The following is a 72,089-nucleotide window of genomic DNA, read 5'->3' as shown; positions in this document are numbered from 1 at the left end:
CCTCTAATTTAGGACTACATATATATAAAGTATTAACAAACATGAGAACATATAGAAATTTCATTTAATTCAAACGCGTCCATGTCCATTTAAGCACATAACATTTTCTATTAATAAGAAAGGTTAATTATACATTTTGGTCTTCAGTCATAAGACTACATTACACAAATTTTAAAGAAAATATCGGATTTTCTGGATACATATTCTAACGCTTTTACAAGGAAAACGATTTACTTTTCTAACGAAATCTCTTACGAACTCACCAACCTTTATGTTGACACTTTTCAAAACTACTTTTATTCTCAGGAATTCAGTGAAAACAGGAAATCAACAACGTTTTGAGGATGGGACGATAAATCGTCAAACAGTTCATTTTGTATCATAATGTAATTGATGTGAATCATGTAAACATGTGCTTTGATGTAACGTTTTCAATTATATTTGTGTTGGTTGTATTTACTTTGAGCACTATTATACTCATTCTTGTGATACTCTACATGAAGTCCTCCACCCCCGGACGTTTCCACCATCCTTGGTTTGGGGGTGTCACAATAGAGGTGCCGGGTTCCCTCATTTCCTCACCCCTCAACCCTCTTCTTTCTCTCTCTAAACTCTCTCTCTAAGCTCCCTAACCCCCTAAAGCCTAGGTAAACCCCCTAGCACCCGAAGGAAGCCTCGAGGTTCCCGGAGTCCCAAGAAAAAGGGTCTTTCGGCTCAAAAACGTTGGTCCAGCGAAGCCCGGTTTTCGAGAAAACCAGCTGTAAGTGCGTTACGCCTACCCTATCTTTAGCATAGCTTATGTTTCGATATAGTAATGGTATTAGGACTTTAAAATAATTATTTGGGCTATTATTATGAGTCATATTGAGTGTTATTTAACGCTTATATAATAATAATAATAATAATAATATCTAGAATATTAATTAGTCGCGGTTATCGTTAGACTAAACCCTAGTGGTATTGATACTAGGTTTTATCGAAGGAAATTTTTTTGAGAGTATCGAAGCGCTGTCCGAGTGCTGAGTCACCACCTTTCAGGTGAGTGCATAGTCCCTGCCATCTTACACATAGATATGAAGTATTTTAATATAAATTATGTGTTGTGTGTGCATATTGTCTGAATACTTGTTGTCTATGCTGGGTGAAAGATTTTTATACATGTTTTAAATGATTTAAACTATATATGTATTTTATATCTACAAAATGTGTTGGATAAAACATGGGTAGATGAAATAGTTGTTTTGTGATAACATGATGGGAGACATCAATGTTGTCAGTGATCCAGTCATCTAGTGGAGTATAGATGATGACCATGGGCGATACTAGACGGTCTGGTGAAACACTAGTAAGCTTGTAACCTGTAGGTGTTTTTGAACTAGGTGCTCATTAGGTATTTTGAACTGAGTGTGTTCACTACGTATCTTTGAACTAAGTGTGTTCAATAGGTATTTTGAACTAAGTGTGTTCACTAGTTACTTTTGAACTAAGTGTTTACCAGATGTTTTGGACTACGTGTTCACCAGATATAATCTATAATCCTTGGTAACGATGGACTTCGTGTCGATTCCTTAGGATGATCCTTAGGAATAAATAAACGAGGAATAGCTGATTCTTAGGGTAGATCCTTAAGAGTAAAGAAGATAATGGGGATGGGTAATTGGGTTTAATTGCTTGATTGTTTAAACATAATAATTATATTATTATGGGTTGAAAACCCTATGTACTCACCAGGTTTCCCAACCTGACCCACTCATTTTATTTATATCACAGGTGTTGATGTGAAGTCACAATACACTGAGAGATTTAAAGAGATGTAGATCACTAGTGTAAATAAATGTAAGTTCCGTTTATGCTTATGTTTCTGTATTTACGATGACATCCCAAATGTTTTAACATAAATAAAATACGTTTCTTCGAAAATGTTTTGATAACGTATTTATCGTATTTTTCTGGCAACGAATTCCGCAATATTTTTATGAAAAGAAGTACTCTGATTTTTATAAAGCATAAACAAAAATCGGTCTTTTCTGGCCGTGAAAATTGGGGATGTCACACTATTTCCCCTACTGCCACTAGCACATAGCATCATATCATACTAGCACATAAACATAACACAGGTAGTAGCAACCCTAGAGGAATATCACAGAGACAATCATCTAAACATACACTCCTACTAGTGGGCCGGCATTGTGGCCTTAGACCCACTGCTACTGGAAGGTAACTCACCTCGTAGTAGTTGCTGAACTGTGTGGGAATCCTCTAACTACTACCACTGCTGCTGCTCCGGAAATCCTCCGGCTATAATTCCTGCAAAACACTCAGTCAGAAACCGACATCTATTCTTAGGGTAAAATGACCATTTTACCCCTGACCAAGTTAAAGTCAAAGTCAGCTTCTAGTTGACCTGACTCGCCGGGTTGGCTCGCCAACTCGCCGAGTCCCTATCCTTCCATTAGACCTCGAACCCGGATTTTACTTGTCAAGTTAGGCGATGACTCGACGAGTTTTCCTTCTAAAAGAACATCGACTGAATCCACATCTAACTCGCCGAGTTGTATGAACAACTCGTCGAGTACCATGAAGATTGCCTTAGACTCGCCGAGTCTGTTCATGCACTCGCAGAGTACTATGAATTCCCAGAACACTTTGCTGAGTCCAGAACGTTGGGTCACTCCCAGAGACTCCTAAAAACCCTTCCACACTCAACTGGTCCTTATGACCCTCACTGATATGGGACCAAAACCCCTAGACTCGCCGAGTCCAGGAATGGACTCGCCGAGTCTATCTCATTCCTTACCAAGAACTTCGAATTTTGATGTACAACACTTAACCAAATGATAGATCCATGCCTCTAAACTCGATCTAGCATGTAAAGTTACAAACTTTACGTGCATGCATGGGACATAAGAGCTTAAAAGGCTCTAAAATGGTTCTTTTCTTGCATGGAGCCTTCCTTGGTGCAAAAAGCAACCTAGATCTGACTTGTGGCTCATAAAATGAGGTGATACAGAAGTCCAAACCCCCAACGATGTTTGCAAGCATGGTTGGCCACCAAAAATGGGTTAAAAAAAACCCTAAATCGCCTCAAAGATGGATCTAAGAAATGAATAAGAAAGGTTCAGACTTTATACCTTCCAAAGACTGCAAATGATGAACCAAACTCGAATCCTTCAGTCCCCTCTTGATCCTTCTATGCTCTTCCTTTTTCCTTGAGATCAAAACTCACAAGAATCACTCAAAAAGCCTTAGATCTTCACAAAAACAGGTAGGGTTTGCTATGAGGAGCGTTTGGGAGCATTAAGGGGGAAAGGAGGCTGCATAAGGTCATTTAAATAAGGTGCAAACCCCTGGATTAGGTTTTTGTCCAAATAGCGGCTACTCGTCGAGTCCGGGACCCAACTCGCCGAGTCCATAGCTCCAACCCCGCACCTCATCTCGCTTCTACTCGGCGAGTCAGTCCTTCAACTCGCCAAGTCAAAGGCTAAAATGCAAAAATAAATGAAGATTTAATAACAGAGTACGTACCAAGAACCAGGTGCTACAATAACTTACAATAACAATAGTTAAAAATAACTCTATACAAATTATTATATTGTTACCTTTAAAATCAAAAAATAATGTTTGATGTTTTAAATAATTATAATGATATAAATTAAAATATTAAACAAATAAATTTTAAAACATTAGTTAACAATAACAACAACTATAAATAATATTAAACCATAAATTATATTTAGTTTTATTCATGTGTAACTCGCGGATAGAAGTCATTGAAATGATTGAGATTATAAAGTTATAATAGATTAGTTTATAACCCGTGAGAACCACGATTATAAAACTAATTAATTTTTTATATTAAAAAATCAAATTTATTAATCAATTATTTTAAATAAATTATTACTTAAGAAATATTTTTTAGTTATATAAAGGGAATTATAATCAATGATTTAAATCAATGTGTGAAGTTATATCACCTTATAATCTGTATTAATTTTATTTTATTTTTCAATCTAATGTTATTTATTTAATATAATTAAAGTGAGAAAATTAAAATTTAGAAATTTAAAATGAGCAATCAATTATTAAATTTTAATGTAATTAGACGTTTAAAATTTGAAATTTAAAATGAATAATTAATAAATTGACAAGTTGCATGATAGGTGATATGTAACATTAATGAGGAGTCCTAATTGTATGACACTTATCAATAGGAGATTAAACTTATTATTTTATTAGAATAGGGATGTGTATATTATCATATAATTCAAAATAATTAATATATTATATTAATTTAGTATACGAATTATTATATCAAATTTAACAACAACGTTATTGTTATATTTAAACAAAACATATATTTTTAAAGACTTCAACTGTATAGGTGTTTCTACGCATTACAATGTCAACTTAAATATAAATTTTAGTTCCACTAAAAAACCAAAAAATATTTTGTAAATAATTAAAAGTGATAAATGAATAAAAACTAAATTGTAATCTCAATTTAACTAAAATATTTTGTATATGTATTTTTATAATTTTTAAAAGTTTTCAAATAAGTAGTTTAAAATAACTTACAATACAAATAGTTAAAAATAACTCGATATAAATGATTATAATGTGACCTTTAAAATCAAAAAATAATGTTTAATGTTTTAAATAATTATAATGATAGAAATTAAAACATTAAGCAAATAAATTTTAAAAAAAATTAATTAACAATAACAACAACTATAATCAACATTAAACCATATATTATATTTAATTTTATATATGTGTAACTCGTGGGTAGAAGTCATTCAAACGATTCAGATTATGAAGTTATAATAGATGTATATATTATCATATAATTCAACATAATCAATATATTATATCAATTTAGTATGAAAATTATTATATCAAATTTAACAATAACGTTATTGCTATATTTAAAAAAGAAAATATATATTGTAAAGACTCCAACTATATAGGTGTTTCTGCGCAATGTGCGGGCATTCGCCTAGTATACTTATAAAGGAAGCATTTTTCCTTTCACCACATTCATTTCAAACTCCCATTCATTTTTCCTTTCACCACATTCATTTGAAACTCCCATAACTTTTCAATTTCTTTCTAATAATGATTATAAGTTGGTTAATAAGGTTAAATAAATATAAAACCTAAAGTGTAATCATATATAAACTAAATTTCAATATTAAAAAGAATATATTTTCTTCTACTTATAAAGTTATGTTTTTAACTTTTAAAATATTATACTTAATTTATTAGGTCTAATATGTTGTTTTATGTAAACCATTATCATTTTAAAGCTACAACTTTTGAACAATTTGCATAAAATATTTAAATTGTTAATTTAAATATAACCTTACATGATCAACTTAAATATAAATTTTAGTTCAACTTAAACAACCTAAAAAATGTTTTGTAAATAGTTAAAAATGATAAATTATAGTGTCTTTCTAATAATGATTATAAGTTGGTTAATAAGGTTAAATAAGTATCAAACCTAAAGTGTAATCATAAATAAACTAAATTTTAATATTAAAATAATATTTTTACTTCTACTTATAAAGTTATGTCTTTAACTTTTAACATATTATACTTAATTTATTAGATTTAATATGTTGTTGTGTGTAAATCATTATCTGTTTAAAGCTACAACTTTTGAACAGTTTGGACAAAATACTTAAATTCTTAATTTAAATAAAACATTACACGGTCAACGTCAATATAAATCTCAGTTCCACTTAAAAAACCCAAAAGAAATATTTTATGATTAGTTAAAAGTGATAAATTGTACTGATAAATGCGAAAATTAAATTTTAATATGAATTTAACTAAAATATTCCCTAAAAATATTTTTATAATCATTAAAAGTTTTTGAATAAATAGCATAAAATAACTTACAATAACAATAGTTAAAAATAACTTTATATACATGATTATATAGTTACCTTTAAAATAAAAGATAAATTGTTTGATGTTTTAAATAATTACAATGATAGAAATTAAAACGTAAAACAAATAAATTTTAAAAAATTAATTAAGAATAACAACAACTATAAATAACATTAAACCATATGTTATATTTGTAACACCGTAAATTTCAAAACAAAATTTTCAAATTTTATAAAACATAATTCACTTAATATATTAATAAAACAACCATATTTGAACATTCAATCCAAGTAATACAAAAATCCCAAGATCTCAAAATCATAAATCCCATGCGTGTGTACTGATCAAGACGGCGCCTTCCCACGGTCGTCACTAGTACCTGAAACACATAACACCAAACACTGTAAGCACAAAGCTTAGCGAGTTCCCCAAAATACCACATATAACACATATTAGCCACTCCAGGCTATAACTCTGTGGGTCCGTGCACCCAAACTTTGTGAACCCTCAGTTCTAACTTTGTAAACATACACAGCATAAATCACAAAGAATAATGCAGCGCAACACATAACATATAAATATAGCATACAAGCACTGTATCACATAACTCTATTTACCTACTCAAGGTAAAGTATAGTGAGAAGACTCACCTCGCGTATCTCGTTATTTGTAAATCCCTGAAATCACTAGTGCTCGATCTCCCGAGCTATAGTCCTCCTATAACACAATACATCTCTAATTAACACTTTCCCAACTAAGGTTGACTATCCCTTAACAAGTCAACATAGGTCAACACTGGTCAATGGTCAATGGTCAACTTTGACCGGACTCGGCGAGTGCACTATAACGACTCGGCGAGTCTATACGCATACACTGATTTCCCTGGGATCCTCACTTGACACGACAAGTATTCTCCTAACTCGAAGAGTTCCACCTGGCATGAGTTGTGGGGCCTCCACGACTCAACTCGACGAGTCTCAAGAACAACTCGGCGAGTCCCAGCTTGACTCAGTCCACCTGTCAACCCACTCTGACTCTCCCTGACTCACTGAGTCAATCCCTCAACTCGGCAAGACCACTCGCTGAGTGGTGCTGGGCAATCTTCATGCTACTCGTCGAGTCTGTTCTTCGGACTCGGCGAGTCCATGCCATGCAACGACTCAAACTCACTCCTGAGGTCAAATCTGTTCCACTAACTCATAGATCAAGTCCTCCCAATCTTATTTATCACGTAAAGTCGCTATCTTGATGTATATACAACATCTATATGACCATATATGATGATTTAGCCCCAAATACCACAACTCAAGGTCATAACCTCCGTTACTCTTCATAAAGCTTGATGAGTGAGGCTCTCTGGACCTCTATGGATCCAGATCCAAAGCCTCATCACTAGAAAGGGACTATTTGGGCATCAAATCAACCCAACAAAGGCCAAAAGAAACCCTAAATCCAAATATACTTCATAAAACAGAAGATGAGCCGAATTAATACCTCAAGTGTGATGATCTAAGATTCAAATCCATAGTATAGCAACCTCCTTTGCTTCCTCTTGGTTAGAAGCTCCTTCTTCTTGCTAAACAACACCACAAAGGTCAAGAATGGCTTCCTTTCTCTCTCAAAACGCTCAAGCACTCTAGGGTTTCTCTCTATGGATTGGTGAGCACAAATGACGGCCATCAGGCCCTTTAAATAGGTCTCAAACTCTGAGAATTAGGGTTTCATTACACAGCGTGGATTCGTTGAGTCCACTCTTGGACTCGCCAAGTCCAAACGCGAACCCGCGTCCAAAATCGCGATCCTACTCAGCGAGTTTGAGCTCCAACTTGCCGAGTCCACTCACAATTCTCCAAAAATACACCAATAATAAATACCTGGAAATTCCGGGCTGTTACAATTCTCCCCCACTAGAACTAGACTTCGCCCTCGAAGTCTCGCTTTGCAAATAACTCCATATGTTGCTCACACATTTCACGCTCCGGTTCCCAAGTCATCTCGGACCCCTTCCGATGCTTCCACTGAACCAAAACCAAAGGTACCTCCTTGTTCCTCAGAATTTTGACTTTCCGGTCTCTAATTGCCACTGGTCTCTCAGCATAATTCAGGCTCGCATCCACCTGAATATCCTCTAATGGAACCACTACCGACTCATCGGCTATACACTTCCTCAATTGCGACACATGGAAAGTGTCGTGAATCTGCTCCAACTCTGCTGGCAAATCCAAATGATAGGCTACCCTGCCTACCCTCGCGACTACCCGAAATGGTCCGACATATCGGGGCCCCAACTTGCCCCTCTTCCTGAATCGGATCACTCCTTTCCAAGGAGAGACCTTCGGCAGCACAAAGTCCCCGACCTGAAACTCAAGTTCGGGCCGGCGTCTGTCCGCATAACTCTTCTATCGACTCTAAGCAGTCAGTAACCTCTGTCTGACCTGCTGGATCTGTTCTGTCATCTGAAGTACGATCTCAGTGTTGCCCATAACACGCTGTTCGACTTCTCCCTAGCAAATGGGGGTCCGACACCTCCTCCCATACAACAGGTCAAAGGGTGGCATACCGATACTCGAATGATGGTTTTTGTTGTAGGAAAACTCAGCCAAGGGCAAATACGTATACCAACTTCCCCCGAAATCCAATACACATGCTCGGAGCATGTCCTCGAGCGTCTGAATCGTCCGCTCACTCTGTCCGTCTGTCTGGGGGTGATATGCGGTACTAGAATGCAGCCTAGTACCCAACTCCTCATGAAACTTCTTCCAGAATCTGGAAGTGAAACGTACATCCCGGTGTGAGACAATCGAGGTCGGCACCCCATGCCGAGATACCACTTCCCTCACATACATCTCTGCTAACTTCTCTGCGGAAGAACTCTCGCTGATAGCAAGGAAGTGAGCGCTCTTCGTCAACCTGTGCACAATCACCCAAATTGCATCAACTACCCGAGCAGTCCTTGCCAATTTGGTGATGAAATCCATGGTGATATGTTCCCACTTCCATTCAGGAACCTCCAACGGCTGCAACTTACCATGTTGTCTCTAGTGTTCGGCCTAAACCCTAAGGCAGGTTAAGCACCTCTCAACAAACCACGCAACATCCCTCTTCATACAGGGCCACCAATACTCCTTCCTCAAATCCAAATACATCTTAGTGGCCCCAGGATGGATCGAGAATTTCGACCGATGAGCCTCTTCCATCAAAATGGTATGCATTCCTCCCACAAACGGTACCCAAATACGCCCCTGAAAAGTTATAAGCCCCAGACCATCGGTAACGAACTCCGACACCAACCCAACAACTCGCTCTCTCTTCTTGTTTTCCGACCTCACTACCTCAGCATGTGCTCCTCGAATGGTGTCCAACACCGGAGTCATCACGGTCAATCGCAAACATACATCCCGCAACGGGGCGCTCTCTGCCCTGCGACTCAGGGCATCAGCTACTACATTAGCCTTGCCCGGATGGTATAGGAGCTCACAATCGTAATCCTTAACCACATCCAACCACCTCCTCTATCGCATATTTAGGTTGGGCTGATCCATTAAATACTTCAGACTCTTATGGTCCGTGTATATCGTACACTGAACCCCATACAAATAGTGGCGCCAAATCTTGAGGGCGAACACCACTGCCCCCAACTCTAGGTCATGGGTGGGATACCTCGTCTCATGAGGCTTCAACTGCCTTGATGCATATGCTATCACATGCCCTCTCTGCATCAGCACCGCTCCCAACCCCAAGATCGATGCATCATAGTATACAACAAAGTCCTCCATTCCCTCCGGGAGGGCTAACACCGGGGCCTCGCATAACCTTTGGCGAAGCGTCTCAAAGGAGGCCTGCTGCACGGGGCCCCATGAAAAAGCGACACCCTTCCGGGTCAACCTAGTGAGTGGCACTGCGATCTTAGAGAAATCCCTGATAAATCTCCGATAATAATCGGCTAGCCCTAGAAAACTCCTGATCTCGGAAGGTGACCTCGGCACCTCCCAACTCATCACCGCCTCAACTTTGGCCGGATCGACCAATATCCCTTCCTGGTTAACAAGATGTCCTAGGAACTAGACCTCTCACAACCAGAAATCACACTTGGAGAATTTGGCATAAAGCCTCTCCGATCTCAGAACTCTGAGGATCTCCCTCAAATGATCCTCATGCTGCTCTCTAGATCTCGAATATACCAACAATGTCATCAATAAATACAATCACCGACCGATCCAACATCGGCCTGCACACCCGGTTCATGAGATCCATGAACACTGCCGGGGCATTGGTGAGTCCGAAAGGCATCACCACAAACTCATAATGCCCATAACGCGTCCTAAACGCTGTCTTCTGGATGTCCTCATCCCGCACCCTCACCTGATGGTATCCAGACCTCAAATCGATCTTGGAGAACCAAGATGCTCCCTGCAACTAGTCGAACAAATCGTCGATCCCCGGTAACGGGTAACAGTTCTTGACCGTCAGCTTGTTCAACTCCCGGTAATCAATGCACATCCGGTGTGAACCATCCTTCTTCTTGACAAACAAAATAGGCGCTACCCGTGGCAAGCTCCTTGGCCAAATAAACCCTTTCCCCAGCAGCTCCTGAAGCTGCGAGGATAACTCTTGCATCTCTGGAGGTGCAAGACGATAAGGCACCGTAGCGATAGGCGTGGCCCCAGGGACCAAATCAATACCAAACTCTACTTGCCTCGCGGGAGGCACACTAGACAACTCCTCTGGAAAGACATCTGGGAACTCACGCACTATAGGAACCTCCTCTACCGACCTCGGCCTCTTGGAATCAACCCGCGTATCTAACACGTACGCCACAAAACCCTTACAGCCCTGCTATAGACACTGCCTCACCCTAGCAGCTGAACAAAACGCTGATCCATAATGGGTACCCTCGTCGTACACTGTAAGAACTCCCCCACTAGGGTCTCGTATGGTCACTAGTTGTCGCTCGCAGTCGATAACCGCACCGAACCTGCTCAACCAGTCCATGCCCACAATGACACAGACATCCCCCATGGCAATAGGAACCAAATCAATCGGGAACTCAACACCGAAAATCTCGAGTACGCACCCACGGATAACCTTCGTGGCATATATCACCTTCTCGTCAGCTATGGAAACTCTCAAAGGCCGACTCAGCGCCTCGCGACTAACACTGATGTGCTATCTAAAAGCCAAAGATACAAAAGACCGACTCGCACCCGAGTCAAATAATACCAAGGCAAGTACAGAATTCACAAGAAAAGTACCTACGCATAACATAATATAAGCATAATATCTCAACATTACAATAAATACACGAAAGAATACATACCAGCCACGACATCGGGCGCTGCGCGGACCTCCTCCGCAGTCAACTGAAACGCTCTCCCACGTGCCCTCGGCGCCTCGGCCTTCACTGGCCGACTCTCGGTACCTCTGATGGCGGCAAGGGCAGATCCCTGAAGTGCTCCCTGAGTTGATCCCCGCAACTGCGGACATTCCGCCTTTCGGTGTCCGATCTGGTTGCAATGAAAACATACTACAAACCCCTTGGGGCAGTCCTTGGCCACATGCCCCTCCTTGCCACATTTGTAGCAAGATCCAGCTCTATATACTCCATCATGACCCTTGTTGCACTTTCCAGAACTACGGCCCTTCTAGCTCCCTGATTTGGGATCAGCGGGCTTGGCCCGCTTGGCTGCCGGCTGGAATTGTGCCGGTCGCCGATCCCTCCCCTAAGACTCAGCCTCCTCCCTAGCTTGAGTCTCCAGCTCGATCTCCCTCTTCCGGGCATTTTCCTGAAGCTCAGCAAATTTCCGGTATGAGGAGTTCGCCACGAACTCCTGAATGTCTCTATAACGCCCGTAAATCCGGGCTAGTCAATTTAGAGGGAATAGGGGTCGAAAATGACTTTTCGAAAAAAGATTTTTTAGAATAAATAATCTTAACAAAGTTTTTGAATATGTCACAAGGTTTCCGTACATATAAAGAACGCCGAAATCCGAGTTATAACGAATAAGTTATGGCCCGTCGAAGTTTTACGGCAAAACCGGCACGACACCGGGAAGCGTAAATAGTGAATTTACGATAGAGCAAGATTTATCCTTAGCAATCTAAATGAAAGTCGTATAATATTTAAACTAAGAGCGTCGATAAAAAGAACGCCCAAATCTGACTTCGTATGAGGAAGTTATGATTTTTCTAAGATTCGGCTTAGTAGTGTACAGCCCGAAACTCGAATTTTAGTTCGAGCGGTTTTTGGCTTACACGACCTAAATGAGAGTTAAAGATCTCACTAATAGGAACTCAACGGTAAAAAGACAGACGAAAACGGAGTCCGTATGAAGGAGTTATGAATTCTTCGCGGTCATTCAACAGTCTAAATGCCTCCTACTGTTAAATTTGAGATCGGTCAAGAATTAGCCGACGGAGTCTAAAAGAAAGTTGTAGATCTTGATTTTACCTACGCGTGGATATAAATAACGTCGAAAATGGATCTCGTATGAGAAAGTTATGATTTTTCTAAGTTTGAGGGCTGATACGCGATAGGGGGTGACGTGGCACCACCAGAATTGGACACGTGGCACCACCAGAAGGCCACGACATGGACCAACTCGGCGAGTAGGTCCCCCCTACTCGGCGAGTCCATCAGATTTCTCCCCTATAAATAGAGGTGCCGGGTTCCCTCATTTCCTCACCCCTCAACCTTCTTCTTTCTCTCTCTAAACTCTCTCTAAGCCTCCCTAACCCGCCTAAAGCCTAGGTAAACCCCCTAGCACCCAAAGGAAGCCCCGAAGCTCCCGGAGTCCCGATAAAAAGCATCTTTTGGCTTAGAAACGCTGCTCCAGCGAAGCCCGGTTTTTGAGAAAACCCGTTGTAAGTGAATTATGCCTACCCTATCTTTAGTATAGCTTATGTTTTAATATATTAACTTTATTAGGAACTTATAATAAGTATTTGGGCTATTATTATGAGTTATATTGAGTGTTATTTAATGCTTATATAATAATAATAATAATAATAATAATAATAGCTAGACTATTAACTAGTCACGGTTATCGTTAGACTAAACCCTAGTGGTATTGGTACTAGGTTTTATCGAAGGAATTTGTTTTGAGAATATTGAAGCGCTGTCCGAATGCTAAGTCATCACCTTTCAGGTGAGTGCATAGTTACTTTCATCTTACACATAGATATGAAGTATTTTATATATTACCTGCTATGTGTGCATATTATCTGTATACTTGTTATCTATGCTGGATGAATGTTTTTATACAAGTTTTAAATGATTTAAACTGTATATGTATTTTATATCTACAAAAATGTTAGGGGTAAAACATGGGTAGATGTAATAAGACAATGTGTGTTAAAATGATGAGAGGCCTCAATGTTGTTGTTGTTGTTGATCCAGTCATCTAGCGGAGTATAGATGACGACCACAGACTCTTCTAGACAGTCCAGTGGAACACTAGCAGGCTCACAACCTGTAGGTGTTGTGAACGATGTGTTTACTGGTGTACTCCATCCCCAACATGGTTGCCTTTAGGACATTTATTGCTGAGGAAATCCCTTAGCAGTAATGTCCATCCCGATGATGATCCTTAGGATAGGTCCCTTATAATAGGTGTTTAGGGACGTAATGTGAGGATAACGGGAACGGGTAATCGGGTTATTGTTGATTGATGAAATTAATAAACTTATTTATTGTGGGTTGAAAATCCTATGTGCTCACCAGGCTCCCAAGCCTGACCCACTCAGTTTTATGTATTACAGGTAGTGGCGCATGAGCATAGATGTGATGTTTTGGATGAGGGATTACGGATATAGGCCTGTAGATATGAAATAATGTAGTAAGGCTTATATTGTACTTTTTATGCTTTTGATCTGTACGAACATGACATCCCAAGTCTTTTAATGAAATACATTTCTATGGAAATGCTTTTGACAAATCTTTATTATATTTTGTTTTGGGACAAATTCAGCAACACTTTTATTTAAAATGTTACTCTGATTTTTAAACAAAGCATAAACAAACCGGTCTTTTCTGGCCGTGATTTTGGGGATGTCACAGTTGGTATCAAAGCATCAGTTTAAGCGAACTAGGAATATGGATTTATTTCTAGACTTAAACTTAGAATGCTAAGCAATGATTGTGAGGAGTGTGTTTAATAAAATTTAGGTAATACACCTGAATAGACACAAGCACTAGCTTATTTAGGGAAAATTCCTAACATGCCTTTATGTGCTAAATGATTTATGATATGCATTATATGATCGGATCTATGGTTTGTTGCCGACCGGATCTGTAAATTTTATGTGCTCAGGTTTCTAAACGTTTAATTACGATATTAGAACTGGCATGTAACTTTTTGGAGTGATAAGGAGGAATACGTGTCTAATTCTTCCTCTATCTATATTCTCGTCTCGATACACCAAACGCTTGCTTTGGAGAATAGAATGTCATGATAAGGACTCATAGAGAATTGAGTAAGTGGAGGAAATGAAAAGGCTTACGATAGTGAATGCCACATATCGAAAGATATCATAAGAGTGGTATCTTCCCTTTAGAATATGTCATGCAGTACATTTAGAGGAGTACAGTACGTCCGAAGTACACCTTCGATTTGCAGGATGATGGAATAATTGGCGTAATTCATGAAGTTGACCCATCGTATGGTATTTCCACCGAGCTGAAGCAGAATTGGTGATTGAAGATACGCATAGAAGAAGTCCTAGTAGAGTCTAGGGAAAATTTTGTGATTGTTTGGACACATTTTTATGTGTTAAAAAAATTGTTTTGTGATAATAGCTTGGGAAACTACGAGACAATACTTGGGACGAGTATGAGTAGGTGTGAAAGGTAGTAGATGCATATACTACCGGAAGCACAGGACTCACGCTTGGATCAGGGAAAGTCACAAGGTTACCAAGAAGCTAGTAATTGATTTCGTTTTATTCAAGTATGTCGTTACCATTGTTTCAGTAATGACTAATAAGATTGTTGTTATCCTGACCCTAGTGGTCATATCACATTGAGTCCGACTACGATGAGTAGGTTACGCGGTTCAGAGAACCAAGTTTGATGTAGCGTCCGACTTAAACCAAACGATTGAAATCAAAGCGATCAATAGAAGTATCGCACTTGTTGTTAAAGAAGTTGGTAGCTAGAAATGCTACATGTTAAAATGTGATTATATCACATTAGACCATGAAGGAAGGCATATTCCATTCCGGAATTTGACTCTAAGAGACCTAAGTCTAAGCATTGTTACATACGATAATAGGTCATTAGAAAATGACACATCGGTCAATTGTAGCAATTAAATTAACTTATCCTAAGAAGAAGAAGGTGTCTCTGATAAAGAATGAGTTTGTGACACGAAGGTCATGATTGAAAGTCTAACAAGCAGGTGCAAGACCAAGCATCGCTTGCAATCAACGAGTCCAAGAGTTAGATACGCGTTCGAAGCAACATAGAAGTTACAGTTATTACCTAGGATGAAGAGATAACGTATGGAGTCATTATACTGCCCTGTTTCATTGATGATTCCGGGACGTAATCATCCTAAGGGGGAGATAATTGTAACGCCCATAAATCCGGGCTAGTCAGATTAGAGGGAATAGGGGTCGAAAATGACTTTTCGACAAAAGATTATTTAGAATAAATAATATTAACCAAGTTTTGGAATATGTCACAAGGTTTCCGTACATATAAAGAACGCCGAAATCCGAGTTATAACGAATAAGTTATGGCCCGTCGAAGTTTTACTGTAAAACCGGCACGCACCGGGAAGCGTAAATAGTGAATTTACGATAGAGCGAGATTAATCCTTAGCAATCTAAATGAAAGTCGTACAATATGTTAAACTAAGAGCGTCGATAAAAAGAACGCCCAAATCTGACTTCGTATGAGGAAGTTATGATTTTTCTAAGATTCGGCTTAGCAGTGTACATCCCGAAACTCGAATTTTAGTTCGAGCGGTTTTTGGCTTACGCGACCTAAATGAGAGTTAAAGATCTCATTAATAGGAACTCAACGGTAAAGAGACAGACGAAAACGGAGTCCGTATGAAGGAGTTATGAATTCTTCGCGGTCATTCAACAGTCTAAACGCCTCCTACTATTAAATTTAAGATAGGTCGAGAATTAGCCAACGGAGTCTAAATGAAAGTTGTAGATCTTGATTTTACCTACGCGTGGATATAAAGAACGTCGAAAACGGAGCTGGTATGCGAAAGTTGTGATTTTTCTAAGTTTGAGGGCTGATACGCGATAGGGGGTGACGTGGCACCACCAGAATTGGACACGTGGCACCACCAGAAGGCCACGACATGGACCAACTCGGCGAGTAGGTCCCCCCTACTCGGCGAGTCCATCAGATTTCTCCCCTATAAATAGAGGTGCCGGGTTCCCTCATTTCCTCACCCTTCAACCTTCTTCTTTCTCTCTCTAAACTCTCTCTTTAAGACTCCCTAACCCCCCTAAAGCCTAGGTAAACCCCCTAGCACCCGAAGGAAGCCCCGAGGCTCCCAGAGTCCCGAGAAAAAGGGTCTTTCGGCTCAGAAACGCTGCTCCAGCGAAGCCCGGTTTTCAAGAAAACCCGCTGTAAGTGAGTTATGCCTACCCTATCTTTAGTATAGCTTATGTTTTAATATATTAACTTTATTAGGAACTTATAATAAGTATTTGGGCTATTATTATGAGTTATATTGAATGTTATTTAACACTTATATAATAATAATAATAGCTAGACTATTAATTAGTCACGGTTATCGTTAGACTAAACCCTAGTGGTATTGGTACTAGGTTTTATCGAAGGAATTTGTTTTGAGAATATCGAAGCGTTGTCCGAATGCTAAGTCATCACCTTTCAGGTGAGTGCATAGTTACTTTCATCTTACACATAGATATGAAGTATTTTAATTAAAATTGCGTGCTGTGTGTGCATATTGTCTGAATACTTGCCGTCTATGTTGGGTGAAAGAGTTTTTATACATGTTTTAAATTATTTAAACTGTGTATGTATTTTATATCTACAAAACGTGTTGGGTAAAACATGGGTAGATGAAATAGTTGTTTTGTGATAACACGATGGGAGACCTCAGTGTTGTCAGTGATCCAATCATCTAGTGGAGTATAGATGATGACTATGGATGATACTAGACGGTCCAGTGGAACAATTGCAGGCTCGTAACCTGTAGGTATGTTTAAACATAATAATTATATTATTGTGGGTTGAAAACCCTATGTACTCACCAGGTTTCCCAACCTGACCCACTCAGTTTATTTATATCACATGTGTTGAAACGAAGTCACTTTACACTGAGAGATTTAAAGAGATGTAGATCACTAGTGTAAATAAATGTAAGTTCTGTTTATGCTTATGTTTCTGTATTAACGATGACATCCCAAACGTTTTGAAATGAATAAAATACGTTTCTTCGAAAATGTTTTAATAACATATTTATCATGTTTTTCTGGGAACAAATTCCGCAACATTTCTATTAAAAGAAGTACTCTGATGTTTATAAAGCATAAACAAAATCGGTCTTTTCTGGCCATGAAAATGGGGATGTCACAGTCTCGCCTCAAGATAATTAAATACCAGCTTATACGTGCCTGCTCAGTGGATACGTGCTCAGGGTAGAACATTTGCTGTCTCGTGAAACATCCTGGTAATCACCGTAACGGACTCAGTGCCCTACTTGAGGGTCAGAAACTCCTGGGCCAAACGCTCCCTCTCCACCTGGGAACGTACTCATCTCGGAACATGGCAGTGACCCTCTCCCAGGTCACTGCCGCAAGCTCAGCAGGCGAAAAATGTGTTGTCACAAACTTCCACCAGTCCTTCGCTCCCAAGCGAAGCTGGTTTAGCGCGAACCGTACTCTCAAATGCTCAGGAGATGAGCAAGTGAAGAAACACCCCTCTATGTCAGAAATCCATCTCATAGCCACCACCGGGTCCTGGGTCCCATCAAACTCTAGTGGTTTCGTGTTGCTGAACTCCCGGAACAGCAACGCATCACCACCCTGCGGCCTCGCAGCAGCAACAACTGCGGTGGCCGCCGCAACAGCAGCCTCAAAAAGAGCAGCATAACGCTCGTCGAAAGTCTCAATCAGCGCGGTCTTAATAGACCCGAACATCTCTGGTATCTCTGCTCTGATGACCGCAACCACCTCCTTGTGAATGATCTGATGGATCTCCTCATCACTAGCCCCAACGCCCTCCGGCATATGACGTGTCCTCATCATGATCAACCTCTGAAATATAGCATATGATAAATTAGAATCCGCTCGAGAATACTCACACTGGACAACTCATACCTCCTTGATCCTTTGCATTCCGAAGATTCTTACTCGGACCGTACACCGCCCCGGTGCTTTCAATAGTACGGGCCCAATACTACTGTCCACACCGTTTTAGTATACACCCCAAATCCTCCTCTTCGAATCCCAATTTCCATGTACTCTATCACTTTCTAACAGATCTCTCATAAGTTCCTTGCCGTTACCTATTCTCTCTCAAGCATCTCATAGCAGCTCACCTCTCCCTAGGCTAAGGCATCACAAATCAGGGCACTCTAGTCCTAATAGAAAATTGGTTTTCTTTTTGAAAATATTCTCCAAATCCTCAGTTTGAGTTCAAATACTCCTGAAGGTGTACCCGAATCCCTCAAACCAAGGCTCTGATACCAACTTGTAACACCGTAAATTTCAAAACAAAATTTTCAAATTTTATAAAACATAATTCACTTAATATATTCATAAAACAACCATATTTGAACATTCAATCCAAGTAATACAAAAATCCCAAGATCACAAATTCATAAATCCCATGCGTGTGTACTGATCAAGCCGGCGCCTTCCCATGGTCGTCACTAGTACCTGAAACACATAACACCAAACACTGTAAGCACAAAGCTTAGTGAGTTCCCCAAAACACCACATATAACACATATTGGCCACTCGAGGCTATAACTCTATGGGTCCGTGCACCCAAACTTTGTGAACCCTCAGGTTCTAACTCTGTAAACATGCACAACATAAATCACAAAGAATAATGCAGCGCAACACATAACATATAAATATAGCATACAAGCACTGTATCACATAACTCTATTTACCTACTCAAGGTAAAGTATAGTGAGAAGACTCACCTCGCGTATCTCAGTAATTCGTAAATCCCTGAAATCACTAGTTCTCGATCTCCCGAGCTATAGTCCTCCTATAACACAATACATCTCTAATTAACACTTTCCCAACTAAGGTTGACTACCCCTTAACAAGTCAACATAGGTCAACACTGGTCAATGGTCAACGGTCAACTTTGACCGGACTCGGCGAGTGAACTATAGCGACTCGGTGAGTCTATACGCATACACTAATTTCCCTGGGATCCTCACTTGACACGATGAGTATTCTCCTAACTCGACGAGTTCCACCTGGCATGAGTTGTGGGGCCTCCACGACTCAACTCGCCGAGTCTCAAGAACAACTCGGCGAGTCCCAGCTTGATCAGTCCACCTGTCAACCCACTCTGACTCTCCCTGACTCACTGAGTCAATCCCTCAACTCGGCAAGACCACTCGCTGAGTGGTGCTGGGCAATCTTCATGCTACTCGCCGAGTCTGTTCTTTGGACTCGGCGAGTCCATGCCATGCAACGACTCAAACTCACTCCTGAGGTCAAATCTGTTCCACTAACTCATAGATCCAGTCCTTCCAAGCTTATTTATCACATAAAGTCGCTATCTTGATGTATATACAACATCTATATGACCATATATGATGATTTAGCCCCAAATACCACAACTCAAGGTCATAACCTCCATTGCTCTTCATAAAGCTTGATGAGTGAGGCTCTCTGGACCTCTATGGATCCAGATCCAAAGCCTCATCACTAGAAAGGGACTATTTGGGCATCAAATCAACCCAACAAAGGCCACAAGAAACCCTAAATCCAAATATACTTCATAAAACAGAAGATGAGTTGAATTAATACCTCAAGTGCGATGATCTAAGCTTCAAATCCACAGTATAGCAACCTCCTTTGCTTCCTCTTGGTTAGAACCTCCTTCTTCTTGCTAAACAACACCACAAAGGTCAAGAATGGCTTCCTTTCTCTCTCAAAACGCTCAAGTACTCTAGGGTTTCTCTCTATGGATTGGTGAGCACAAATGACGGCCATAAGGCCCTTTAAATAGGTCTCAAACCCTGGGAATTAAGGTTTCATTACACAGCTTGGACTCGTCTAGTCCACTTTTGGACTCGCCGAGTCCAAACGCGAACCCGCGTCCAAAATCGCGATCCTACTCGGCGAGTTTGAGCTCCAACTCGCCGAGTCCACTCACAATTCTTCAAAAATACACCAATAATAAATACCTGGAAATTCCGGGCAACAATATTTAATTTTATTAATAAGTAATCTGAAGGTAGAAGTCATTCAAAAGATTGAGATTGTGCAGTTTTAACAAATGTATATATTATCATATAAGTTAAAATAATCAATATATTATATCAACTTAGTATACAAATTATTATATCAAATTTAACAACATTATTATTATATTTAAAAAAACATATATTTGTAAATATTTCAACTATGTAGATGTTTCTACGCAACGCACAAACATTGATCTAGTTTGATAATATTCGATGAATCTGACATAGGAAGCTAATAATGCATTAAAAGTTAAATAATATTATAAAATTGCCACTCTGAATTTTAACATCTCAAATTGAATGATTTAAGTTACAAAATTTGAGCAATATTACAAACATTCACCGCAACCTTTATTTTTTCGATTTATAGAATAAAAATGGTTTTTATTGGTTCTTAACTTTTAATGGTTTTTATCGGTTCTCTAACAATTAGTAGCATAACGTGTTCCCAATTTGTTGTATTAATTGTGTGGTGATGTTGAAAATATACTGCTTCTTGGTTTACCTATTTCTGGGTGACTTCCTTAAAAACATGTTTGGAGTTCGACTACTTCTACGATCTCTTTTATTTTATTATTCGCCGTCATCATCTTTATTTGCAATATAACACACAAACATTAAGCTAACCAAAAAGCCAAAGAAGAATCTGAATTAATCTCAATCTCATCAACGTCCCCGTCTTTATGTTCGCCTTTCTCTCTCAAAGAATATAGGTGACCACCCCAAATAATAAAGGCGATTCTTAGTTTAAAACATTTTAAACTAGAGCATTTGATTCCTGTTTTATATTTTAAAATTTAAATTTGGAAAACATGTTACATAAAGAAAATGACGTAGATGTGTTATGCCTATCCTTCGCGAATAGTTATATGTTTGGCACATGGAGATATTAATGAAAATAGTTGAACAATTTGACTTGTCGGCTGAAAGTATAGCCACCGATAGATTGAGTGGTTGAAAGTATTCGTTCAATTACGATATTGCCATTGATGTTAAGCAGTTATTTCAAAAGAAAACTATGTGATATAATAAACTGCTTGACATTATGACATACAAAACAATATCATCGTATTTTTCAGTGTTAACGCCTTATATACACAATAGTATTCTATCTTTTTATTTAATTAAGCCAACGAATGATTTTTCAGTTATAATAGACCTTTTATATATATATATATATATATATATATATATATATATATATATATATATATATATATATATATATATATATATAGGGTTAGGTTCATTTGAGACCACCTATATTTTGTGAGACCGTGAGACGCATTTTTTTATTTTTTTTATTTATTTTTAATTTTTTTAAATTTTTTTTAATTTTTTTTTAGTTAATTCATGTTCCGAAAATAATATTTAAATTTTTTTTTTGATTTTTCCATTTATTTTGCATTTTATAATTATTTTTAGAATATGTACAGTGAAATATTCTATTTAGAATATTTCACGTATTTTTCAAAAAAAATAGAATTTTTTTATTTTATTTTTTATTTTTTTTAGTTAATTCAAGTTCCGAAAATAATATTTAAAAAAAGACTTTTTAGATTTTTCCATTTATTTTGCATTTTAAAATTATTTTTTAGAATATGTCAGTGTAATATTCTATTTAGAATATCTTTCACGTATTTTTCAAAAAAAAAAACGGAATTTTTTTTATTTATTTTTATTTTTTTATATTTTTTTATATTTTTTTAGTTAATTCAAGTTCCGAAAATAATATTTAAAAAAAGAATTTTTGGATTTTTCCAATTATTTTGCATTTTAAAATTATTTTTAGATTTGGTCTCACGGTCTCACAAAATTAGAATGGTCTCAAATGAACCTGAACCTATATATATATATATATATATATATATATATATATATATATATATATATATATATATATATATATATATATATATATATATATATATATGGTTAGAACGTGAATGTTAAATATAGTGTGAATGTAAGACTAAATCTGGTCCATCGGATGAGAAGCATCGTTTGATTAAGAATTAATGCTGATATTCTATTTTTTTATTTAATCTTTAAATTAAATCGTCAATAATATGTTATAAGGGTAATTCAGTATTTTTGTAGGATTTAAATTAGGAAGTCGAAATGTTACGATTGTATAACCCGGTTGTTTCGTTCCACATTTTAATACCCATTTTATTATGCAAGAATGTGTATGATATTACGAAATGAATATATGATTTCCTTCAAAACAAATCAATCATCCACTCTGTAAAAGATAGCGTATCACCAATTCCAAAAATACAGTACACGGCTAGACGTATAAAAGGATTGATAAGGGGTTTACATTCAAATCAAATAATTGACCACAGCTGAATAATCGAACAATAAGATGCCGATCAAGCTCAAGATTAAGAGAGAACTTCAAAACGAGGTTCACAAACACAATATTTGCGCCACTTCATATCGATGACGACGACGACGACGATTTTGTCGATCCACCGTTGCCAGGTAATGTTTAAGTTTTTGTTTTGCGGTATATGCTTCAAGAATGCAAGTGTTATCTGCAAGAAAATATTCATTCTATAAGTATGATAACGTGAAGTATGATAAAAAAATTATGAACTTTAGTCCAAAAGCAGTTTGGGTTTAAACAGGGTAAGTTTGAACATGGCAGGTTAGTTAATAATGATTTTGTGACTTATTCTTCAATAATCCTAATATTATTAGTGTATTAAAGTGTATTCTATAAGAATGAATCGTTATTCTTGAAGAATCAGGTAAGAATTTATGTTTCGAAGAATTTAGGGTTTGAACATGTAACTCACTGGAAAAGTGGTTTTTTTTTACAATGATCAGTTGGTTTTGGGTTTGCTGGTGTTGTGGCTTATTAATAAGTGTTTTGTTAATATGTATATCTTCTTGTACATGGAATGCTCTAAGAATCAATGGTGATCACATTTCCTTTGTTGTTGATATGAACTGGTGCTACAACAATTGTGTAACAGCCCGAATCCCCAGGTATCTTCATTTCATATATTTTTGTCATTCTGTGAGGGGACTCGGCGAGTTGACCTTCGACTCGCCGAGTCGGGTCGCGTTTTTGAGCGGGGGTTCGCATCCGGACTCGGCGAGTCCAAGGGATGGACTCAGCGAGTCCGTGCTGTTTGATGAAACCCTAATTTCCCGGTCCTAAACCCTATTTAAAGGACCTTATGGCCCTCATATGCGGCCACCTTGAACCCTAAGAGCCTCCATACGTCTGTAAGTCCTTGTGAGTGTGTTTGAAGGCCTTTTGTTCATCATTTTGTGTGATATTGCAAGGAAAGGAGGGAGAAGAGCAAGCTTAAAGTGTTGGGGAGCTTAGATCTGTTGCTATTTCATCAAGGGGGTCTTCTTGAGGTAATTTTCTGAGCCAATCTTCGTGTTTTGTGTTGATGGGCCAAATCTAGGGTTTCTTCTTGCATTTCTTGGTTTGAATAAGAAGTATGAGAGGTCCCATGGAGACATGGAACCTAGATCTGGACTTAAGCAGGTCCAGGAGACCCCTCATGACAAGCTTTATGTCCATTCTTTTGAGTTAGAAGCTAAACTTGCCAAATAAGTGGTTGTTTCTTCAAAGTAAGCCTTGTATGCATTGCATGGCAACCAAGACTGAGACTTTACGTGACAAATAAGCTTGGGAAGGCCAGATCTATGTATGTATGGAACGGATCTGACCGCAAAAGCCAGTTTTAGCTGGTGCATGGCATGGACTCGCCGAGTCTGAAGAACAGACTCGACGAGTCGCTTGAAGATTGTCCTTGAGACCATCCTGTGTGTAGTCCGGACCGAGTTGTGGGCGACTCAGTGAGTCGCAGAGAGTTGGAAAGGTTTTGACAGGTGGACCGAGTCAGGTTGGGACTCGCCGAGTTGACCTTCGACTCGGCGAGTTGAGTCGCGGTGGCCCTATGATTCAGGCCCAGGTGGAACTCGTCGAGTCGGGGGAGTACTCGACGAGTCAAAGGGAAAATTCTTGAGAGTTGGTAAAAACGCGTAGACTCGCCGAGTCGCTATTGTGCACTCGCCGAGTCTAGTCCAAATTGTCTAAAGACTGCTGACCAAGTCAACCTGTGTTGACTTGATATGGATGGTCCACCTTAGTGGTACAAGTAATGATTATAGATTTATAATATCATAGGAGGATTGCAGCTCGAGGGTTCGAGCCCGAGTGATTCCAGGATTCATGATTAGCGACTTAGCGAGGCATACGAGGTGAGTCTTCTCACTATACTGTACCCGGAAGGGTTTTGACTGTGTGACCGGAAGGTCGAATATGATATGAAATATATGCCTTATGTGTGTTAAGTTATTTGCTATAAGTGTCATGTATGATATGTTTGATATGGGCCGGAAGGCGTGGTCATATGGACTATAAGGGTTGACGTGGGTAGGACCGGAAGGTTTACCCAGTCGGGACAGAAGTCCCCTGAGACACATGGACCGGAAGGTCAAGGCCTGGAAAGGCGTATGTGCGTATGTTGTATTTTGGGAACTCACTAAGCTTTATGCTTACAGTTGTTGCATTATGTGTTTCAGGTACGAGTGAGGACCGTGGGAAGGCGCCAGCGTGACCGTACACACACTCGGGGAAAACTATTTTATCTTTTGTTATGTAATCGGTTGTGACTACATTGTTACTTTGGAATCTAAACTTATTACTCATGTTTTGATGGTTGTAAAAACGAAAATTTTTGGTTGGAAATTTTATGACGTTACAAGTTGGTATCAGAGCCTTGGTTTGAGGAATTCGGGTACACCTTCGGGCGTAACTAAACTCAAACTGGGGATTTGAGAAAATTTAAATTTTTTGGCAAATGAGACGACCAAAGAAGAAAAAGTGTGTACGGTCAGCCAGCGCCTGAACGGTAAAAATTCCCAAAATACTCTTATTATATGTGTTACGATACATGATATGATATGATACGCATGCTAGTAGACTAGGTATACATATTAGGACTAGAGTGGCCTGATCTTGAGATGCCTTAGTCTAGGGAAACTTGCTTCTATGAGGAGCTCGAGAGCGAGTGAGTAACTAGAGTATGATAAGAATAGAGTGCTCAGGATTCGGGGTTTGGGGAGGAGGACTTGGGGTGAATACCGACGCGGTGTAATTGGTAGTATTGGGCCCGTACTACCAAGGACACCGGGTCAGTAGGCAGCCCAAGTAAGAACCCCTGAGTATCGGAGACTGAGTAGGACTGCATTATCGAGTGCGATTTTGCCCGATAGAGTCTCTGATATTTTTATGTTGTATTTCAGAGACATCATGGTTGGACCACGACACAGACCTGGCACGAGTAGAGTGACTGACGAGGAGCTTCGTCAGATGATTCATGAGGAGGTAGCTGTAGCGATCCAGGCCGAGATTCCGGAGATGTTTGGGTCTATTAAGACCACGCTGATGGAGACATTTGATGAGCGGTACGCCGCGTTGTCTGAGGCTGCCGCCGCTGCAGCTACCGCAGCTGTGGCTGCTGCCAGACCACAGGGGGGTTGACTCGTTGCTGTTCCGGGAGTTCAGCAACACGAAACCACCAGAGTTTGACGGGACGCAGGATCCGATTGCTGCGATGAGGTGGATTGCTGATATTGAGGGATGCTTCTATACTTGTTCATGTCCGGAGCATCTGAGGGTGCGGTTCGCCTTGAACCAGCTCCGCCTGGGAGCAAAGGATTGGTGGAAGTTCGTGACGGCGAACTTCACTCTTGCGGAGGTTTCAGCCATGACTTGGGAGAGATTTACTGCTATGTTCAGAGACGAGTATGTTCCCCCGGTAGAGAGGGAACGATTGGTTCAGGAGTTCTTGACCCTCAAGCAGGGTAACGATTTGGTTACAGTGATCACGCGGAAGTTTCACGAGCAGGCGATGTTCTGCCCCGAGCAGGTGTCCACGGAGCAGGCTCGGATGAGCCGGTATTTGGGAGTGCTGAGGAGAGACATCCGGGAGTTCGTATCGAACTCGTCATATCAGACTTTTGCTGAGCTTCAGGCGAATGCCAGGAAGCGGGAGATCGAGTTGGAGACCCAGGCCGGGGAGGAGGTCGAGTCTCAACGGGTGGATCGGCGGCCGGCTCAGTCGCAGCCGGCAGCCAAACGGACCAAGTCCGCTGATTTGAGATCCGGAGGACAGAAGAGCCGCACTTGTGGGAAGTGCGACAAGGGTCACGAGGGGGCATGTCGATCGGGTGCTTGCTACAAGTGTGGCAAGGAAGGGCACATTGCGAGGGATTGCCCCAAGGGATTTATGGTTTGCTTCCATTGCAATGAGACTGACCATCGGAAGGCCGAGTGCCCCCAGCTTCGCCAGGGATCTTTGCCTACTGCCAGGGTTCCTGAGGTTCGGCCAGTGAAGACCGAGGCCCCGAAGGCTCGTGGGAGAGCTTTCCAGTTGACTGCGGAGGAGGTCCGCGCGGCGCCTGATGTAGTGGCCGGTATGTATTCCTTCATGTATTTGCATTTATGCTGAGATATTATGCTTATATTACTATCTGCGTAGGTACTTTTCTTGTGAATCATGTGCCTGCTTTGGTATTATTCGACTCAAGTGCGAGTCGGTCCTTTGTTTCGTTAGCTTTTAGCCAGCACATCGATATCGACCGGGAGACGATGAGTCGTCCCCTGCGAGTTGCTATAGCAAATGAGAGAGCGGTATACGCCACCGAGGCGATTCGAGGATGCGTGCTCGAGATTTTTGGGGTCGAGTTTCCTATAGACTTGGTCCCTATAGCTATGGGGGATGTTTGCATTATCGTGGGCATGGATTGGTTGAGTAAGTTTGGAGCAGTCATTGACTGCGAGAGACAGCTGGTGATGATTCGAGACCCTAGTGGGGGAGTGCTCACGGTTTATGGCGAAGGGACCCGGTGTGGGTCGGCGTTTTGTTCAGCGGCCAGGGCAAGGCAGATTCTGCAGCAGGGCTGTGATGGATTCATAGCCTATGTGATGGATACTCGTGTGACCGCGGAGAGGCCCAATTCAATTGATGACGTTCCGGTTGTATGCGAGTTTGCGGATGTGTTCCCCGAGGAGTTACCAGGTGTGCCTCCGGAGAGGCAAGTGGAGTTTCGTATCGATTTGGTTCCGGGAGCGGTGCCCATCGCCAAGGCGCCTTACCGTCTCGCTCCACCGGAAATGCAGGAATGATCCTCGCAGCTTCAGGAGCTGTTGGGGAAGGGATTCATTCGACCGAGTAGTTCGCCTTGGGGAGCGCCGATTTTGTTCGTCAAGAAGAAGGATGGTTCACATTGGATGTGTATCGATTATCGGGAGTTAAACAAGTTGATGATTAAGAACCGATACCCGTTACCTAGGATCGACGATCTGTTCGATCAGTTGCAGGGGGCATCTTGGTTTTCCAAGATTGACTTGAGGTCGGGATATCATCAAATGAGGGTTCGCGAGGAGGATATCCAAAAGACTGCCTTCAGGACTCGTTATGGACATTATGAGTTTGTGGTGATGCCTTTTGGGCTCACCAATGCCCCGGCCGCATTCATGGATCTCATGAATAGGGTGTGCCGACCAATGCTGGATCGGTCGGTGATCGTATTCATCGATGATATTTTGGTGTATTCGAGGACTAGGGACCAGCATGAGGAACATTTGCGGGAGATTCTTCGGGTTTTGAGGGCGGAGAGACTGTATGCCAAGTTCTCCAAGTGTGATTTATGGTTACGAGAGGTCCAATTCCTCGGGCATCTTGTGAACCAGAAGGGGATATTGGTCGACCCGGCCAAGATCGAGGCAGTGTTGAGGTGGGAGGTGCCGAGATCGCCCACCGAGATCAGGAGTTTTCTGGGTTTGGCTGGATATTACCGCAGATTTATCAAGGATTTCTCCAAGATCGCTGTGCCACTTACTAGGATGACCCGGAAGGGTGTTGCGTTTTCATGGGGACCGGAGCAGCAGTCTTCATTTGAGACGCTTCGTCAGAAATTGTGCGAGGCTCCGGTGCTTGCACTCCCGGAAGGGATGGAGGATTTTGTGGTATACTGTGATGCCTCTATATCGGGTTTGGGGGCGGTACTCATGCAGAGGGGTCATGTGATAGCGTACGCTTCGAGGCAGTTGAAGCCTCATGAGTTGAGATATCCGCACGACCTGGAATTGGGGGCGGTGGTGTTTGCCCTCAAGATCTGGCGACACTATTTGTACGGGGTTCGGTGTACGATTTACACGGACCATAAGAGCTTGAAATACTTGATGGATCAGCCAAACCTGAATATGCGGCAGAGGAGGTGGTTGGATGTGGTGAAGGATTACGATTGTGAGATCCTGTACCACCCGGGCAAGGCTAATGTGGTAGCCGACGCATTGAGCCGTAGGGCGGATATCGCCCCTATCCGAGATATTTGTATGAGGTTGACGGTTTTGACCCCGATTCTGGACATTATTCGAGGGGCTCAGATGGAGGCTGCAAAGCCGGAACACCAAAAGAAGGAACGGGTGGTAGGTCAGGTATCAGGATTTGTTACGGATGGTCGAAGGCTTATGACTTGTCAGGGATGGATTTGGGTGCCGTTTGTGGGCGGTGCGCGCACTATTTTGATGGAGGAAGCACATCGATCGAAATTCTCGATTCATCCTGGTGCTACGAAAATGTATTTGGATCTCAAGAAGGAGTACTGGTGGCCATGTATGAAAAGGGATGTCGCTTGGTTCGTCGAGAGGTGCTTGACTTGTCGGCAGGTCAAGGCCGAACACCAGCGACCGCACGGTAAGCTGCAACCGCTAGAGATTCCCGAATGGAAGTGGGAACAAATCTCTATGGATTTCATCACCAAGTTACCGCGAACGGCGAGAGGAGTCAATGCGATTTGGGTAATTGTGGATCGGCTGACAAAGAGCGCTCATTTTCTAGCTATTAGTGAGAGCTCTTCTGCGGAGAAGTTGGCTGAGTTATATGTGAGGGAAGTAGTATCTCGGCACGGGGTGCCGATCTCGATTATTTCGGACCGCGACGTGCGTTTCACTTCCAGGTTCTGGAAGAAATTCCATGAAGAGTTGGGTACTAAGTTACATTTCAGTACGGCATATCATCCTCAGACAGACGGCCAGAGTGAACGGACAATTCAGACACTCTAGGACATGCTTCGGGCATGTGTGTTGGACTTCGGAGGGAGCTAGGACACCTATCTACCTTTAGCAGAGTTCTCGTATAACAACAGCCATCATTCGAGCATTGGTATGCCGCCCTTTGAGCTGTTGTATGGGCGGAGGTGTTGCACCCCCATCTGTTGGGGGTGAGGTGGGACAACAGGTTATGGGTAGCACGGAGATCGTGCTTCAGACGACCGAGAAAATTCAGATGGTCAGGCAAAGGTTGTTGACCGCTCAGAGCCGGCAGAAGAGTTATGCAGACAGGCGACGGTCCGAGCTTGAGTTCCAAGTTGGTGATCTCGTGCTCCTGAAGGTCTCTCCTTGGAAAGGGGTGATTCGGTTCAGGAAGAGGGGCAAGTTGGGGCCCCGGTATATTGGTCCTTTCCGTGTGACCGAAAGGGTGGGTCGGGTAGCCTACCGTTTAGACTTGCCAGCAGAGTTGGGACAGATTCACGATACTTTCCATGTGTCGCAACTGCGGAAATGTATAGCCGACGAATCAGCGGTGGTTCCGTTAGGGGATATTCAGGTGGATGCAAGTCTGAATTATGCTGAAAGACCTATGGCCATCAAAGATCGGAAGATCAAGGTTTTGAGAAACAAGGAGGTACCCCTGGTATTGGTTCAGTGGCATCATCGGAAGGGATCAGAGATGACCTGGGAGCCGGAACATGAGATGCAGGAGCAGCATCCAGAGCTTTTTGCCTAAGCGGGACTTCGAGGGCGAAGTCTTATTCTAGTGGGGGAGATTTGTAACAGCCCGAATCCCCAGGTATCTTCATTTCATATATTTTTGTCATTCTGTGAGGGGACTCGGCGAGTTGACCTTCGACTCGCCGAGTCAGGTCGCGTTTTTGAGCGGGGGTTCGCATCCGGACTCGGCGAGTCCAAGGGATGGACTCGGCGAGTCCGCGCTGTTTGATGAAACCCTAATTTCCCGGTCCTAAGCCCTATTTAAAGGACCTTATGGCCCTCATATGCGGCCACCTTGAACCCTAAGAGCCTCCATACGTCTGTATGTCCTTGTGAGTGTGTTTGAAGGCCTTTTGTTCATCATTTTGTGTGATATTGCAAGGAAAGGAGGGAGAAGAGCAAGCTTGAAGTGTTGGGGAGCTTAGATCTATTGCTATTTCATCAAGGGGGTCTTCTTGAGGTAATTTTCTGAGCCAATCTTCGTGTTTTGTGTTGATGGGCCAAATCTAGGGTTTCTTCTTGCATTTCTTGGCTTGAATAAGAAGTATGAGAGGTCCCATGGAGACATGGAACCTAGATCTGGACTTAAGCAGGTCCAGGAGACCCCTCATGACAAGCTTTATGTCCATTCTTTTGAGTTAGAAGCTAAACTTGCCAAATAAGTGGTTGTTTCTTCAAAGTAAGCCTTGTATGCATTGCATGGCAACCAAGACTGAGACTTTACGTGACAAATAAGCTTGGGAAGGCCAGATCTATGTATGTATGGAACGGATCTGACCGCAAAAGCCAGTTTTAGCTGGTGCATGGCATGGACTCGCCGAGTCTGAAGAACAGACTCGACGAGTCGCTTGAAGATTGTCCTTGAGACCATCCTGTGTGTAGTCCGGACCGAGTTGTGGGCGACTCAGTGAGTCGCAGAGAGTTGGAAAGGTTTTGACAGGTGGACCGAGTCAGGTTGGGACTTGCCGAGTTGACCTTCGACTCGGCGAGTTGAGTCACGGTGGCCCTGTGATTCAGGCCCAGGTGGAACTCGTCGAGTCGGGGGAGTACTCGACGAGTCAAAGGGAAAATTCTTGAGAGTTGGTAAAAACGCGTAGACTCGCCGAGTCGCTATTGTGCACTCGTCGAGTCTGGTCCAAATTGTCTAAAGACTGCTGACCAAGTCAACCTGTGTTGACTTGATATGGATGGTCCACCTTAGTGGTACAAGTAATGATTATAGATTTATAATATCATAGGAGGATTGCAGCTCGAGGGTTCGAGCCCGAGTGATTCCAGGATTCACGATTAGCGACTTAACGAGGCATACGAGGTGAGTCTTCTCACTATACTATACCCGGAAGGGTTTTGACTGTGTGACCGGAAGGTCAAATATGATATGAAATATATGCCTTATGTGTGTTAAGTTATTTGCTATAAGTGTCATGTATGATATGTTTGATATGGGCCGGAAGGCGTGGTCATATGGACTATAAGGGTTGACGTGGGTAGGACCGGAAGGTTTACCCAGTCGGGACGGAAGTCCCCTGAGACACATGGACCGGAAGGTCAAGGCCTGGAAAGGCGTATGTGCGTATGTTGTATTTTGGGAACTCACTAAGCTTTATGCTTACAGTTGTTGCATTATGTGTTTCAGGTACGAGTGAGGACCGTGGGAAGGCGCCAGCGTGACCGTACACACACTCGGGGAAAACTATTTTATCTTTTGTTATGTAATCGGTTGTGACTACATTGTTACTTTGGAATCTAAACTTATTACTCATGTTTTGATGGTTGTAAAAACGAAAATTTTTGGTTGGAAATTTTATGACGTTACAAATTGAGTTTTAGAGTTTATGTTGGTTGTAATGGTTAAATACATAATTTAAGGATAGAGGAGAGTTGTTTAAGTAAAAAATGATGTTAGTTTAACTATGAATTCAAATGTCGGTCAACGACCTATATGAAGTGCAATACATTCTTGTAATGTTTCAATGTACAGGCCCTGTTGGAGATTGGCGTGGGGTAGTAAAAAAGTGGTGAACAATTCTTTTAGAATAATGGGAACAACACAATGAACATATTCTTCAGGAATGGTGTGAAATACATAATAAAGGATAGTATGTCAAATTAAATGACACTACATAATGTGAGTAAAATGGTTTATTTTTTAGCTTGATTTCAATGACAGGTTTTAACTTAATTTCATTGACAGGTTTTAACTTAATTTCATTGACAGGTTTTGGTTTAATAGAACAAGCTCCGCAAGCTGTAGTAGCATTTGATGAAGAATTACCAATGGTAGAAGTCAATGTAGAACAAGAAGCAAGTATGAGTGAATGGAGGAATGAAAATCAGAAAAAAAAAAAAGAACAAGCACATAGTAGAATCACCAAAGAAGGGTAGAAAAGTTAAAAGAAAAGATGATGGTATCAAAGCTGTTGAAATAAGATCACAAAGAAAGTCTAATTTAGTAGCAAAGGCTAAAACAAGTAAAAAGGAATATGGTTCTGGGATGCTCAAGCCAATTGAAATAAGTAGCAATTCAAAGAACAAGTTTGAGAAGAAGGTATGGGAAAAGAAATTGGAAAAGAGAATGGAAAAGAAGATGGATAAAAGGCATCCAGAAGGGCTTAGAAGACTAAACAGTAGAATGTCACCAACGAAGATGAGCCTAGTTGTAAGGAGTTTGACAAAGGCGCAAAAAGAACAAGTTAAAAAATGGGTTTAGGTACGTTATTAGATATAGATATCGGTAGTTTACCAGGGCACTTAAACTACTATCTTCTTGATAATTATGATCTATTGACAAATAGACTTGTGTTGCCAAATGGTGCCTTGGAAATAACCAAAGAAAGGATACATGAGATTATGGGTATACCTATGGAGGGTGTTAATATTAAGGAACTACCTTCCTGTGGGACGAACAATCATGTACTTAAAGAATGGATGGCTCAGTATCCAAAAAAATTGTTTTCTAGTACAACGTATTTGAAAAAATAAAGGAGTCAAGAGTGGATGGCATTCTCTTTAAACTTAATTTTATTATATTGTTTATCAACACCTTTATTGAGTCAAAGAAAATGGGGACATGTCAAATAAAAGTTGTTGAGAAGTTAGTTATGTTGGAAGACTATTCAACTATTGATTGGTGTCAGTACATGGTTGATAGCTTGATGACAAGGAAGCAATTATGGAATCGGGACGACCAGTTTTGCTATTACTCAGGGCCTATTACCATATTGTTGGTATGAATGTCATAAATATATTTTAAATACTAATGATTATTATTCTATAATTGTTATATTATTATATGTTGTAACAAATTAGTAATATGTGTACAACTTGTTTATGTGTTTAATGTTCGCATAAGTGAAAGCATTAAATTGAAAAAAAGGACTTCTTTCATAATACATGTTACTAGAGATAAGGTGGAAAAGATCAAGGATTCTGAGGTGAATGCAAATGCTCTTGGGATGGGGCATTTCATCAGAAGAGAAGATGATAAGAATGAAGATGTTAGTAGTGATACAGATATGGAGATGGAAATAGTTGAGAGAGAATTTTGAAGATGAGGAGGTAAGCACTGTTATTTTATATCCATTTAACATAGAATCATATTAAGTTTGATTGTGTAAGTGATGGTGTATTATATTTAAGAATAGGCACATTATAATAAAATATTTAGGTTTGAATTACATATCCGATCATATAGACGTGATTATGTTATATAACTCATTCAAAATGATGACATGGTATGAGGTCTATGAGGTTGTGATGAGTTATAAAATTATTTGAATCTTAAATAATGGATTAATAATAATTTTTCCTGATATTAATTATTCTGAATCAATGAATGTGTAATATTATTTGTTTATGATGGTTTAAGTATTTGGTACATGCAGGCATATTGTGCCATATTTGACATCGAGTACAATAAAGTATTGACTGAAAAAGGAAGCATGTCAAAAGCATTAATTGAAGGGATGAAAAAGTTTCCTAATAGTGAAATATTGAGAGAAAGGATGACATTGATGAAAATGTTGTTTAATGATGTGGGGATTAATGAAGATGCAGTTGTAAATGAAAGTGATGGCATTGATGAGGACACAGACACAAATGATGACATGTTACAGAAAAATGCACAACATGAAAATTTTGGACAAGCTTCCAGGTCAAATAAAAGTCCTGTTACACCATACGGGACAAAAGAGAATGTAGAAGACATTGGGCAACACAGGGAAGGGAAAGAAGTTGCACATGAATACGTGACGCCTATGGGTGAAAATAATGAAGCATGGGGAAATATAAATGAATTGAGTAGTTCACAATTCTTTAAACTCCCTGGAGTTGTAGATGAAGTGTTGGATATGATGGATAAAGTATCAGGTGATAAGAAGGTTACTTATGTTGGAGATAACAATTATGGGGTTGATAAGAGTTTAAAAGAGACAATCAATGAGGAAACAACTTTTACTGCACAAAGCTCAAGAAATTTATTGACTGATCTAAACGAATCAGTTGTTGTGAAGGATAGAGGGAACATTGAAAAATAATCAATTGTGACTGGGAGAAGGAAAGGTAAGGTTACAAACTATAAGCGATCACCATTTGTGGATAGGATAACTCGGGTACATGAAAGAGTAAGAAAAGAAGAAGCGACTCTTTGCAACTCTATTTTCGCTTCTAAAAGAGATCAATTGTAAGTTTAAATTTTATATTCATTTTTTAATCATATATATTGAAAATGGTATATGGTTTGTACATGATTGTTAATGAGTATGTGTGTAAGTAGGGATGTGATTTTGGATTTCGAAGAAGGAGAAAGCCTTATTCAAGGTGATGCATATTTCTTTGAAGACAAAATGTTCATTCATAGGTCGATAATTAATTGTTGGGCAACATTCTTAAACACTATGGAACGATACAGAGAACTAGGAACAACAATATTGTACTTTAATACCTATTTTATGGTATGCAGAAATTTTTTAATACTTGAAGTTCATTACAAATGAAATGTGTTATTATGTTAATTGTTGGTTAACTGATTCCTGCAGAACGAATTAGTGATGGATGAAACAGAACTTGAGATTTCTAGACTTAAGGAGTTCACTTTAATGCTTGAAATGTTCATTGGAAATTTGGATATCAAAGCAAACTTAAGTGATGTTGGACTGGTATTTTTTTTTTTATAATGAAAGATATAAATTCCAAAAATATTGATGTGAATAGTATGTTAATTAATTTAGTCTTGTGCAGGTTTTCTTCCTGATAGTTGATGTTGACAAGTATTATCTGTTGTGTTTCGACTTAAAGAGGGGAAGATATTTGATTATTGATCATGTGAAACATATCGGTACAGTTGAAAGTCGATATGGAAAAATACCAAGAACACTTGTAAGAAATAATATTATTACATTTTAGCAAATATGGAAATCATATATGAATAAATCATGGTTAACAATATGTATTTGACTTTGGTTGCAGCAACGGTTCTTTTGCAACTACTTGATGACACAAAACCATCGAATGCATGTTGAATTGTACTCAAAGGAAGCAAAAATCATGAGAGTGGTTTGGGAAGTCCGTGATATTGGTCCTGACTGTGGTCTATATTTGATGAGGCACATGGAGTGCTATAAGGGAGATCTAGAAGGGAAGTGGGAAACAGGATTTAAAGGAATTAAAGATAGTGATGTTGCGGTATTATCAAGACTGAGGTACAAATATATGTATAGACTGATGACCTCGGATCACAACTTGCAGAAAGACATGTTGTTGGAAGAAGCTGATAAGTTTTCAAAGCTAGATATATTGCAGAAAAGTATGTTGTTTGATGAAGCGATGGAGTTGGCAAAGAATAAAAGAAAGAAGTATAAAAAAAGCAAGGAAAGGGAAAAAGTGGCTGAAACGGGTATAGTTGTATAACAATGTTAGTGTTTTGAATGTCCGGTTTGCAAACCAACAGTTTTTATATTGTTTGGTTTGCTTTAAGTTTTTGTATGTCGTTTGTTTTAACTTATGTCAGACTTTGGTTGATGGAACATCTTATTATTTTGAATTTAAGGTATGAAAAAAGTGATGGTTTGTGGAAGTTATGATTTAAATAAAAGTTAAAGTTTGGGTGGTGACAATTTTTTAAACTCTTATATAATTAAGATATGATTTTATTGGTGATTCTAACAAATATTTGTGGAATGTGATTTTTTATGGCTGATTTATTAGGAATATGAGTAAACAATACTAGAAATTGGTGGTTCTTAGGATGATTGATTTGCATTGACAATCAGTAAAAATAGTTTGTAAAAATATATATCATTTACATGGATAATCTCTTAGAATATGGTGTTTTAATATGGTATTGAATGATAATTTTGAATTACATTTAACTGGATATTCTGGTAGATATATTCTGAAAGAATTAATTATAAAACATAGTTTTAAAAATGATTTGCATTGGCTGGTTATTACGTGTAACTAATGGTTCCCAAGTATGCTGCACTTACATGTAATAAATCAAATAATAGCTTGTGATAGTATATATTCTGAAAGAATTAATTATAAAAGATAGTTTTAAAAATGATTATTTATTGAACAATAAACTAGAACAGGTGAAGGTAAAATAACAAAACAAAGAATAAAGGAATTAATTACTTATAACAATGAGTACTTAGCTACTTATAACAATCTAAATAACAGGTACTCTTTATTGAAAAAGAAATTAATGAAAAACATAAAGTCGTTTAATTCATTTGTTGCATGAATAGGACAAAAAAAAATACTACACTACTTTAGCCTTCAAGGGACAATTCCTCTTATCATGATTAACCTTTTGTTTGCATGAGTTACACATTCTCTTTGGTTTATGACATTGATTTGTCAACATCTCTTTTTTACTTTTAAGTCTTTTTCCACGAGTACCAGAACCTTTGTTGTTGATTATAGAAGGATTCTCAATTTCACGTTCCTTTGGAAGAGTAACACCTATAATCTGTTCAAAATGATTCCTTTTAACCAAATTGTCAAACGAAGATGAAAGGCAGTACTTCATTTTCAACTTATCTATCTCCTCTAAGTACTCATGCAACTTCACTGGATCATGACTCAAAAATGAGACACAGTGATCAACAGTTGAAAAGATGTCGATTGTTGCCTGGTCAACTTTTCCGTTCATTTGAGAATTCTTAAACCGACGCCTCAATAATTCTGGAGGAATTATGTCTCTACACCAACGTTTCAATATATATCTTTCGGGTATTTTTTCAAGATTATAGTACCTCATAACAGAAAATATGTGCCTGCATAGAACTCCAACATGTTAAAAATGCATGCATGTACACATGAAGGATCCTTCACTCTTGTTGTGAGTAACCTACATTTTATTGATGAAAATTTAATTAATTTCAATATCAATTAATATGTCTATGATTTGAATTTTAATTAATTTCAATATCAATTAATACCACAAACATACCTTAAAATCTTTGTCCTTCACAAGACTATCAAAATGATATTCTTCCTCCTCGGGTTGGTTGGGGACAACTTCCTTTGTCCATGTGCTAACACTTTTCTTTCTCTCTAAGACATCAAACATGTCGACACCATCAGAAGAATCAATTATGACTTTTGTGATAAAACATGATTTTTCAGATTCAAAAATCTCTTCCTGAACTTGATAAAATATTCTTCTAGTGTAAACCTTTGCTGCGTGTGGTTCATAAGATGATAAGAAAGATATGTAATGTTCTTCAAAAATGTTGTTGTAGTTGTGAAATCCGATGAATTTTGAGTCTGCCTTTATCTTTCCATGACCAAGTCAAATGTCATCATAAAATTGACAAGATATGATCCGGATAGTGTATTGTTCTGAAAAGACCAGTTTTGACTTTCTCAGAGTCACGTGGTTCTCATCAAACCGGACATTGGAACATTCTTGAAAAATATAGGAATCCAAAGTCTCCTCAAACCAAACATCTTTCTTAACCATGTATTATCCTCAAGATTAAATTATGTAATCATACTGTCCCATCCGGCTTCAAAATCTAATTCATTAAATTTTTGCATTCCATATCAAGCTGTTGAAACGTTTCTTAAAGTCTGAATTGTTGTCAATTTCCCAAGCTAACTAAAAAAAATACAAACAACATAAAAATGTAAGCATACAAAGAATAACAGAAATTGTGAATTAAATAAGAATTTTTTTTTAAAGAATATTCAATTGTAGAAAATAATAGTGGTATGTATAACTTTTGTGGTAATTTTGTTGTTATATGCCACATACATAAACAATGACTGGATAGTGGTAACAATTCATCAACTGCTTTTTTGATTGTCGGATCTTGATCAGACATTATAATCTTAGGTGGACTCCCAAAAGCTTTCAAAAAAACATTTTAGTAACCATTTGTAAGAATCCGTGTCTTCTCGGGTAAGCAATCCAGCACCAAATGTGACACACCTCTTATGGTTATCGATTCCAGTAAATGGAACAAATACCATGTTATACCTAAATGTAAAATATGTTATAATCATGAAAATGTATTTTAAAAAATTATTAGTAACCTAATAACCTGTTAGTATGGTAGGTGGCATCAAATGAAACGACATCCCCAAACTCCATATAGTTATACTTGGAAGTTTTGTCAGCCCAAAACATTGAATATAATCTTTTTTCCTTGACTCTAAACGCGAATGAGAAGTTTGGTGCATATTTAACTCTCTCTTCCATTATGTTGACAATCAATTGGGCATCACTACCACCAATAAAACAATTTAAATTCCTAGCACAGTTCTTGTAATCAATCGCCAATCCACCACGAACTGAGCACCCACCTTGGAGACCACACATTAACCTATAAGCTTTTTTTTCCCCAACATTATTCTTAGACATGTTATAAATGTAAGTGTGCTGAGACAAATCTAGTTTTCTTTTCGTACGTGACAAATGCATATTAGCCTTAGGTATCAACATATGATTATGTCTTTCAACGAATTCATGAACCACATATTTTCCTGTCTGAGGAAGGAGCTTGAATACAATATGAGCCTCACATTCTGTCCTATGCATATCTTTTCTTCGTTTTATTTTTTTGTACTGAATATCAATAGTGTCAACATTACCAGTGTTGGGCTTTCCTTCTCTGTTACATAATAAGTACCTGCTTGTGAAAGTACCATCCGTCTTCTTCTTGTTTGATCCTAGCCTAATATCAAAACCTACTTGAAATGTATAATTTTTGTACATTTCTACAGCTGCATCATATGTATCATATATGTCGTCGACTTTAGGCTTTACATCTTCATTGGTCTTGGGTGTATAATAATCTGTCCCACCCGGAGATGTATAATCACTTACAACTACAAATTGTTCTGCAACTGTAATATATTAGTTAATGTTTTATTAGTAGCATTTTTAAAGAATAATGAAAGATCAATGTGTGATTGAATAAATTTTCTAAAACACATTCCAAAAGAATAAACAACTACTGCTTCTGATTTCTGTATCAGTTCATACGTAACATTATAATGATTACAAAAAAAATAAAATATTAACTATATTTCTGCAAGAATGTGAATTACAACAATAACAATGTTTGTAGTTTTGCGTCATTCAGACAGTTTTTACCTTCATTTTCTTCATGATCAACGTAATCTGAAACATAGTTTTCGTCATCTATATTATGTGACCAATCAATTAGATCTTCTGACTGTTGGTGAGTGATAAATTCTTCATTCTGCATTTCATTCTCCATTCCGATGCTTTGATTATGCACAATCTGATTCACTATTTCATTCTCCATTAGGAAGTTACTTAGCTTTTCATTGTCCATTTGGTTTTATAGGCGAGGAATAAGAAGAGTTGGCAAAAAAGTAACTGAACAATCAAAATTAGAGCAACTGCATGTTAAACGCTTCATATTTTTGGATAATACAATATTCATTAAAAACGTTAATAAATTTCGTTATCAGTTATATTTTCAATTGATAAAATAAATTCTTGACTCCAAAATACAAGTAATTAAAATCAAGGTCTGATACATTTGAGCAAATACAGATCATACTTCCAAATTTAATACAACTTGTTGTCTTGCTCAATTCTTGAAGAATGTGTACTATTGGTATAAATGTATTCCGGCATTTGATGAAAATACATATAATTGTAACTAACTAATTCAAGTTGGATAAATGTTAGATTTTCCTTAAAAAAAATAAAAAAATAAAAAAAAACACTAATTCAATGAAATCGATCTTATTCCAAATGAAAATAAATATAATTATAATTATCTTATTTAATGAAATCAGACATATCCGAACATTTAATGAAAATAAATTCTCATAACCATGAGAAAATAAAATGACTAGCAAACGAATTGAAATTCAATAACGATATATTTTCCTATATGGACACTTCCTTATATCATGATCTGTCAACTTATTGCAAATCCTACAAAGTCTCTCCTTTCCACAACTGCATTTCTTTTAACAACGACATTCTCATAATGTGGTTTCACACAACCTTCAATCGGAATATAATGAGCTTTCACTATATCCAAAACCAACTTTTGATACACTGGTTTCTTGTGTCCCATGCAATGCTTCAAAACCACTGATTAAAAAGATCATTCATCCTCTTCAATAGACAAATAATCTGATATATAAAATACATATTAAGTTGTAAGTTTATTATAAGATAATGTTCTGTTCAAACTGAAAGCACTACAAAACAAATTCCTTTATTTTGTTCAATTTAACAGAACTATTTAAGTTAATAATGAATAATCGGTTAGAATGTATAAATTTTGAAAATAGTTTTCATAATTCTTTAAGAATACAAGATTCTTTATGAATGATAAAATATATCATTCTTTAAGAATTTCATATGACAATTGGACGAATCAATGAAAAAATAACCAGTTTAAGAAACATAATGTAAAAAATATAAACAAAAAACAGATAAAATCATACATTTATACCAAACAGAAATCGAACAGATACATCGCTTATACTGATGCTTGATTTCATCATCGACGATACTCATTATTCTTTAAGAATTCCATATGACGATTGGACGAATCAATGGAAAAATAACCGGTTTAAGATTGATAATGTAAAAAATATAAACAAAAAAACAGATAATATCATACATTTATACCAAACAGAAATCGAACAGATCCATCGCTTATACTGCTGTTGATTTCATCATCAACGATACTCATTATCATAGCAAAATCATAATTGTTGAATATGACAACTTCAAACAAACTACAGCAAAACTTGATTAACAAAAGATGCATGAAAACAATATGTCGATCTGAACCCTAATTAAACAAATCTGATACCTAATTAAACAACTAAAAATATATTGTCGTTTGAAAAGTTTGAATTGCTTCCATATATACAACTATTTTAATTTAGGTAATATAAAAGAAAATGTCGATCATAACCCTTTCTAGATCAATGGTTGATGTTTGGTCTTACAATCACACAATAGTTAAGGTTTATATATGAACCTAACTCTCTCTCTCTCTATCTCTCTCTCTCTCTCTCTCTCTCTCTCTATATATATATATATATATATATATATATATATATATATATATATATATATATATATAAAGTTGAACCTAAAAATATCCCTACGATTTTGATATTTTTCGTTTTTATCCCTTAGGAAGTTTACTGATATTGTCAAAATTTTTAATAAACCTATTTATTTTTTTATCTAAACACTCGTATATTCCATAGACTTTACATTTTCACCAACTTTTTGGTTTGTCTCATAATCCCTTTATTTTTGTTATTATTTTTGTTATTGTTGTTGCTTATGGTATGTTGGTTTTCAACGTTACGTTAAAATATGAATGAAACATCAAAAAAAAAATAATCAATTAAAATGGTTGTTGTTTATTTACAAAATGCATATCAAATCAAACACAAATATGAGATGAGCAAAACGAATCATAACTAAATTAACCGATATAATTGAACCATTGAAACGGAACCATTACTGAAAATTATGACAGTTTCTTATTTTCATTAACCAAATGTTAAGAGAGATAAACCGATCACACACAATCATATCATCACCAACTCTCCTTCTTTATCACAAACATTTATAATTGAACTGATCTCATAGAAGATATACAATTTTAAAAAATATTTTATATTTGTAAGTTTATTAATTATATAAGGAACTGTAGGAATTGATTAGAAGTCTTGATTCTTGAATGAGATAAGCATGTTGCACGTAATCACATCATGGCCAACTTTTTTTTGGAACCGGCTAATATATAAAAAAGAGCTACATCTCATCAAGCGATTAAGAGGGGCAATAAGGGAAATATTTATAAGCAAATGAAAGGATTAACACATTCATCAGTCCAACTATAAGAACAATGTGATCTCTTTTGTTTAATCCACGTGCAAACAATGGACTTAACATTATCCACCACTTTGGTTGGGGGAATCCATATTTTCTTGAAAACCCATCTCCCCATCCAAATCAGCTATGCAACTCCATAACATATACTAATAAGATCTTTCCTTTTCCCCGATAATTTCCCCACTAAGAAACAAAAGTCACCAATTCTGACATGCTTTCTAAAGGAGGTCTTGGAATATTACACCACTTGAAAACCCATTTCCATATCGTATAAGCCAATGTGAAACAGAATAAGACATGCCCCACGTCTTCATCTTCTAGTGAGCAGTACCCTCAATCTGGTGATAATCCATTCACACCCCTATTAATGAGAGCTCGTGCTATTGGGACGTGTCCCAAGTTGGTCGTCCATATAAAGCAAGCAACTTTGTCGACACTTCATGAAACCACTTGATATTAACTCCTTCACACATCAAAGGTGGGGTGTCAATCTGCCTTCTAAGTGCATTGACATAGAACTGCCCATCCTCAGATACGCCACAACCCTAGCGATTGGGTCTTATATTTGGCTGAAAAACTCCACTTGTAGCCACAAGTGCATTTAGTTAACTCACCTGATTGTCGGATGATGGTGTTGATTTCCATTCCCACAAAAATTATCCTGTTTTAACTCTGTATTTTACTATACAATGTTTCTTCCGTTCCAATGCATAAATACATGGGAATGCAGCCTTAAACGTTGTACCACTAGTCCAGACATCCTGCGAAAACAGAGTGGTATCCCCTTCTCCCACCTATTTCATAAATACTTTGTCTAGATTAACTCTAAGCCCTTCTACATCCGTTTTAATTCTACTAATATTACTCCAGGATCCACCGAGAGTCTTCTTAGACATATAGTTTGTTGGTTTCTTTTCCAGATTATGGAAACCTTTGATGTAAGATCCAGAATATAGAAAGTCAATTATGGAAATAAAAACTTCATTTCTAAACGCTAACTTGTCGAGTTTGGGGGAGGAAACTCGACGTATTGAAAGTGTTGGTCACACATGTTTTTGAAGACCAACTCAACGAGCTGGGGAGGACCAACTCGCCGAGTTGGATGTGGTTTGGGAAACCCTAATTTCAGGTTTTTGACCCTATTTAAATAACTTAAACCCCCATATTGTAACATCCCAAAATACGACACAAAATTTTTTGTTTAATAATTACTAAATACATCATGTCAATATCATAAAATAAAACTCGTACGTCAATATCTCAAAACCATGGCAAAGTATCACGAGAAAACTGTATCAAGATTGTATTAAATCACGTCTATGAAAAGCTAAAACAACTCCCAGGACAAACTGAAGCTGTGGTGTGTGCGATACCATCAACCCGAGCTCTTCCCTTTACTTTCGGAAGTACCTGAAACCAAAACTGAAACTGTAAGAACAAAGCTTAGTGAGCTCCCCCAAGCTACCACATACCATACAATGACATATAACACATACTGGGCCTTGCCCATTGCATCGGACCGAAGTCCAGAAACTGCATCAGACCGAATTCCGGAACTAACCAGGGCCTTGCCCTCTGCATCGGACCGAAGTCCGGGACTAACTACATCGGACCGAAGTCCAGAACTGACTGGGACCTTGTCCCCTGCATCGGACCGAAGACTGGAACTAACTGCATCGGACCTAAGTCCAAAACTAACTAGGCATAACATAACATAGCATAAACATATCAACTAGCATGAACACATAAACTGCATACTGCATCGTGTTGTAGCCTGAACACATAACACATAAACCCTGTCTGAACCACGAAGGCATCAAACATTCTAACTACTGCATCGGACCGAGGTCCGGAAACTACTACTAATTAAACGGGCCGACATTGTGGCCTTTGACCCGTGCCTACTTGAAGGAAACTCACCTCGTAACGCTGACTATCGAAATGCTAACTCTGAAACTGTCTGACAGCTGCTCCGGAACTCCCCGGCTACAATTTCCATACACACTAACTCAAATACTAATAACTAATCTTAGGGTAAAATGACTATTTTACCCCTGGTCCAAGTCAACTTCCTAGTTGACCGGACTCGGCGAGTTGGCTCGCCAACTCGCCGAGTCTCTTCCATATGTTCTAGTTTTATACTCGTTCTACTCGTCGAGCTTAGCGAAGACTCGATGCGTGTCACACCCCCAAACCAAGGATGGCGGAAACGTCCGGGGGTAGTGGCCTTCATGTAGAGTATCACAACAACGAGTATAATAGTGCTCAAAGTAAATACAACCATCACAATTATAATTGAAAAAGTTACATCAAAGTACATGTTGACATGATTCACATCAATTACATTATGATACAAAACGAACTGTTTGATGATTTATCGTCCCATCCTCAAAACGTTGTTGATTTCCTGTTTTCACTGAATTCCTGAGAATACAAGTAGTTTTGAAAAAATATCAACACAAAGGTTGGTAAGTTCATAAGAGATTTCGTTAGAAAAGTAAACCGTTTTCCTTGTAAAAGCGTTAGAATATGTATCCAGAAAATCCGATATTTTCTTTAAAATCTGTGTAATGTAGTCTTATGACCGAAGACCAAAATGTATAAGTAACCTTTCTTACTAATAGAAAATGTTATGTGTTTAAATGGACATGGACGCATTTGAATTAAATCAAATTTCCATATGTTCTTATGTTTGTTAATACTTTATGTATATGTAGTCCTAAATCCAAGGATCGAGAAATAATAAGTATTGGCCATACTTAAAGGTATGAATGTGGTTTCAAATGATGTGTAGTCATAATTACCAAAACCGAAAGTGTACAGTAATATTTGTACTCATTGAGATAAAAAGTGATTTTAAATCGACATAAAACCCATTTAGGTTTTATAAATAAAATCCCGTAAACTTTATGGATTGTTATATCCCTATGTGAGTCGCTATACTCATACTATGACTATGTGAACCTGCCACGACGTTTCTCAGGCGTCGTGAAAACTGAAATGACATTTGTCACCCGTAGACCTGCCGGTCCCACTGTAGCTAGCAGCAAGGTGTGGGGTGTCAAACCCAATATAGATCTATATACAAGTATCACGTTCTCCCTCCAGGAGATTCTGATTACAACTACCAGGAATTATATCCCGCACTCGGTTGTACGGGGAGAGAATGTCTCACAATTTAGGTTAACAAGTTTATGTGAAATGTGTGTGAATGTAAATCTTTTTTGTATGAACGTACCCTTTTTGTACGAGTGTGTTGTGTGATGTATCATAAACTATACCTATTATAGTTTATCTAAAACGTTTGTAATATGTAAGAACTCTTTTATGGAAATGCATTAATGTTATGAATCCATTAAACTATACTTTTTATAGTTTATTATACGTGTTCTAAAATGAATGAATAATATTTATTATGAATGACTTAGTTTTAGTTCATGATGATAAACTAACAAAGAAACACATTCAATAATTAGAACTTATGATTATACACTTTGCTCAACATAATACAAAGTGTTATGATATTTACATGCTGTTGGCTAACTTTAGCCATTCTGCACTGTTTTGGAAAAATCATAGAAAAATTATACGAAGTCGAAAACACGATCCGTAAATTCTGAGAGTTCACAAAATTTGTCTAGTTTACTCATAATTTTTATCACTATTTTTAATGACATCCAACTTGGGTGAATAAGTCCATAATCACAGACTGGTCCGGATTGTTGTTTGAAATGATAGATAGTTTTGTAAAAATCACCATAAATTGTAGAAAAATCGGATGGAGATGTGCAAGTAGTCATTTTAAAGCTAAGAACCTGAACTATTTGCACCTTATACAGTTTTGAAAAGAAAAATGTTTAAGTTGCCCAAAATAGTCCGTGAATGGAGTTGAACTTTTCTGATGAAAGCTGTTAGAAAAACTTAGTTATGTTCTTGGTGTTTTAACTTGTATCCCCCCCCCCTAAAGACTTGACAAAACATGCAAATGTAGGGGTATGAACTCACCTTGAGTGATTTCAGTAGATAAGTGTTGAAGAAGAGAAGTGTTCAACCCAAGAACACTTGAAGAATCACTTGAAGATTCGAAGCTCTAACACAATTATGATGGAGTTTGTGTAAGACATCCATGATTTGAGTGGAAATAAGTGAGATATTCATAAGGAGAATGAATTATGCTTACCAAATGTGGAGGAAAAACCCAAGATCAGCCCTTGAATCTCGAATTTCTAGAGAAAGGAAGTGAGAGAGGAAAGAGTTTGATCTTCTTGGTGAAATGATAGAAAATGGGAGAAATGAGGAGAGAGGATGAATGTCTAGCTCTCAAAAACGTGGGAAAGAGTGATAATTGAGTGGAAAGGACATTGATGTGACCTAGGTAAGGTGGGGAGGTGTGGCTAGTCATAGAGTGGGTATGGGAGTGGTTGCTTGTGTCATAAGGTAAAGTAAAGTCAACACTCCACCTCTTTGTACTTTACCCACTTGCTTTTATTATTTAAATAAAGATTTTTATGAAAATATGATTAAATTTTGAATATTTAGGGTTTATTATGTTAAAATATGATTTTAGGTGAAAATCCCGCGTTAAAATAATTAAAAACGGGCCTTAAACGCAAAACTACACGAAAACCGGGAAGAAAAGCATTCCCAGCGAGACCTCTCGGTCCTAGGCCGAGGTTCGGTCCTTGCTGATGCTGAGCCGGAAACGAAGGGAGGCGAGGAAGTGAAAGGAGGCAAGGAAGCGAAGGGAGGCTCGGTCCGACGATAAGAGGCGAAGGTGGTCAGACCCGAAATGAACCAAATGAACAGTAGCCTTCGGGTTCGGTTCCTCCTGGGCTCGGGTTCGGTTCCTCCTGGGCTCGGGTTGGGTTCCTCCTGGGCGAGGTTCGGCCCTGAAAGGACCTTCGGGTTTGGGTCTCCTAGATTCGGTCCTCTTGGTTTTGGTTCTTAGCAAGTTCTGTCCCTATAGGGACCTTCGGTTCTAAGAGGTTTCGCCTCTTATAAGAGGGTTTCGGGTCCTTAAGCCTATTATACTCGTTTTCACCCCGTTTTAAGCCGTTTTTGACCCGGTTAAGGGTCGGAATGACCCAAATGACTTCAAAAAGTTACGGAAACTTTTGACAGAGATTTGGGAGAGATTTCACATACTTGGAGAGATTTCTCATACAAAGAGATATTTGGGAGAGATTTCACATACTTGGAGAGATTTCTCACACAAAGAGATATTTGGGAGATATTTCACATACTTGGAGAGATTTGGGAGAGATTTGACATTCTTAGAGAGATTTAGGAGAGATTTGACAATCTTAGAGAGATTTAGGAGAGATTCTTGATAAGAAGACATAGAGTGAAACCGATTGAGAGAGGTTTCATGTGTGGCATTTGCGAGCGTCCGGCTTCGCAATGCATGGTTCATAAACCCTGTTAAGCCTTGTTTAAGGATCTTACACACTCCCGATGACTATGCAACATTGTTTTATCGGTTTGGCTCGCCACGTACCACAATTTTAGGTTAAGGAGATCTAGATGTTCGCACTTTTTGCTTTATGATCTCTCATTAGAATAGAGAGTTGTGTAGAAGTTTCATAATGTAAATTCTAGTACCCACGGACAAATTGAGTCAAACGGTTTGACTTGTTGACTTTAGTTGACTTTGACTTGACCGAAATTTGACGGTTGTCACATCATCCCCTCGTTAGAGAGAATTTCGTCCCAAAATTTGAATTTAGGCAAGGAGTAGGCATGAACAATCGAGCCAAGAATTGAGGATACTTCCTAATCGATTGACTCTCGCGCTCCCATGTGACTCTAGGTCCTTGGTTAGTATTCCAGCGAACTTTCACTAATGGGAAGTGGCGTTGTTTCGTCCGCTTGACCTCTCGGTCCATGGTCACTATGGTTCTTCCACGAAGGTGAGGCTCTTGTGGAACTCGATCTCGTCGAGGGGAATTGTAAGAGTCTCGTCGGATAGATACTTCCGTAAGTTCGGGACGTGTCGTGTAGAATGTAGTTTACCAAGCTCGCGGGAGTAGATTGAAGTAGCGAGTTATAGAGTTGATTCTGACAGAATCTCGAAAGGCATAATTATCTGGGGTATTGGCTTTCCATGCTTTCCGAAGCGTACTAAGCCTTCCCAGAGTGAGTGTTTCCAGAGGAATTTGGTCTATTATACTGGAGTTCTAAAGGTTTCTCCCTCTTGCTTCTCTTCCTGTCGAGGGTTGCTCCCTTTAGGGTCAAAGTTGGGAGGGGGTCCGTATTTTACGAGAAGTTCCAAAGGAACTAAGACGATAGGTCAGTGAGACCCAGAATTTTGGCGTATTCCTGCTAACGCCTTCGGTGCTGACTGTTTCTCAACGGTTTTGATCAATCGAAAGGGTCCTTATGAATTTCCACCTTGATAATGTTGTGTCTTGAGAATTGGACTCCTCAATTCCGAAACTCGTATCTAGAGAACTTCGGGTAATACTTCTCTGATCGTATTGCTTCCGTGGTTTGTTGTAGCTACTCTCCTTGGTTTCCTTCTTACTATGAGGGAAGATAAGTAAGTCATTTGTAATGACGATGATGAACTGATCCTAGTAAGAATGGCATATCCTATTTATTACGTTCATGAATCCTACGAGTGGGTTTGGTCCTATCCGAGGGTTATCACTACGAACTTTCAGCGTCCGCATCGAAATTGGAGGATTGTTCTCGGACATCCTTCTTCAATACTCATGACTGGTGATATTCAAATCTCAGGTCCAATTCCTGAAGGGTACCTCGTTCCTTGCGGTTGGTCGGCCTATTCGTCTATGCGAGGCAGATAGTAAAGGTCTCTACTGGAGATATTGTCGGGGCCTCTAAAATCGATGGAATTATGAGCAATTTGCTTTTCTATTTGACGAATAAGACCAGAGTTTTCCAAGGTGAGAAGTTTTGTTCTTCAGTTTCATTATTGAGTAGTTCGACAGGTTTGACCTGACAACTCTTGTAGCTCGGTAGGAAGCATGTGGGTTTGGTTTACGCGACTAGGCCTTTTTGAATGGTAGGACATTTACTCGTCCTACTGGGCAACCTTAGCCCGAAGATCATGGCAGGACTCGTACCATATCTGTCCCAAGCTTCTGTGCTTGAATCTTGTCTGCTACATGCGCGACATTCCCGAAGGTCTCCTGTAAATACATGTGATAAGGCTTCAGGAAGTATAACACTCCTCTGTTGCGTGTTTTGGAGTTCCACAGCGAGAGATGACCCAAAGGTCCATGCTGGATGTTTATGAAAGACGATAGTTTCGATATTCGGGGGGTTAGGCGAAGGGCCCTTTTGTAGTCGTTTAATCGGGAAGATGAGGGTTATATCAATCAAAATTGGATAACGACAACAATATCTTTTTAGATAACATGAGATAAGTTGTATTCGAAAGAAGAGATCACTAGAGTGATAGAGTGTCCTGTATTTCTTTTCTGTGTGTTCCGTTTTGTTTGATGTTATGATTATTGTAGATGATTCATACCACAATGTCTAGTACTGGTAGTGGGTGTGTTTTCGATAGCCAGTAATGATACTTGATATCATGATTCCTGACAGGTCTCCTTACGATCGAGCGGTATATGATCGTCATATGTAAATTGATATCGTGAAATCGTCGAGTGGGTGACCCCACTCAACCCCTAATACTAGACATGGAATCGGAACCCTTCCGGTGCTGCCACTACACCTTCACCAACTGAACCACCTTGTTCCTCAAGGTCTTCATCTTCCGATCTATGATCACTATGGGTTTCTCAATATAATTCAGGTTGCTATCAACCTGAATGTCCTCCAAGGGTACAACTGCTGACTCGTCCACCAAACACTTTCTCAACTGAGAAACATGGAAAGTGTTGTGGATCTGACTGAGCTCTGCCGGAAGATCCAACCGATAAGCAACCCGTCCCACCCGGGCCAAAACCCTAAAAGGACCGAAGAACCTGGGGCCCAACTTGCCCCTCTTCCGAAACCTGATAACACCCTTCCAGGGTGATACCTTTAGGAGGACCATATCATCCACCTGGAACTCCGAGTCTGAACGCCTCCTATTGGCGTAACTCTTCTGCCAACTCTGCGTAGTCTGCAGTCTGCTACGAGCCTGCTGGATCAACTCTATCGTCCTGAGCACCACTTCGGTGCTCCCAATGACCCGCTGACCGACCTCGCCCCAACAAATTGGGGTCCTGCACTTCCTCCCATAGAGCATCTCAAAAGGTGGTCGATGAATACTCGCATGGTAACTGTTGTTATACGAAAATTCCGCTAGCAGAAGATACATATCCCAACTGTCACCGAAGTCTAGGACAGATGCCCGCAGCATGTCCTCGAGAGTCTGAATCGTTCTCTCGCTCTGTCTGTCTGTCTGAGGATGGAAAGTTGTGCTAAAATGAAGACGAGTACCCATCTCGTCGTGAAACCGCTTCCAGAATCTGGAAGTAAAATGGACATCTCGGTTTGACACCACTGAAACAGACACTCCATGTCTTGCCACCACCTATCGCACATATATATCGGCTAGCTTCTCAACCAATATGCTCTCCTGGATCGGTATAAAATGGGCACTCTTCATTAACCGATCCACTATAACCCAAATCGAATCCACTCCAAGTGTGGTCCTGGGAAGCTTAGTGATGAAATCCATAGTGATATCCTCCCATTTCCACAATGGAATGTCCAACATCTGCATCTTGCCATGAGGCCTCTGGTGCTCCGCCGTAACTTTCCTGCAGGTCATGCATCTTTCCACATACTAGGCGACATCCCGCTTCATGCAGGGCCACCAATAGTCAGGTCGAAGATCCCTATACATCTTCGTTGCCCCTGGATGGATGGAAAATCGAGACTTATGGGCCTCGTCCATCAACACCTGCCGTACTCCACCCCAATACGGTACCCATACCCTCCCATGAAGGGTCAACAATCCTTGGCTAGCGTAGTCAAAAGAAGCTACTCAGCCCACAATCCTCTCACACTTCTGCCTCTCCTCCTTAAGGCCCTCGGCCTACGCCTCTTTGATTTGCTCCAGTAATTGAGTAATCACCGTTATCCTCAAACAAATGCCTCTGATCAAGGCTGCCACTGCCTTGCGGCTCAGAGCGTTAGCCACCATGTTGGCCTTCCCTAGGTTATAAAGGATCTCACAATCATAATCCTTCAACACATCTAACCATCGCCTCTGCCTCATGTTCAGATTCGGTTGATCAATGAGGTACCTCAAACTCTTGTGATCCGTGTAAATGGTACAACGGACCCCATAGAGGTAATGTCTCCAAATCTTGAGGGCAAACACCACTGCCCCCAACTCTAAATCATGTGTAGGATAATTAGCCTCGGAGGCTTCAACTGTATCGAGGTGTAAGCTATCACATGACCTCGCTGCATCAACACTGCTCCCATACATGCGATCGAGGCATCACAATAGACTACAAAATCCTCTACTCCCTTTGGCAGGGTAAGAATCAGTGCCTCGCACAATTTCCGCCTGAGGGTATCGAATGTTGCCTGCTGCTCAGGCCCCCAACAAAACACTACCGACTTCTTAGTCAGTCGGGTGAGCGGTATGACTATCTTGGAGAAATCCTGGATGAATCTCCTATAGTACCCTTCTAAACCAAGGAAGCTCCGAATCTTAGATGGAGACTTCGGGACCTCCCACTGCATCACGGCCTCTATCTTGGCCAGATCTACTAGAATACCCTTCTGGTTGATGAGGTCACCATGGAACTGCACCTCGTGCAACCTAACTCGCACTTCGAGAACTTCACAAAAAGTATCTCCCTCCTCAAAGTCTCTAGCACCTCCCTCAGGTGCTCCTCGTGCATCTCCTGGATCTTGGAACAAACCAAGATATCATCAATGAACACTATCACAGACCAATCTAGCATCGGTCTGCATACGCGGTTCATGAAGTCCATGAATGCGGCTGGAGCGTTGGTGAGCCCGAACGGCATCACCACAAACTCATAATGACCATAGCGGGTCCTGAAATCAGTCTTTTGCACATCCTCATCTCTGACTAGCACCTGATGATACCCGGAGCATAAATCGATCTTGGAAAACCAAGACGCTCCCTGTAGTTGATTAAACAAATCATCTATCCTCGGGAGTGGGTAATGGTTCTTCGCCGTTACCTTATTCAACTCCCGGTAATCTATGCACATACGGTGCGACCCATCCTTCTTCTTTACAAATAAAATCGGCGCTCCCCATGGAGAACTGCTCGGCCTGATAAAACCCTTGTCTAGTAGCTCTTGCAGCTGCGTAGACAACTCCTGCATCTCTGGGGGAGCCAACCGATACGATGTCTTGGCTATCAGAGCAGCACCAGGGATCAGGTCAATCCTGAACTCGACCTGTCTCTCAGGAGGTATTCGAGGAAAATCCTCTGGAAATTCATCCAGGTAGTCTCGCACTACCGGGACATCATCAACTGTCATCTTGCCCTTCTATCGGGCATCTAAAACATAGGCAATATAACCAGCGCAACCGTGCTGGAAGTAGTGCCTCGCTCTTGCTGTTGAACACAAAACTCGTCCGCGCTGTGGCTTTTCGCCCTGAATCACTAACTCTCCCCCACTGGGAGTGCAAATCCTCACTAACGGTAGCTCATAATCTATCACCACCCCATTGGGGCTTAGCTAATCCATGCCTACTTTGACCTTATTCCCTCGCAAGGGAATTGGGACCAAGTTCACTGGAAACTGCTCATCGAACAACTGTAGAGAACATCCTCTGTTTACTCTTGCCACCCTAACGGTCCTGCCGGCTACTATCTCAACCTCAAGTGGATAATCTAGCTCTCCAGGAGCTCTGTTGAACTTCTCGCTAAGCGCAAGAGAGACGAATGATCAGGTAGCCCCCGAATCAAACAATATTGTAGCTGAAATGTTGTTCACAGAGAACGACCCTATACAAAACATATAACCATAAGGAACAATCAATAATAAATGCAGATATAAGGGAAAAATACATACCCGTCACTACGTCAGGAGTCGCTCGCGCCTCCTCTGCTGTCAGCTGAAAAGCCCTACTCTTTGCCACCGGCGTCTCAGCGCGGCCCTGATGGCCATCTGTAATCCTCAAAGTAGTAGGAGCAGGTGCTGACACCTTTCCTGCAGCAGCTAAACTCGGACATTGGGACTTTTTATGTCCCATTTGATTGCAATGGAAGCAAATCAGATCTGATGCCGCAACAGCGGCAGTAGTGGATGTACAATCTCTACTCATATGACTAGTCCGACCGCACTTGTAGCAGCCGACACTCCCTGCCTTGCACGCCCCATCGTGCAATCTCCCACACTTGCCACAACGAGCGTGGCTCTGCTGACTCCTAGCTCTGTGATCTGAACCCTTGGGCTTTTTTCCCACGCTCCCTGATCCTGGAGCCGCCTCCGACTTCCTCTTTCTCTCCATCTCAAGGTCAATCTCTCTCTCTCTCTCTCTCTCTCTCTCTCTCTCTCTCTCTCTCTCGCCCGGGAAATCATGTCATCCAGCGTTTTACAGCTGGATCGGCTCACAAACTAGTGGATATCACTCTGCAACATCTCATGATAACGGGCCTTCTTCATTTCCTCATCAGCCGCGTACTGAGGAACAAGAAGAGCCCTCTCCCTGAACTTGGCGGTAATGTCCGCCACTGTCTCAGTAGTCTGAGTAGGAGCCTGAAACTCTCTACATAACTGATGCACCTCAATAACCAGTGCAAACTCGGCTCTGAACGTGGTTGTAAAATCAGCCGAGGTCATAGCATCCAAAGCTGTGTCATCTCCAATGGCATGTCCCACCTCTTCCCACCAATCTCCTGCCTTGTCCTTCAGAAGACAGGATGCCAATCTGACCTTATCCCCCTCGGGACACCTGCTCGTGCAGAAAGTGTTGGCCACATCCGCCAACCACCTAGTACTCGTTATGGGGTCCCGCACCCCGTGGTAATCTGGAGCTCCACATGCCCGGAATTCCCTAAAACTAAGCGTGCGCGACCCCATCATGGCCGCCACCTCTGCACGAAATGTGCCTAGTCTCTCGTCCATCAGCTCTAGAATACCCTCCTTGATCGAACCGAAGATCACAGGAGTCTGCTCAAGTATGGTGCGAGTAATCTCTGAAGAGAGGAACTTCCTAGTCTGCTCATCCAACTGCCCGGCCTCCGGGCCTAATCCTGATCCCCCTCCGGCACCTAAACTACTGACTGCTGGTCTAGGGCGTAGTACCACCATTCTGAAACACAACATAATAAATGTCAGGAACACTGATATATCTCGATGGATCACTACTACCACAAGTTTCCTAGTCTCATCTCAGTTTTTCCTCGATTCGAGTACGGATCCTCTACTTCCAGTGGTATGGGCCCCTACTACCTTCCACATCTATCCGTAACTTCCTCAAGAACTACCTCGACTCCACCAAGTCACTACTAGTACTACTAATCTCTGCTACTCTCATCCTAGGCTTGCCCAAGGGAAATATCTGACTCTACCAAATCCAGTCCTCAGCTGCTGAAGGCCTCCTTGTAATGCCAATTATCCATCACCCGAATACCATCACATGTGACGAGGCTCAAATAATCCTTCGAGTAAAAGACTCATCCCCACAACGGTTAGACTCAAAAAGGTGTTGCGCAATAGGGCCAAATCTAGTACTCTGAGACTATTTAACCCTGATCACATGTGACGTGACGTATTCACCTAATGGCTAAGTCCCATCACTCTAAGTCCCACAAAGCACAAAGCAAGCAACATTCAGACACAAGAGACTACTCAAGCAACTCTATCCTCATAACAAGAAAATGTACTAGCATATATAATGCTAAGCTCATAATATCAGGTATAGCCTAACCAGGCTATCCTACTGCTGTCTACTCAATACTTACATGCAATTCTCATAAAGCCAAAACACATATAACAGGCACATAAGGCATCCCCCTAGATCCTTAGTAATATTCTAGAATGTTGTTCTAGTGAAACTAGAACTGCTAACATAACATAAACTTGTATGGGTAATTTGGAAGTACTTACTTGAGCTCGGCTGGTCGCATGCACCACACCCTTTTCTTTTTTCAAAACTCTTTTCGCTTTTTCTAAAACTCTTTTCTTTATACTTATCTAAGATTGTTTTCTTTTCTCAAAATTCTTTTCTAACCATGGTTTTGCTCTTGAAAACCTTATACCACTTCCTTAGTTTGAGTTCAGACACACTCGGGAGTGCACCGGAATCCCTCAATCCAAGGCTCTGATACCAACTTGTAACATCCCAAAATACGACCCAAAATTTTTTGTTTAATAATTACTAAAAACATCATGTTAATATCATAAAATAAAACTCATACGCCAATATCTCAAAACCATAGCAATGTATCACGAGGAAACTATATCAAGACTGTATCAAATCACATCTATGAAAAGCTAAAACAACTCCCAGGACAAACTGAAGTTGTGGTGTGTGCAATGCCATCAACCCGAGCTCTTCCCTTTACTTGCGGAAGTACCTGAAACCAAAACTGAAACTGTAAGAACAAAGCTTAGTGAGCTCCCCCAAGCTACCACATACCATACAATAACATATAACACATACTGGGCCTTGCCTACTGCATCGGACAAAAGTTTGGAAACTGCATCGTACCGAAGTCCGGAACTAACTAGGGCCTTGCCCTCTGCATCGGACCGAAGTCCGGGACTAACGGCATCGGACCGAAGTCCGGAACTGACTGGGACCTTGCCCCTGCATCGGACCGAAGACCGAAACTAACTACATCAGACCGAAGTCCGGAACTAACTAGGCATAACATAACATAACATAAACATATCAACTAGCATGAACACATAAACTGCATATTGCATCGGGTCGTAGCCCGGAACACATAACACATAAACCCTGTCTGAACCACAAAGGCATCAAACATTCTAACTACTACATCTGACCGAGGTCCGGAAACTACTACTAATTAAACGGGCCGACATTGTGGCCTTAGACCCGTGCCTACTAGAAGGAAACTCACCTCGTAACGCTGACTGTCGAGATGCTAACTCTGAAATTGTCTGACAGCTGCTCCGGAACTCCCCGACTACAACTTCCATAAACACTAAGTCAAATACTGATAACTGATCTTAGGGTAAAATGAATATTTTACCCCTGGTCCAAGTCAACTTCCTGGTCAAAGTCAACTTCCTGGTTGACAGGACTCGCCGAGTTGGCTCGCCAACTCGCCGAGTCTCTTCCATCTGTTCTAGTTTTATACCCGTTCTACTCGTCGAGCTTAGCGAAGACTCAACACGTTCTTCTTCTATGCACACCTACTGTGTCTGAGTTCATCCGACTCGCCGAGTTGAAGAACAACTCATCGAGTTTAAGGCAATCTTCATCGGACTCGCCGAGTTGCTCATCCAACTCGCCGAGTCCACGACTATCTTCATAGGACTCGCTGAGTCCATCATTTTACTCGCCGAGTTCATCCAGTCCTTTTTCCATACGGACTAGATTTGAGCCATGCAACGGCTCTAAACCACAGATCTAGGCTTCTAGGGCATGCTTATAATTTAAAGTTGCATACTTTACGTGCATGCATAGCTTTAGGGGCTTCAAATGTCCAAACTAAGCCCTTAATGGGGTTCTAAGCTCAAGAGGGTCCTTAATCACGGATATGACTAAAACTTAACACTTCTAGAAGGTAATGAGAGTCCAGATCCGAAGTATAACCCAACCATAAGGTTCCTTTACAAAGGATTTGGGATTTTTAGGCTTAAAAGCAACAATTTAGAGACAAATAAGATCTAATAGACCAATAACCAAGATGGAAGCTTTATTACCAGAGTGGATGGCCACAAATAAATGTATTCTGGATCTAAGTCCCCCTCCTTGACCTCTTCAACCTCTCCCTTCTTCCACTTGCTCCAATGTGCACCAAAAGTCCCTTCACAAGGCAACAATCACTTAAACTTACCAATGGAGGCTAGGGTTCGATAAGGAATGCTCTGAGGGTGATGGAGGCTGAGATAGGGGCTATAAGAACGTTTAAATAGGTTGCAAACCCTAAGGATTAGGGTCTCCTCCTTATTGGCCTACTCGCCGAGTCCAGGCGTGGACTCACCGAGTAGATCACTTAAAGCCTGCATCCAACTCGACATCTACTCGGCGAGTTAGGGATACAACTCGCCGAGTAGCTCTTCCCAAAAGAACATTTAATCAAAATAAATACGTACCAGGAATGGGGCGTTACACATATGTTAGCCTCATTTCCAACCACAATTTTCCTAAACCCTAACCTCGAAACCATAAGGCATTTTTGAGTGTTGTGAGCTATTTTGAGTGCTTGAGTGGTGTGTTTAAAGCCATTAGAAGGAGTGGAAGCTTGGTAAGAGTTGTTGATACAAGAAGGAGTTGCTACATCTCGAATTCTTGCTTCATTTTCGACACTTTTCTGGTAAAAAGTATCAATCTTGCTTTGTGAATTCATACATCTCCTTCTTAGGGTTCTTTTGCATGTTTTGGTCCAAATGGAGTGGTTGTTAGGAGTTGGACATCCCATTTCGTCAAACCCTTTCAGATCTATGGTTCTATGGAGCTCTTGGGGCATAAAGGTGCCAACATTATGGTCTTAAGAGCTCAATGCATCCATTAAGCCTTTATTATGGTCTCTTTTGAGCTTTTAAGTTCCCTATAGCCTTGCATATGAGTAAAGTTGAAGACTTGACGTGACCTTTTAGTCTTTAAGGTCCAGATCTGTGTTCATCAGCTCTATCTTGAATATATGGTGGTTTTGTATTAAGACATAAGCCTTTTAGGATTAGGGTTTGAGCTAAATGCCCTTGGGATGATTCTTAATATGTAAAGTTGGAAACTTTACCCTTCTAGACGTATTATCGGTCTAGATCTGGAAGATAGGGCTTCGTTTTGAAGAATAGTGGTTTAATGAATTAAGTGGGTTGGCTGATCAAAGAACTCGTTGAGTTCTTAAGGGAACTCAACGAGTTGGGTTGGCTTGTCTGGATTCTGTTGAAAAATGAGGAACTCGACGAGTTAAAGGGAAACTAGTCGAGTTAGATCGAAATATCACAATTTTGTGCTTAATAGTAACTCGAGTTGGATCGAAATATCGTGATTTTGTGCTTAATGGAAACTCGGCGAGTTATGAAATAACTCAATGAGTGGAGTCAACTCGGAGCGTTGACTTTTACTTTTTACTTATTCATTTAACCATGTTGGTCCCAAGGGATTTTTCAGGTAACCTGAATTGTATTTCAGGAAATATAGGCTTAGGATAAGACCCATATGGGATCGTGCCCAATTTGGAAAATTGGTCCATTAGTGGGCTTTTATGGACCTTATAGTTTTAGGCCTTGTTGGTTTTAGGCTTGGGCCTTGGTTGTGAGTTTTGATGGGCCAAGGGTAAAATGGTCATTTTAACCCAAGTTTGGATTATAGATCATGGTTTGGATTTCAGTTGCTAATTGGATGTTGTTTTGGTATTGCTAGTTTGGGAAGTCGTCAGGTAACTCGTTGAGTTCTTAAGGGAACTCAACGAGTTGGGTTGGCTTGTCTGGATTCTGTTGAAAAATGAGGAACTCGACGAGTTAAAGGGAAACTAGTCGAGTTAGATCGAAATATCACAATTTTGTGCTTAATAGTAACTCGAGTTGGATCGAAATATTGTGATTTTGTGCTTAATGGAAACTCGGCGAGTTATGAAATAACTCAATGAGTGGAGTCAACTCGGAGCGTTGACTTTTACTTTTTACTTATTCTTTTAACCATGTTTGTCCCAAGGGATTTTTCAGGTAACCTGAATTGTATTTCAGGAAATATAGGCTTAGGATAAGACCCATATGGGATCGGGCCCAATTTGGAAAATTGGTCCATTAGTGGGCTTTTATGGACCTTATAGTTTTAGGCCTTGTTGGTTTTAGGCTTGGGCCTTGGTTGTGAGTTTTGATGGGCCAAGGGTAAAATGGTCATTTTAACCCAAGTTTAGATTATGGATCATGGTTTGGATTTCAGTTGCTAATTGGATGTTGTTTTGGTATTGCTAGTTTGGGAAGTCGTCAGGTTAGTAGCTAAGGATTTGTGCTGTGAGCTTCAACATTCGAGGTGAGTCTCCTCACCGTTTGTATGTGTCGAAGGAACTAATGCTGACCCATTTTGTTTATGTATTATAGGAAGACCTGGGGGTTAGTCCTTGGCATTACGTATGAAAGACCAGGAGGTGGCTCCTGGCACATTGTATGAAAGACCGGAGTCTAAACCCTGGCAATTATTAGTTAAGTAAATGTAGATTGTATGACAGTTTTCTTTGTGATGCTTGCATGGAAGACTCAAAGGTGGCTCCTGACACTTGTCTGTTGGCAAGAAATACCACGAGGTGGGTCGTGGCTTAAAGGCAAGACTATGTGCGGCACATAGCACCTTTATTGATTATGATATATGAATGATATGTATGGCTCTCGGCTATGTATGGCATGTATGGATCGTTTGATATGTATGATATGTGGTATTTAGGGAACTCACTAAGCTTTGTGCTTACGGTTTTCAGTTTTGTTTGATGTACTCTGGTTTTCAAATGAAAGAGCTCGGGACACCAATAGCGCATACACCCATATTTCTGCAATATGTGATCTTCGGGATTAGACTATGATATTTGTTTCATTTGAAATGCTTTTCAATGTTTGAACAAAGTTATTAAAGTGTTTTAATTATATTGGAAAACGAACTTTTTTCCTTGAATTTTTGGGTTCTGACAAGTTGGTATCAGAGCGTTGGTTTGAGGGATTCAGGCATACTCTCGGGTCTGCCTAAACTTATACTGAGGGTTTGGTGAAAATTTCTATAAATAAACATTTAATTAAAAATGAATTTTACTCAAGAAAGGGGTATGATGCGTGCAATTCGCCAAGCTCAAGTAAGTGGTTCCCAAAGTACCAATACATGTTTATTATGTGATACGATATGATTATGTGAATCACATGCTAGATTAGAGCTAAGGATCTGGTCAATATTATATGATAGTAGAGATGCCCTTTTCTGTGCCTGATTGTATAAGCTTTAGTAATGCATGCTAGTTGTATATCTGATAAGTAGATGTAATGGCTTATTTAGAGTATGTTGGTTAGATTTTCCATTGTCTGAATGATTCTTGCTTTGTGCTTTGTGGGGCTCTTAGCAATGTCAGTTGGTCACTAAGTGAATATGCTAAGTCACATGTGACACATGCTGGATAATCTCTAAGTCATGGACTTGACCCTATTGCGCAACTCTTGTTTGATTCCAACTGTTCTAGGATTGAGTCTTTTACTCGAAGGATTATCTGATCTCTGTCACATTTTACTATATTCATGAGGTAGCTAGTTGACATTCATGGGAATCCTTCAGAAGTGGAGCGCAGGGTGAAGTTGGGAACCTAGGAAAGCCTAGAATATGCTTTAGTGGGTTATTAATGAGGTTTAGTGGGTTTTGGGTGCATTATTTTGAGGAAGTGACTTAGAGGATTCGGGAGGATTGTGAGGAAAGTATGGATAGGTCTGGAAAGTAGTATTGGGCCCGTACTACTAAAAGCACATGATTGTAGGATTGTTGTTTATCAGTTTGGAGATAAGCTCTCTGTTGGATTACGTTTCTAGGACCATAACTATAATTGGTATGTACTTGACCCGATACGGCATGGTCTATTTGGGTCGTAACACACTGGAACAATTTGATAGAATGGGTATTTGACAAAGAGGTTATTTGTAATTTATTAATATATTATAAGTATAATATATTAATTGAGAAATCATATTATTTAATTAGTATTTATCAAGAATTAATTTGGAATTAATTTAGAGATCAAAAGAGACTAATTAAATTCCAGGGACTGATTAGGTAAATTAGTAATATTTATAGTTTGGGCTAATGATCCATGTTGATTAGAAATGGACTAAATCTTTATGAGGATCCATGAAGTGTTAGTTCATAAGGCTAATTAGTTATTGGATTAAAAGCCTAAGTGAATTAAGGTTTACAAGCTTAAACCTTAAGGATTCCAAACTATAACTATGATCCCTAGCTTGCTAAAATTGGCCCCCATTGAGTCTAAGGGAACTATAACCGATTTTATGTCTCCTTACTTCTCTCTCAAATTCCTCCTCTTGTTCTTGGTTTGTTATAAGACATTTGAGGCATCACACTTGAGGTGCTAGGCTCTTGAAATTCCAATTCCTACAAGCTACAACAAAGAGATTATCTTCTAACTTACTTTTATGATTCATATGTCAAATTGTATGCTAGTTGTAGGTTTCAAGCTTTGGAAATTTTTGTTGCATGTATAACTAGAGAAAACTTAGATCCAAAGCTATTAGGGTTGTATGTGCACCATAGAGTGTAATAATTCACAAAACCGAACAGTGGTATCAGAGCCATGTATAGTTTTATATTATATTCATGCATAGCAAATTGTTCAAAGTTGAAGTAAAATGAAAAACCTGTTTCTGTCAGCATGAACTCGACGAGTCCATAGCATGGCTCGACGAGTTGGATGATCAATTGGTTCACCAGATTTGATTTAATTGATATGGTAATGATTACCCCCATCCAATAACATGATGATTGCCAAAAGTTTAAGATAATTACTTGATTTTGTGTAAAACTAATTGTTTGTAAAATTTGAATCATACTGCTACAAGAGTTGAAATAGATTAATTTAGTAAAAGATAAAATGATATGATTGTTTTATTAGTTTAAAGTTTGATCTAAATGTTTTCATGGAGTTACAAATATTGTCATCAAATTTGAAACTCAAAAGTTTTTTAAGGAGTAACAAATAAATATTAGTTAAATTTATCTTAATGTTTTTGAAGAGTTCCATAACTTATGGAACTTGAAAAGTCTCATCTTCATAAAACAAATTAACTCCTTAAGTAATGGAGTTCAAAAGTTTTTCAAGAATTACAAAACTTTCCCTCAAGTTTTAAAAGTTGAAAAGTCTCAATTAAGAAACATTGAATTCATAGAAACCCTAGTTATTTGATAAGTTTTCAAAAATGTAACTCATGGGTTCATAACTTAAAATTAATTTAATAGTATTTAAATTGATTTAGCATCTTGATGTTTTTGAATAGTTCAATTAAATCTTATTGACTTTTTTAATAGTTAATTACATGTTTAATTAAAAGAGTATTATTAAATTCATAATCATATGGCTTAAGTTTAATTAAATTAAGAGTATAATTTATTAATAGATAAAACCATCAAGCATTTTAAAAGTTTAAAATACACCCTTATACTATATAAAATTAAAAGTCTAATATATTATATACGTATAAGTAAAAGGTCCGTCTTACCATTAATAGGTCTCATTCACAAAGTCGGTCTATAAGGGGGTATAAGGTTATTGCCTATAAAATGGTGGTTTAATGGGTGTCCACTGTCACTCACCGCTTCCTTGATTGGTGGAGGGTTGTTAGCCGAACGGGTAGGGTAAGACACAAACTTCCACTAAAATTATAATGAAAATACAAAGTAACTAAACATTTATAAATTCCCAATCTTAGTTACTTAGGAAAAATGTGAATTTGGTGTTAACCCATGAAATTGCACTTTGCACCTTGCTAAGTCATTCGTTGAGCGTGTATGGTTAAATGACACACTAATTTGGGACTAGCAAGGGTGGCAAAGGGTAACTTGGTGTTAATCATGGATCAATGGAGTGTGTGTGGTTAACCCGCACATTGATTAGGTGATATGTAAAATCGAGAGTACCAAGATAATTTGCATGGTTATTTCCTCCTTGTTTGTGATCCTCAACATCCCAATCACAAACTTGAAGGGTATAATCGAGATTTAAACATGCCATTGAAATGCTCAATGAATCTCAAAGAATCTAGGAATTTCAATTCATTTAGAACCTAAAAAATCATTTTCCTTTTTCATGGTGGAAATTGGTAAATCGTCATTTACCTACCTTCAAATATTTTGCAATTGGATTACAACATCCCTTTTCCGAATTGTAAATTATTGTGTTGGGTCCTAGCCTTAATATTTCATTTGGGTGTTATATTAAGGACTTAAATCAACTAAACTTGAATTTCTCCCTTGTAGATGTCTAGTTCAGACAACTATGATCTTCCTGAATCTTTTGGAAAAAAGCTTTCACAAAAGATGATGTTCCCAGAAATCATACTTCCCCTCCTCTACCTCCTCCAATAGTTCTCCCTAACCCACATGTTCGTCGACTTGAAAATTTCAAAGTCACTCAGACCCTATTGGCTAGCAAACACCAAGATGGAAGATATGTGTGTGCACATATCATGGATATTAAATCACACATTGACATGCTAGGAATGTTAGGTGTCATTGTCTCAAGGAAGTTGGATGTTGACTTGGTTCTTTAATCACTTCCTAATTCATATAGTGAGTTCATTAAGGAATACTATATGGTAGACCACGACATGAACCTTATCGATCTTACCTATTTGCTTATTGATGCTGATTTAGCAACGATTTGGCGCACTGGTAAAGCAAAAATGATTGGAAGATCTACTTCCCAAGATACCATGGACATAGGCAATGACTAGGATATCCAAAGAAAGGAATTGGCCACGATCAAAAGAGAAAACCAGTTCTGAGATAGTTCCATGTGCAAATGCCCACTTATTTCTACTGCCATTTGAAGGGACATTGGAAACGAAGCTGTCCTGATTACCTGAGAAATCTAAGAGAGGGTAAAATCGAATCGTATGGTTCTACCTCAGGTAAATCCACTATCTAACTCTAAGTTCCTATTTGGAGATTTTTTAATACATGATGTGATAAGATTACATTTGATGTTTTATAGGATCGAAGAAAAGAAAGGAAGAGTAAAGGAAGAGTAAGTAGAGTCTGATCCTGAAGAGATAGATTTTCATCCCATGGTTCGATGATCAGATTTTTGAGCTGCTACTTAGGAGTTATGATAGATTAATTAAAAATGTGTAGTAACATAGTTTTCATTTGTAATTGCATTGTAAGGAAAAGTTTTTCCGTAAATTTTATAAATAAAGAATTTTTTATCTTATTATATTTCCTTGCAATGGCATTTGTGAAAATTGATGTTTGTATGTTTTTATTATTAAAAATATGGATTTGATTCTTTCATTTGTGGTAGTGTCTAAATTTACTAAATAAGGACAGATTCTCATCAACCAAGTTTCATTTGGACAGAAACTTGGAATCATGCAACTTGTATTGTGTGATCAATGAGAACCTTCATCTTTGGGAAATTAAGACTAATTCCTTGTTCACATGTATATGTGAGTCAAGTGAAGGACTAGGGGATCGGGTACAGTTGGTTGTGTATTGGTCAGGTCCACTACATAGAACGATAAGACTATTCGTTATGTTTTACTAAAAGTTTAGTAAACATAGTTATACTTACAAGATTAAGTGTAATTTTGAATCATTGGAAAAGTTTCAATGTGTGGCAGAACGAATAAGAAGAATCAATTAGGCAAAAAGATAAAAGTTTCTCCAAACTCAAAAGTAAGGAGAGTACTTTAGCATCATGTTTTATGATCGTCTTAATGATTATGAAAACCATATCACAATTGATCCTCTAAGGACATCTTAGTGCATTTGTATGGCTAAGAAGAGGAATCGTGAATTGTTGAAATGGTTAAATAAATTAAGGTCAGTCATACTTCGTTCCAAAATCGAATCTTAGAGTCATATTTCAATAGTGTTCCTTGAGTGACATCTCTTAAGTAGGTTTATTACACATTCAAATTGGTAGTTGTGATGTTTTGCATAAAACAAAGACCAACTAAGACCAATTATCTGAAGTGTTATTCTTGATAAGAATTCGCACTAACTCTTGAATATTTGTTTGTCAAGGAATGTTTCCTGATAAGAGAATATTATTTGTCAAGAGGACTATGGGAGTCTTAAAGATTTTGAATAGTTTGAAGCACTAATCAAGAATAAAACCAATTGTTTATCACTAGCACACGACTTAAGATTTGTAACCTATTGTGTTGACATATTCTTGTTTATGTGCTCATTCCAGTTAAGTTGACTACAGATGTGAGTTCTATGAGTTCTCAATTGTTTGCATAACAACCTGGAAGCAATGGTAGACCCTTGTGCTGCCAGATGGCAAGAAATTAAGATTGAACAAGTTCAGTCGATATGAGTTTGGATTTGTCACTAACCATGTCTTGTGATTGTGGTTATGACAAATTCACATAGATAGGAAAACATACACCATTAATCTAAGTGACAAAGGTTTCTCTCCACTTCACGAAAATGATTATGAGGAAATAGTTTCACTAAGTAGATTTTAAGAAGATAACATTTGTCATATTTGCATTCTCAAATTCGATTATGATTATGAGATCCCTCTTCATAGTTTGAATTGTGAGAAATGGAAAAAGGTCGAAACATTTGAGACTTACTACTGTAATTTCTGAAATTGGTTAGACACACATGTGAGCTATCTAAGGAAAGGTGTATGAGTTTGATAATCCTAGATAAAGTCTTATCGAAGCATCTTGTATCATAAATATGAACCTTGGTATGAAGGTCAATAAGTATTGATTTCTAGTTGACTTTTGGGTGCATGTCAAAGCTAGTGGGAGCATAAGTGTTATGCTAATAAGAATGTAATTATTATGCTAGTGGGAGCATAATTATTACATTAAGTGTTTCGAGTTAGCAAGGTTAATTATAGAAAACAAAAGTTTCAATTCTCAAAGTTGTAGAGGTTGAATAATTGTTTTTCTATAATTAAGGGAGAGGAATTCATTCTTCATTTCAAATCTAAAAACTTAGATTATATATATATATATATATATATATATATATATATATATATATATATATATATATATATATGAATACCATATTGGAATGCTTCAACATTGGAAATTCTATGTATGGAAATAATATAGCAAAACAATGGTCAAATATCATGTCTTTATGTAAGACATAATGAATCATATCCCATATGATTTAGGGATAGGATGGGTTGCATATGCTATAATATTTTTGCATGTTATAATTTTCCAAATGCCTGGGGCATTAAGAAGGAAAAAGGACCAGAACCGGATATGACTAAAGTTGCTAACCAATTGCTAAAAACAATCTAAGCTTTGCCAAAGATTGATTGCTTGTGGGCAATTGGAAGTATTGTAATGGATGGACCATATTGATATTATTATGAATATATAGGACTCTATTAAGAATGGATTGTCATATGGAAAATATGGAAATGTTTCCATACTGGGAGTTGGATATTAGAAATTTATGTGGAAGTTAGAAACTTTTATGCTAGAAGAATGTTCAAAGGAATGTACTTTAATATTAAGACTTCGTTTGGATGGAATCGTTTTTGTTAACAATCTCTAAAGGAATACTTTGTAACATCATTAGCATAGTCTCTGTGACTTCTATACCTTGACATTACGAAAGGATTCATTGCATAATAGTTTAGAATCTGACACATTCTAATAGTGGCAAGAATTTGGAATTCTTACACTTGCGATGAAGATTTTGAGTTGTGAAATGAGTTTCATTAAAATGTTTTCAAATGATCTATTTAACATAGTAAGGACCATAGATAAACATAGTGTGCATGCTTGGAGCATGGGATAACTATTGTTTTAATTCAAGTATTAAGTTGATAAATCGAAACATTATACAATGAATAAAGTGTAACAAAATATGGTGATTGAATAAAAGGTGTTTTATTTATATTCAAAAGTTTTGAAACCATATTGGATTCAATTATTCTTGTGTTTCACTTTGCATGTTTTGACTTCCCGAATAATAAAATTATTCAAATTATCCACAGTCAATCATACTTTTGAAGTCGGTATTGAGGCTAGACTGTCATGAATGGGTTTGTAGATTGTCTAAAGGTGTTTACACATAGCACAAGTTTGTTGCAGTATTCATGAGTACTCCTATAATAAAATTTGAGTATTGGACTAAACCCACGCTCATTTGTATCACTTCATGGATTTTATCACGAGTGATCATGAGACGATAATATCTTATATTCTTGAAACCAAGACATGTGAGTTATAGTTTACAAGTCGGTTGCACATTGACATGTGTAAACGCACCAGTAACTTGGTGTTATGGAACATATTGGTGTGTGTTGTTTGATGAGTAAATAGAACAAGAACATGAGTCAAAGTTTATCCATTCCTTTTACCCAATGTAGGATAAAAGCGATATATGTCGGCCCCTCGATGATTTAGTGATGACAACCCTAAGCGCTTAGCCAAGCCTGGACTGATATGATTTGTTTAATTAGTTGGTCATCGTAAATCGGAAATAAGGAACAAACAAATGTACGGAAAGAATGATTATAATCCATGTCTTAGTTTATACGATATCTAGAATGGACGTATATATGATCCCTTATCTTATGGACGCGTTACTCATAAGATCATAGTTCGACAATGGTCTTTTGAAGGCTACGATTGCCGATTGGATTTTGAAGTCGTACTTACAATTATAGTTATTAGACTTATCAAAGTGGGAGACTGTTGGATTATACGTCTAAGCCCATAACTATAATTGGCATGTACTTGACTCGATACGGTATGGTCCATTTGGGTTGTAACACTCTGGAACAATTTGATAGGATGGATATTTGAGAAAGAGGTTATTTGTGCTTTATCAATATATTATAAGTATAATATATTAATTGAGAAATCATATTATTTAATTAGTATTGATAAAGAATTAATTTGGAATTAATTTAGTGATCAAAAGAGACTAATTAAATTTGTAGTGACTGATTAGGTAAATCAGTAATATTTATAGTTTGGCATAATGATCCATGTTGATTAGAAATGGACTAAATCTTTATAAGGATCCATGAAGAGTTAGTCCATAAGGATAATTAGTTATTGGATTAAAAATCCTAAGTGAATTAAGGTTTACAAGTTTAAACCTTAAGGATTCCTTTAAACCTTAAGGATTCCAAACTATAAATATGATCCCTAGCTTGCTAAAATCGGCCCCCAATGAGTCTAAGAGAACTGTAGCCGATTTTATGTCCCCTTACTTCTCTGTCTTATAAGACATTTGAGGCATAACACTTGAGGTCTAGGCTCTTGAAAGAACAATTCCTACAAGCTACAACAAAGATTTAATCTTATAACCTACTTTTATGATTCATATCTCAAATTGTATGCTAGTTGTAGGTTTTAAGATTTGGAAATTTTTGTTGCATGTATAATTACTGTAAACTTAGATCCAAAGCTATTAGGGTTGTATGTGCACCATAGGAGTGTTATAGTACACAAAACCCAACACTCTCAAGGAGGTGGTTCAGGATCGGGTTTTGGTTCAGGATCTAGCTCAGTTGCGGTTGCTGAGCCGATTAGTGAGAAGTTACGTGAGTTCATTTCAGCTGAGACTTATCGTGCGTTTTGGAGATATTGGATGAGCGCTTGGGCGCGTTCCATGCGAAGGTTATGACTATAATTAGAGCTTGCACTATGTCTTTTTGGGAGTTCCGTGCTTGTGGGGCTGCTGTATTCCATGGGGAGAGGGACCCCATTGTCAGTAGGAGGTGGTTAGCGGATATAGCTAACACTTTCAGGATGAGTTTCTTCCCTAAGGAGGCAAAGGTCCTATTTTTGTCCTATCTATTGAAGGATTGGACACGTGAATGGTAGGAAGAGATTGGTAGTGAGTTGGGTAATGATGCGGTGGATGTTATGTCCTTGTATGATATCTCGACCAGGTTCTAATCGGAGTAGGCTCCAGGGATTGAGGTATAGCAGTTAGTGCGAGAGTTTCTGGATTTCTGCCAGACTACTGAGACTATGGCAGAGATCACTGCTAAGTTCCGAGAGAGGGCTTTATTGGTATCACAGTATGCAGTAGATGAGGAGATTAAGAAAGTTGTCACACCCCCGAATGGGAATGGCAGAAACGTTCGGGGGCGGAGGACTTTATGTACAATATCATAACAATTGAATAGTAATGAAACATAGCAACCTAAACATTCATACATTGATAATACAAGTTTACATCATTTACAACACTTTACTTGTTCAAAAGTTTCATACAAATAACTGAAAAGTAGAAATCATGAAACGACGATGTCGATACTCTGGAATGGTTGAATACCTATCTACTGGTTTCCTGAGAGTACAAGTGATTTTGAAAAGTGTCAACGATTACGTTGGTGAGTTCATAAGCATTAAGTATGAAAAGGATTTGTAACATTTTCGAGAAACTGATTTTTGTATACTTCAAAAAGAATCCGATATTTTCTTTTAAAAACAAGTTGTAAGTCTTATACCCAAGACCAAAAAGGTATGTATTTTCTTTGTATCTCTTCCTTGTAAAATGATAATGTATGCGTACAGAAAATCCAATATTTTATTATGTATGAACGGTAGATGTATGTACTTTGTATAGTTTCCTTATAATTGTAAAATGCATTTTCCCAGAAAATCCAATATTTTCTGATGCATGAAAACTATAGTCTTAAATCCTAAGACCAAAAATGTATGAGAGTTGTTATACTGAATTATATGACTAATCCCTATGTGAGTTCTTATAACCATGCTTTATATGACTAATATGCATGAACGACGTTCTTTAGGCATCAGAATTGGTAGACTTTTGTCACCCTAGACTTGCCGATCTAACTGTAGCGAACAACTGGGGTGTGGGCTTGTCAATCCCGTATAGATCTATACACAACGGTCTCGCACTCCCTCAAGGAGACTCTGGTTATAATGCATGACTTAAGGTGTACGCTAGGTAGGTACAGTAAAGACAACGTCTCACAAGAGCATTAACTGATTTACGTGAACTACGACTCCTTTTTCTTGTAAAACGAAGTAAATATATCTTTGAAACTATATATATATATATATATATATATATATATATATATATATATATATATAATATTTTATATAAATATGAAAGTGTATTTTTGCCTAGTACGAAAATATGAAATCAGATCATAATATTGTTGGGTTAAAACCTAGTAAATTAGTAAGTGACTATAATGCCACCACTTTTTCTAGAAAAGCTATCTTTTAGTAAAAGTTTCCAAAAACCATGTAGTTTCATAATCATAAATTTTCGTAAGGTTTTATATCATAGATTATGTTTATTTCTAACAACATGTATGTCACAAATATTTATGTCGAAAACTAGTATAAACCATCACTTATGCAAATAATATTTTACCTTTAACATAAAGATGTAAACATGAAATTATTTGTTGGATGAACAAAGTTTTACTTGTATTCCCCCCCCCCCCCCTAAAACATGAAAAAGATTAAAAATGTGGGGAGTATGAACTCGCCTTGGTTTGGTTTGGTGGATGATTTGAAGTGTTGTGAAGAGATTTCGGGCCTGAATACTAAGACGCTTTTGATGAACTCCTTGAAGCTTATAATACCCTAAAAAGGTTAACACACAAATTTTGTGTGTAAAGAGGATGAAATTTACATAATAAGGTGTAAAAACACTAGGAGTTGTCGAAATTACTTACAAATAATCTAAGGACCATCTAGATGATGAAGATCTTTGGAAAGAACGAAATTTGCTCTTGAGAGAAATTTTGAAGAATGAAGATGGTGGAAATAGTGAAAGAAGGTGATGGTGAATGAAAAAAAATGACGGCCTTCTAGCCATGGTCTAAATAGAAAGATAGGATGGGGTATTCTCATGTTTATTTGGGGAGTAATATTGTGTGTTGAATTGTTGTTTGTTGGGTAAAATGGAGTAAAGTTGATTCATTCTTTCCAAGATAAATATTGTATTTTATAGGAAATCTCTTAGAATAACCTACTGGAACTCTTTGAATGATTGTAAACACTATAAAATATCCTAGTAAGAAGTTATTTTTGGCCAAAAGAAGGTGTTCGCTTTCCAACAGGACCGAAATCATCCTGAATCACTCATTAAAGAGTGATTTCGGTCCTAATGGACCTTAACGAAGGGATTTCAGTCCCAAAAGGTTGGGTTTTCGGTTTGATGAGGGCAATTCCAAATGGTTTTCAGTCCTAAGCCTTTTCTCTTAGTGTTTTAAGTCAAAACGTTATCCGTTAAGGGTGTTTACGGCCAACGGATAGCCCATTTGAAATTATTCCGGTCTTAAATGATTCCCTTGGTTATGTTTTCAGTTTTAGTTGATAGAAAACTCAAAGGTGAGGGCCTTAAAATTAGTGTATTCCAAATTATGGCATATATACAATTTCTTGTGTTAACGCCATTTGATTCTTGTTTTATTTGCATTGATCATTTAAAGCTTAATGTAAGATGAGCTTCAAGTGTATATTATAAAACATCATTGTTCCAAAGTTAAACATTGCATACATACTTATATACAAGACCCCATAGACTTGGTTTGACCCAAAATTTCTGAGTTGTGACAAAATTGAGGTATCACGATATGCTATGGGATGATATCAGGGAGTTCATGAGTATTTCGGGTTGCAAGACCCTAAATGACATGATTTCTAGATCCCAAGAGTTGGAGATTGATTTGGAGCACATTGGTAAGAGTGGGTCAGATTAGGTGCATACATTGGAGGCTCCCGGGAAGAGACCCCAGACTTCTAATCAGCGTTTGAGAGGCCAACAGGGTCGGAGTCAGTGCAGC

At 38.8% G+C, this 72,089-nt stretch overlaps 2 protein-coding genes across 2 annotated transcripts; both read right to left on the bottom strand.

The window, feature by feature from the left end:
* Window positions 1–36,892: 36,892 nt before the first annotated feature.
* LOC145040584 (uncharacterized) lies at window positions 36,893–38,098 on the bottom strand. Its single transcript, XM_078988495.1, has 4 exons — window positions 37,988–38,098; window positions 37,586–37,912; window positions 37,452–37,483; window positions 36,893–37,409 (listed from the first exon to the last, which is right to left on the bottom strand). Exons 1-4 carry the CDS (start codon window positions 38,096–38,098, stop codon window positions 36,893–36,895), a joined length of 987 nt encoding a protein of 328 aa, XP_078844621.1.
* A 134-nt stretch (window positions 38,099–38,232) lies between these two features.
* Window positions 38,233–39,941, bottom strand: LOC145040583 (protein FAR1-RELATED SEQUENCE 5-like). Its single transcript, XM_078988494.1, has 5 exons — window positions 39,737–39,941; window positions 39,598–39,609; window positions 38,682–39,486; window positions 38,513–38,617; window positions 38,233–38,236 (listed from the first exon to the last, which is right to left on the bottom strand). Exons 1-5 carry the CDS (start codon window positions 39,939–39,941, stop codon window positions 38,233–38,235), a joined length of 1,131 nt encoding a protein of 376 aa, XP_078844620.1.
* Between the last annotated feature and the right edge of the window lie 32,148 nt (window positions 39,942–72,089).

The sequence above is a fragment of the Lactuca saligna genome, chromosome 4 (genome assembly GCF_052625555.1).
Source record: "Lactuca saligna cultivar CGN05327 chromosome 4, ASM5262555v1, whole genome shotgun sequence".
Classification (NCBI taxonomy): Eukaryota; Viridiplantae; Streptophyta; class Magnoliopsida; order Asterales; family Asteraceae; genus Lactuca; species Lactuca saligna.
The sequence above is the reverse complement of the archived record's forward strand: the minus strand, read 5'-3'. Positions and strand labels throughout refer to the sequence as shown.

Excerpts from the sequence above, each read along its gene's own strand:
- LOC145040584 (XM_078988495.1), bottom strand. The coding sequence starts at position 38,098 with ATGGTTAAGAAAGATGTTTGGTTTGAGGAGACTTTGGATTCCTATATT. Across the intron at positions 37,913-37,987 it reads CTCTGAGAAAGTCAAAACTG|ATAAAGGCAGACTCAAAATT; the intron begins GTCTTTTCAGAA and ends GGTCATGGAAAG. Across the intron at positions 37,484-37,585 it reads TGAAGGACAAAGATTTTAAG|GTTACTCACAACAAGAGTGA; the intron begins GTATGTTTGTGG and ends AATAAAATGTAG.
- LOC145040583 (XM_078988494.1), bottom strand. The coding sequence starts at position 39,941 with ATGGACAATGAAAAGCTAAGTAACTTCCTAATGGAGAATGAAATAGTG. Across the intron at positions 38,618-38,681 it reads GCCACCTACCATACTAACAG|GTATAACATGGTATTTGTTC; the intron begins GTTATTAGGTTA and ends TTTTACATTTAG.